Raw genomic sequence first — 72,089 nt, forward strand, 5'->3', positions numbered from 1 at the left:
TAGTTAAAATGCATCACATTCTCTATTCTTTCTCTATTTTTATTTAAATATACTTAGTTATTTATTATTAGTTTTTTACACAAAAATTTCTCTATCTTTTTCTCTATTTCGGTTATACTCTCAACACCATTTGGAGAGGAACAACCTCCTCAGATGTCTTCTTTTTATTCTAAAAAAACCAGGTTGTTTAGGATCTTCTCCATCCAAAGGTGTATTAGTAAGCACGTGAGTTCTTGCATCTTAGAAGAATTGGTTTGACATTTGGAAATAAAGCCAAGGTCATTTTGGTTATGATCTTGGTCTTTGGGGTTTCTAAGATTTTGTTAAGGAGTTTGAGAGATTGAAGTGATGTTCAAAAGGGGTTGTTAGGGTTTTAGATGGGAATGATTGGGTGAATGAGAGTTGAGGAACTATACGTGTGTAATAAGTTGATTAAATCAAGATTAAAAAGGGGTTGTTTGGGGGGTGGGTGTTGAGGGAGGTTTCGAGGGAGAAAATAATTGAATGAATGAGAGGGAAGAAGACCCTCTCCCTTTCATGATTAAAATTTACTTTAACCAATAAAAAATTAGATTAATTTACTATTACTTACAAAAACTTTTAGGGAGCTCAAGCTCAGCTTGGTATGGGATTAGTGATGGTAAAAATACCCTGTTTCATCCCAAAGAGTTGAGGGGAAGGGGAATTGTTTTGGTCACTCTATTCCACCACGAATGTATATATACATATTTTATTTAATACATACTTAAATTATGGACGCAAATAATTTGAATCTTTGATATGTATATCTTAATTGTAATTTATGTTTTATACATATACTATTACCAACTCTAAAAGACTTGTCTCTTTTTTCTTTTAGGACTCTCTAGCCGCACTTATCTTTTTTGTTTTAGTGTTTTAAATCAATTTAAAATTATTTATTTAATATTTTTATTATTATAATTTCAAGAATTTTATGCAAAATTTATGTTTAAAAAGAAACCAAAAAAAAAAAAAAAAACCTCAATCCCTTGAGTTTAACAAGACTGTCTCTTTTTTTATTTTATTTTATTTATTTATTTTTTGAGAAACAAACACACACACAAAAGGAAGAGAGAAATGAGTTTTAACATAAAGACATACCACAACTCTACTCAAAAGCCATGGTATTGTCTCATTTGTTTAGAAAATAAAACAACAAAAAACTGTCTCATGTGTGCAATTTCCTAAAAGACAATGGAGAAAAGTGCAATTAACGGAAGTGATATCTTTTAAATTTTTTTAATGATGAAACTATAAGAAAGGAAATTAAGGTTACCTTCTTTACTATCCTTACACTTACACAGTCGTTACACTGTGAAGATAAATAACTTTATTTATTTAACACAATAAAGCTTCAAAGCTACTATTATTATCACAATCTCTACAGCACTAATTGAGAAACAACCAACAATCCTTCATACTCAAGTCTATTATAAGACTTTCTCAAAAAAGTCTATTATAAGTCCTTCATTTACTTTTCTCATTATCCTTATAATTATTTAGCCAAAAAATAAAAATCCACAAATACAAACTCTTGATTTACTCAAGTCATTAATTTACTCTTAATACCACTGCAAAAGTGTTTTATGCAACCCATATATGCGGCACTTTTCTTTTATTTATGTATGTAAGACCTACACACATAAACGCCATTCCTCCATGACACCCTTGTCCTTTTCCTTACTATTAAGTTAATAGTAATTTGTGAGATTAGGGGTATTTGGAAGATTAGGGGTATTTGCATCATTTTAGGTATTTATGGGTATTTTGGAGGTCAAGAGGGTATAAAAGTAGTTTTAGAGGTATTTGGGTTATATTGGGTTAAATGGGTGGGTTACTAATTAAATGGGTTGGGTTGGTAATGGATAATTAATTTATATATAAACGGGTCATAAATGGATAAATGGGTAATTATACACCCAACCCATTTATGATCCAACCCTTTTATGACCCAACCTGCCCATTTGCCACCCCTACTATTAACCAAACAATGGAATCATTTTTTCACCCATGGCTTTCTTTCTTCATCATTCCATTCCCCCTATTTTCTTCATTCAAAACATGGTGTAAATAAAAGAGTCATTTTCCAATCCTGTGATTCATCTATACTATTACAAATACAGAATAACCTAGTAGTCTCAAGTTTCAATTTGCTAAGATGTAAAACAAAACGACAAAATTTAAGAATATAATATGATAATGTTAAAATTGTCAAAGTAAAATAGAAAAGAACACTTAAATTTAGGGAAATAAAGAAATTTTAAAATGATGGGTAGATGATTTTTATTTTAAAATTTAATTATGTTAAAATACTAATTTATTCTTTCAACTGTTGATTTTGCCAATTTAGTTATTTGCTTTCAAAATCAAGTCAATTTGATCATTAGAGTTGATCCCCCCTTTAAATTTTAATGAAAAGAAATGAGCTAATGTGACAAATGGAGCACGCATTAGATAGTTAATACATCAAGGAAAAAAAACCTCATGATATCTCAATTCTCACAATTTATGGGATTCTAAATGTAATACCCGATTTTATTTTATGATCATCACCATCATCGTCATTATTATTATAGAGTTGAGGAACTATACGTGTGTGCACAATAAGATGGGAGTAGACAATTTTGTGGTGCTACAAAATAGGTGAGAAAATTAAAGTTTTAGTGCATACAATTTAGTGCGATAGTTAAAATAATTAAAAAAGAAAAGAAAAAAAAGAGGAAGATATAATGTGGAGTGTTACTTTGTGGGTTATTCATATAAAACTTTTGGTCTCCTTATCAATTAAGAAAAAAGATTAGAGAATTAAATCCTATTTGGATTAGAAGTTTAAGAGTTATTGAGAATCTCTAGAATTCCAGCTTATCTAAACAAATAAACCTTAATTTGAGGTTAATTGGGAATTAAAACCTTGGAAGCAAGGTTGTCAAAATCAGGATCCTATGTAGGATCACGGGAGGTAGGTAGGATCGTAGATCGTAGGATTGGATCGTGTATCATAGGATCGGATCGTGGATCGTAAGATCCTACCTATTTTCATATTTTAAGCAAAAAACACATTGATAGTGACTTTATATGTTGAGTAATCACATAAAATATGAATTCATCCATTAAAAAACAAAGATTTGCATCATATAATGTAATTTGCATGCCCTACATTGTTACGTCCATACTAACGAAACAAATATATTTAAAAATTTTGACACAATGTATCTAAAAAGTTTAGTACATGTTTAATTAGCAACTAAGTACTAAGATATTATCGACACATATTGAAAATATTTTCTAGTTTCTAAGTTCCGAATCCAAAATAAGTTAGGTTAGTTAGCAAATGAAAATTAGCGTATTACAATATGAAATCCAAAATAGAATTCCCATTCTAAGGTAAACTAGCTAATTATAAATATGAAATCCAAAAGGCAACGTCATTGAGAGTGCTGAGAGGTGATGGGTTTTGGCGTTCTTGAGAGGAGGCACAACTTTGGGATTGCTGTTTCTAAATATTTGGGTTTCTTTTTTTGTTTGAACTTTAAACTTAAGTACTGTGGTTTTTTTTTTTTTTTTTTGAAAAAGATGTAAATTTGGGACTTTAGTTTGTTATTGGGCTGTTGATAACCAGTTTGGCTTGTGAGTTTAGTTGGATTATCTTAGCCCAAACCAATCCCATCAAAGAAAAAAAAAAAAAAATCTCAAACCAAAACACATGTTTTGGTAGGATTGGTAGGATCCCATATGATCTTACATGATCCTACCATTTTTACAATCCTACTACGATTCTAAACATTTTGGTGAGGTGAGATCGTAAAATCATGCTATCCTACGATTCAGATCGCGATTTTGACAACCATGCTTAGAAGTATATTTAAGTTTTATGGACTTCTTAGAGACTAAAGAGATAAGTTCTAGTGGATCTTAAACTCCAATCCAAGTAGGAAACATATTTAACATGTAAAGCTGAAGAGTAATCATAGGGTTTCTTGCCTGAAAGGTAGAGAAAGAGACTGAAAATACAAGAAACAAAATTTTGCATCCTTGTGGTCTTATGGTCAGGTATATCTCTCTCTCAAAGATCTATGGGAATGACCTACGATGCTAATGTATTTTAATGGAGAAAATGGACAAATGCCCTTTTTGCGCAAATTATGTAGCGTTTTGCCCTCTTTCCCAAATTAATTAGGGAAATGCCCCTCTTTTGAAATTCAATTTGAGATCGAGTTAGGCCCTATAGTAGTGTTTTTAAGGAGCCTATAGTGATGTTTTAAGGACCTATAGTGGCGTTTTGTAACTTGACCTCCATGAACTCGAGTTATAGGTAAAAAAAAAAAAAAAAAATTCCTATAACTCGAGTTCATGGAGGTTGAGTTACAAAATGCCACTATAGGTCTTTAAAACGTCACTGTAGACTCCTTAAAACGCCATTATAGGGCTCCAAATTTTTTTTTTTAACATGATTTATCTCAAATCGAGTTACAAAAGAGGTGCATTTCCCTAATTAGTTTGGGAAATGGGACAAAACGCTACAATTTTTGCACAAAAAGGGCATTTGCCAATTTTTTCCGTATTTTAATAGGTTTGCATGATTATTCCATATGAACACATGAATAGGTGATAAGCCTTTAGAAGTTTTTCTATATATATATATATATATGTATGTATGTATGTATGTATGTAGGTAGGTATTTGGATCTTATAGAGTATTTCATGGTGGCCGGGAATATATGTCAATTGTTGTTATAGAAGTTTGTTTGAACTCTAGTGGTATAGATAAGGAATATTAAAGCATACCTGATTCAATTTGGGGAAATATTGTTGCGGTGGGACTTTGATAAGGAATATTAAATTGCTTAATTCAATGGTACATATGAAAGTAGTTTTCATACATGATTTTTGTAGGACTGTAGGACAGAAAAGGTTTCTAATGATTAGATTTCATGCTTACTGACTAAAGCATTCTTTTGTTTAGAGCTTACGGAAGATTAAAGTATTCAGTTGTGTTCAGATATATTAGCAAGAAAGGTAAGTAATTATGCATAATATGCACAAGTTTTGTTCACTAGGTTCTTAGAAGTTAAAGGTTTTCAAAAGTTATGCTTTTACGCTTACGTTTTCTAAAGTTTATCAAAAGCATTTTTGACACCATTGAAAGAGAAACTTTGACTTTTAAATGATGTTTTGAAAAGAAACTTTGAATTTTAAATAACTGAAAGTTCAATAAGTGTATAAAACACTATGAACGTTTAGACCCCTAATTTACAAATTACTAATTCAAGCTTAATAACAAACAATTAATGTGCGGAATATGAACATAAGCTTAATACAGAATTGATAAACAATCTAAACCAAATACACATCCATAGTAGAAATTAAATGGAAAAGATTAAGGGAAGAGAGATACAAACACAAGGACAACACTCGATGTGTTATCGAAGAGGAAACCAAAGCCCTTGGCGTAAAATCTCTCCGCCGCCCTCCAAGCGGTAAATAATCCACTAAAGAATGTAGTTGGGATACATGAACAGCAGAAGACCCTCCAAGCCTAATTTACCCAATGTACCTAAGCCCTCCAAGCTCCTACTCCAACGAGGTTACGCCGAACCTATTTCTTCTTTAGCTTACCGGATTCTACTACTTGACCATAGCATCAACCAATATGAAATTGGTCCCTTCTTAACTGCTTCCCAAATACCAAATGACCTTCTCACAGATATGGGTATGGTGAGAAAAGGTTTTGGTAATATATCTCTCAAGGATTTAACAATGGAGAGGAAGAGAATAAAGGAATTTGAAGAGTCTCTATGTGAAGATTATGGATGAATCAATCTTGTTTTTCTCTAGGGTTTTTCTCTCAAAATTCTCTCTAGAAGCTCTCTGAATATCGTGGGTATAAGGGTATATATATAGTAGGGTGAGAAGGAATGTGAAAAGTTAGTTTTTTTTTTCCCCAAATAGGGTGGTCTAGTGACTTGACCTCGCGACTGGGCTGAGTCGCGAGTTTAAGCCACGAGCTAACGGCTTGGCTATCCTAGGACTTTTGTCCAGTAGTGCAACATTTGGCATGACTCTTCAACTCCCCTACATGCTCCACACATGTGCCAACTTTGGCGGCTTACTAGTCGCGAGTCACCCGCGAGTCCAGCTGCGAGTCTCTGCATCCTTGCACAATCTTGAGCATTTCTTCACACTCTCTCACTCACTACCCTTACATGATTCCCACCTAAATACAGGGTTACTAATTGCTAAAATATAAGCAAATTTGGCAAGGAATAAAGCTAACATTATGGTTGATAAAATTCAACCTTACAATCTCCCCCTTTGCCTATTCCATGACAAAACCCTAAAACAAACTCTAGACTTAACATGTGAGTTGGGAACAATTGAACAAAACTCACTCACACCTAACTCTAGAATTTGATAAGCTCTTGAAACATATGAACAAGAATCTCCTGAAACATAACAGCACGGTATCATCATTGTATGCAGAAAAACTTGTAATTGCATATGAGACAAGAACAATGTGATCAAGCAAAATGGAATGAGAAATAAACCATGGCTTGACCAAATATGCAATCACTATAAAATAGTGACCACAATGGTCATTCACACTTGGAATGAACATCCAGACATACAAGCCAATAAGCTCAATGCAAATCACTTGCATGCCCAACACTTAACCAATGCACAATACATAAAGTATATGTATCTAGGAACAAAATCCTACAAGGGCACAAGAGTGAGAATACTTAAAGAAAATGCATAACATTTAGTTAGAAGTATTAGACAACAAAACATAAAGGCTGCATAGCATTGTACAAACCATAAAAGCCTACAAACATGGAAACAAACCCTAAAAGCTTACAAAAGCAACATGGGCACAAACTCAAGACATTTTAAATAGCTAAGCATAAACATGAACTATAAGCAATGCAAAAACATAGTTAATATAACACAAAGCTCTTTCTCTTTTTCTCCCCCTATCATATCACTCCCCCTATCATGAATCACAAGAGCTGTGATGAACTTGGAACATTTATACCTATAACCTGAAACACTTGCACAAAACACATTAGACCCTCAAGGTATAGCAAGTAATAATAGGACAAGTATAATGAATTTCTTCCCCTACAAATATGCACAAGAAATAGTATACTCTCCCCCTTTTTGACACGAATAGACAAAGGGGTCAATGAGAAAAGAGGGCAAGAGATGAAGGTATGAACAGTGATAATGATGCATGAGGGAAAAATGAAAAGTTTTTGAAAACGAGCTTGAAAATAACCCTCAATATGCAAAACCCACGATTTTCGCGATTGAACCAAGTCGCGTGCAAGTTGCCAAAACAAGCCGCAAGAAACCTAGAAACCAAAAATTTGAAAATTTTTCTAAGTATTTTTCGCAATTGGAAAGTCTACCCGCAAGAGAGTTGCGAGGTGAGCCGCGAAAATCTCTGTGTATCCCTCGCGGTTGGACCTTCCACCCGCGAACAAGTCACCATACTGAGCCGCGAGAAACACAAAAACCCAAATTTTGAAAAATATTCTAAGTATTTTTCGCGATTAGGACATTGATCTGCTAGTGAGTCGCGAAAAATCTCTGTGTGGGCTTGCGATTGGGGCATGTGACTGGACCAACCCGTGCCTGAGTCGCCAAAATAGGGTAACACTATTTTTGAAGATTTTGACAATTTTTGCAAAAGAAAAAATACTTTCCAAAAAAAACTAAAACACACAAAAATCTTTTTGTGTTTGATTAACAAGAATTAAGCATGTGAAAACACATTTAATCAAGTACAATCACACAAATGAATATTAAATTCATTAAACATAGACTTGTGTGATATGTGTGGATATCATCAATGAGATAGTCCTTAGTCTAATGTGAAGTTTCAATGATCAATTCAACCAAGACATACACAATTAGCACTAGATAATGTGACCCATCTCAATTATAGAAATATGCATATATGACCTCCCATATAACTTGATTACATAACTTTGAAGCTTTTCATTTGGCTTCATATACATCATATCATTTGATCTTTTTGAATCAATACATCTCATTGTGAGATCGATGTCTGAAATTTTTAATATTTTAATTTGATGAGTTAGCCTTTGGCTCTTTGGGCATCATATAATTTTCATAAATGTTGCTTTCCCTTTTTCCTAGTCAAATACTAGTATGTGCGACAGGCTTTTGCAGCTCAATATCTCTTTTCATTTGGAGATTTACAGTTTGTGAGCTCTTTTAAGCAAAGACAATAAAAAAAAATGAGTGGGAAGATATATAGACACAAGTCTATGCATGTCTCAAGATCAACAAAACCATTCACTAATTAGTCATGACAAGTTTGAAGATCTATTTACAACAATCACATAGATGTGAAGATTTCTTCCACAATGATATAAGTGCACAGGGAACAAGTTATGCTTGTAAATGCATAAGGCCATAAGTACAAAGGTACAAGACAAAACATGTTTTGAGACAAAACTCAATAGTGTCGATCAAACTTTTTGATTTTATACTTTTTATGCGTTTTTGGATTTTGACACAAAAATAAGAAAAGATTGATTAAAAACGATGTAAAAACATTCAAAGTAAAAAGCAAATAGACACAATTATCAACACATGCTGGAATGATAACAAAAGGTACACAACCAATCAAAGTCACAAAGCATAGGAAATATTAATGCATGGATATGTTATAATGCTTATGCATGTGTACCCTTCTTCACCCACACGACACGTGCATTTGGGGTGATATCCTTATAGGATTAGGTGCAAGAGTTAGGACTTTCAAACCTTCTAGTGAAGCTTTCCAAGCAGTTGGTGAATGCACCAATCATCTTCATCACATCCATCATTCCGGGATCACCATTTCGATCTCTTAATGACTCAACAGCCCAAGTCCTCTTGTCATTTCTTGTCCTTTGATCACTTGAATTCTTCAATGCTTGAAGCTTATGACAATTTGGTCTGATGTGTCCTAGAATTCCACAATGATGGCAGAAGTGTTGAGTTCTAGAACCTCTTCATGACTTTGGGAGAGATTTCCCTTTACCCTTAGGTTTGACCACTGATTGGTTAGGAGGCTTAGTTAAAAACCATTGGTCAGTCACATTCGGCTTCTTTTTCGGCTTCACTTTCTCAACAACTGAAGTTTCTACCACTGGTTCCTTAGCTTTCACAAACTTCATTTCCTTGGATATATTAACCGCCGAACTGCTCTCTCCGGTGTATCCCAATCCACTTCTGTTAGAGAATGGTATTTGATAAGCAAGCACTTCATCAAGCTTCTTGGAGGAGACTCGCTCTACTTTAGCATTGGCTTGAACCACCTTAAGCTCAAGGAATTTTATTTTTGAGTAGGCTTCGGTCAACTCTCCATTTAGTGTCCCCATTTCACATTTGGTCTTCTTGTATCGCACTAGAAGGCTTCTATAGTCTTCCTCTGCCCTCTTCATCTTTTTAATGGCTGCCTTAGCCACTTTTGCATATTCACCGGTCTTCTCAAGGAGGGAATTGTAGGTCTCTTGCAGTCCCACTGTACCTTCATCTTCCTTATCATCGGAGTCTTCTACTATCCCCATTGATTCCAATTCAATGTGCTTACCAAGCTCTTCCACCAACACACTCAAATCATCCGAAGAGTGCATAGGTGCAATGGTCATGTATGCAGAGTAGTTTCTCTTTCTAAGGTGAAGACCTTCATCTAAAGATCCAATGATGTTGCTACCTGGATGGTTTTTGATCACTCTTGATGATGGCTTCTTTGAGGTGGACACTTCATCATTCCGGGAGATAGGAGGATGAACTTTCGGAGGAGTGAGAGGACTTGATGTTTTAGAAATTGATCTTGCTTCCAATCTTGAGTTCACAGGAGTTGATTCCTTTTTCGGTGTAGGTCCTGCAACTTCAATATCTTGGGCTTCACCCTCAGTTGTAAGTTCTTTGGAGCTTGGCCCTTCTCCATCATCAACCATCTCTACCTTTGTCATAGCATCATCAACTTCCACATTGATGGACTCTATCACTGTCTTTGTTCTCTTGTTGAATACTCTATATGCCCGGCTATTATTAGAATACCCAAGGAAGATGCCATCATCACTTTTCGCATCAAGCTTCCCAAGGTTCTCACGATCATTGAGAATGTAACACTTGCTTTGGAATACTCGGAAGTACTTCACTTTTGGCTTCTTTTCATTCCAAATTTCATATGCGGTCTTCTTTGTTCCCGGTCGAAAGAATATTCTATTACCAATGTGACATGAGGTGTTCACGGCTTCTCCCCAAAACTTTTGAGGAATTTGCTTGTTAAGTAGCATAACTCTTGCCATTTCTTGAATCACCCGATTTTTCCTCTCAACCACCCCATTTTGTTGAGGAGTTTTGGAAGATGGAAATTCCTTTTTAATTCCATTCTTCTCACAAAATGACTCAAATCTTGCATTCTCAAACTCCTTGCCATGATCACTCCTTATCTTGACAATAGGAATCCTTTTCTCATTTTGTAGTCTCTTGCAAAGAATTTTCAATTTCTCACACGCTTCCGATTTTTCTCTAAGAAGTTCAACCCAAGTGTATCTTGAGAAATCATCAATATTGACCATAATGTACCTTTTTCCTCCTCGACTTTCAGTTCTTGTGGGCCCCATTAGATCAACATGAAGAAGCTCTAAGCATCATGAGGAGGCGGTCACATTCACCTTGTGGTGTCTTGCCTTTGTTTGCTTCCCCATTTGGCGTGCACCACAAAAGGTCTTCTTTATCTTTCCAAACTTTGGAAGTCCCTCAACAGATTCAAGTTTAGATACTTTAGCTACTTGTTTGAAACTTGCATGCCCAAATCTGTGATGCCAAAGTTCCAACATGTCAACACGAGCACTTCTACAAGAAATTGGTGCCTTTGTCGGTAGTCCTATTTCCCTTCAAGACTTGAATCCCTTCTTCATCAATGATTATGCACCCTTTCTTTGAGAATTGAACAAGGAATTCTTCATCACATATTTGAGTAATGCTTAAGAGATTCGCCTTCAGCCCTTTGATGTATAAGACATCCTTCAATAGAGGTAATCCCGGTATCTCAACAGTTCCTTTGCCAAGAACTTGAGCATGACTTCCATCACCAAATGTCACATAGTCACCAACCTTCTCTTTGAGAGACTTAAACAGTGATTTATCCCCTGTCATGTGATGAGAACAGCCGCTATCAAGATACCATAAACATGAATTGAAAACTTTCAAAGAAGTGTGCACAAATAAGCAAGCATGGGACAAGCACTTTTGACCTTCAAATAGAAACTTATCTTCATTTTCCATGCTCTTGTTAGATTGAATTCTCTTTTCCAGATTATCAACCTTATCACACAATATTCTATTTCTTCTTTTATACTTTTTAATCAAAGAATTAGACTCATATAGACTATTGTGTAATATGTGATTCTCATTTTCAAAATATTTTAGCATGTGAACAAACATTCTAGTATGTTTCTTTGTTTTTAATAACTCTAGGAGTTCATTGTTAGGATAACCTTTAAACATACTCATAGAGTCATTATCACAAACATTTAAACCACAATTCAACCTAGCCTTTTCCATAGCTAAGGGGTCAAGGATCGCACTTAGGTAATTAAACCATAGCAAGTGCATCCGCTCTAATACCAATTGAAAGTTCAATAAGTATATAAAACACTATGAACGTTTAGACCCCCAATTTACAAATTACCAATTCAAACCTAATATCAAACAATTAATGTGCGGAATATGAACATAAGCTTAATACAGAATTGATAAACAATCTAAACCAAATAAAATCACATCCACAGTAGAAATTAAATGGAAAAAAATTAAGGGAAGAGAGATGCAAACACAAGGACAACACTCAATGTGTTATCGAAGAGGAAACTGTAGCCCTCGGCGTAAAACCTCTCCGCCGCCTTCCAAGCGGTAAATAATCCACTAAAGAATATAGTTGTGATACATGAACAACAGAAAACCCTCCAAGCCTAATCTATCCAATGTACCTAAGTTCTCCAAGCTCCTATTCCAACGAGGTTACGTTGAACCTATTTCTTCTTTAGCTTATCGAATTCCGCTACTTGACCATAGCATCAACCAATATGAAATTGGTCCCTTCTTAATTGCTTCCCAAACACCAAATGGCCTTCTCACAGATATAGGTATGGTGAGAAAAGGTTTTGGTAATGTACCTCTTAAGGATTTAACAATAGAGAGGAAGAAAGTAAAGGAATTTGAAGAGTCTCTATGTGAAGATTGTAGATGAATCAATCTTGTTTTTCTCTAGGGTTTCTCTCTCAAAATTCTCTCTGGAAGCTCTTTGAATATCGTGGGTATAAGGGTATATATATAGTAGGGTGAGAAGGAATATGAAAAGTCAGTTTTTTTTTTTTTTTCCCCAAACAGGGTGGTCTGGCGACTTGACCTTGCAACTGGGCTGAGTCACAAGTTCAAGCCGCGAGCTAATAGCCTGGCCAACCTGAGACTTTTGTCCTGTAGTGCAACAGCTGGCATGACTCTTCAGCTCTCCTGCATGCTTCACACGTGTGCCAACTTTGGCAGCTTGCCAGTCGCGAGTCACCCGCGAGTCCAGCTGCGAGTCTCTGCATCCTTGCACAATCTTGAGCATTTCTTCACACTCTCTCACTCACTATCCTTACATGATTCTCACCCAAATACAGGGTTACTAATTGCTAAAATACAAGCAAATTTGGCACGGAATAAAGCCAACAAGATGGTTGATAAAATTCAACCTTACAATAACGTTTTGAACATCTGAATCTCATTTAAAAGAAGATTTCTAAACTAAACTTTTTTTTTTTTTTTAAAAAGAATTGAGTTTCAAGATAAGTTTTCTAAAAAAGTTCTTGATTTTTAAATTTGTTTAAAACCAAGTGATTTCAAATTCATATTCCTATTTTCCAAATGGTATTTAAAATGTTTCTTTTAACAAATTGAGTTTTCAGCCTTATTTAAGTATTGTAAAATATTTATGTAAACTCTTCAGTTCTTATGCATTCCTTAAGAGAGTCAAGCATCCTTTGATTTATGTTCAATTCGATATCGTGATCTTCAATAAGCCTCTATATTTGGAAGATTGTTACTATTAAGAAAATTATTCTATTTTGTATAAACTTTGCTTTAGTGATTTGTGACTCAAAATAAGTGTTTTGTTTTGTCTTTTTTTTTTTTTTTTTTTTTTAATTAATCAGATATATATGTAAGCCCCGCTCACAGGGTTGTATGTGAGAATAAGTGTTGATCGCTTACTAACAGGGGTTAGGTGTTGGTATCTACTCACAGAATTGTATGTGAGAATATGTGATATGTGTATATATGACACTGTACTTTGATCAATTCTGTATAAGACAAATACAAAAAAGTGTAACTACAGTAGCATCTTCATAGAATATAAATCAACTAGTTAAAACATATAAAATATGGACTGATTCTTTTGACTTCCAACAACAATTAGCTGCTGTTGGACATGGCAAAGAAATCCTATTTGCTTTCTTATAATCTTGCAACAAGTTTGATCAATTATCTGTATAAGACAAATACAAAAAAGTGTAACTACAGTAGCATCTTCATAGTGTTGAAGATTCTAGAAGTAATTCCAAGTTGTTATACTTTCGTATATAGATTGATTTTAAATATATATGTTTCCTAGATTAAAGATATGCTCTATTGGCTAAGAGATTTGTAGTCCTAAACTTTAGCATTCCAATTATGTATAGTGGCTATTTATGCCCACAATATTGTAAAAAGAAAAGTATGAATGAAAACCAAGTTTTGACTTAGTATCAGAGCCTCCCGAAGACCTCCATCGAAACATAAGCCTCCCATACTACTTTGAACAACCATCGCAGCAAACAACTACCACCATATGGCTTCTGAATCCTCTACTCTCGAACCATCAACCCCAGTAATCCATATCCAATCTAAAAATTCTAGCTTCCATGCTAGAGTTGTCCTCACCGAAGTTAACTATGATGTATGGTCCTAAATATTAGAGATGCAAATCGCAGGACGTGAGAAGCTTGAACATATTATGGGTAAAACTAATCCACCGAAGGAAGTTGATGCTACCTATGCAAAGTGATATGTAGAGAATCATAAGGTCAAGGGTTGGTTGCTGACCTCCATGTCACCAGAGATAATGAAGCGTTATCTCCGACTGCGTACCGCAAGGGAAATCTGGAGTGCTCTTGCCAAAGCATCCTATGATGGATCAGATGAGACACAACTCTTTACACTGAATCAGTATGCCTTCACCACCAAACAAGCTGGTCGACCTCTATTAACTTATTACGGTGAGCTTGTCGAAATTTTCCAAGAATTAGATTATCGTGATAAAGTTATCATGAAGGATCCTGATGATAGTATCACCTATAAGAAATCTGTTGCACGGTTGAGAGTGCACATCTTTCTTAGTGGCCTGGATACAAAATTCGAACAGATTAGAGGTGAGGTTCTTCGGAAGGACCCCTCGATGGACCTCAACGACACCTATTTCTATGTCCATCGAGATGCTGTACGCTGAACTACCTTAAGTGCAGAACCTGATAATCTTGAGTCTTCCGCTTTAATGGCTCGACGCTCTAAGCCCCAGCCTCGACAATCCGCTTAAAAGACTGATTCTGACCAAGCACGATCTCAAAAGGGCAATTATGAAATAGGTGCTGCCAAACCCGAACGTTTGTGCACTCATTGTGGTGAGACAGGCCATACAAAGGCACGGTATTATGACTTAATTGGCTATCCAGATTGGTGGGATCCAGCAAAGGCACCGTGCAAGCGCAATTCGAAGCCAAACCACCAAGCCTCTGTTGCTGTGACCAAACCTTCCAATGATGTTGCAGAAGCTTCCTCTTTGATTACTACTTCAGGTAACATTGGTAAGGTTTTCCATACTCCTGCATCAGATAGTAGTAGTAGTACATGGATAATTGATTCTGGTGCTATGGATCACATGACCTTTGACAGTCAGCATGTTCTGTCTATGAAATAGTCCACCACACATATAGTCTCTACCGCCAATGGCAATCCCTCACCTGTGATTGGGGAATGTTCAATTCCTTTCTCACATAATTTGAATCTTGATTCTGTTTTAGTTGTACCTTCCCTCAACCATAATTTATTGTCTGTCGCTCAAATAACCAGTGCATTGTATTGTGTTGTGATTTTTTGGCCTAACCGTTGTGTTTTTAAGGACATTCGAACTCGGAAGACGATTGGTTGTGGTACTAGAAGGGGGAAGCTGTACTATTTGGATCTGAAGCCTACTAGCTCACATCAGTTGGCTTAAGCTCTTTCAATGGATCAGATCGACAAGTCCTCCGAAATTTGGTTGTGGCACAGGCGCTTGGGTCATGTGTCTTTTGGATATTTGAAAATATTGTTCCCAAAGTTGTTTTCTCAATTAAATACTTCAGATTTCAAATGTAGTATTTGTGAACTTGCAAAAAGTCACCGTGTATCATTCCCATTAAGTATGAATAAAAGTCCAGTACCTTTTATGTTGATTCACTCTGATGTATAGAGCAAAAACCCTTCTTTGAATGGTTCTTGTTGGTTTGTCTCATTTATTGATGATCACACTCGTATGACTTGGGTTTGCTTGATGAAATCAAAGAATGAAGTTAGCTCCTTGTTTCAAAAATTTCATAAGATGATTGCCACTCAATACCAATCTCACATACAAGTTCTTCGCATTGATAATGGTGGAGAATTTGTTAATCAGGACCTGAAGAAGTACTTGCAGGAACATGGCATATCTCACCAGACGACTTGCCCTTATTCCCCTCAGCAAAATAAGGATGTGGAGCGCAAGAATCGCCACCTACTTGAAGTTGTATGAGCCTCTTTGTTTGGAGCTCACATGCCTACCAGTTATTGGGGTGAAGTGCTCAGTGTTGTGGCTTACCTCATTAACCGTGTACCCTCCAGCTCGCTAAATTTTCAGATTCCCTTTGAAGTTCCTCATTCAACTGTAACTGCTCCTACTGCTCCCAATTTATCACCTAGAATTTTTGGGTGCGTGGCATTTGTGCATCTTCCTAAGTCGTTATGTGATAAGCTGGAACCACGAGCCCTACGATGTGTCTTTGTTGGCTATGCCTCACTTCAAAAAGGCTACCATTGCTATCATCCCCCATCATAGAAAATGTATGTCACCCTTGACGTTGTCTTTCATGAAAATGACATGTGCTACACTGTTCCCAAGTCCTTAATTCAGGGGGAGAGACGAAATGAATTGCAGACTCTAAATCTAAATCCTTCTTTGGACCATTCGGATACAAGTGGTGAATTTTTGGATAAAAGTGGTGAGTGTCCAGAGGAGGAAACTGTGCTGCGTGAGCAACTTGTTCTCGACCAACCGGACGTTAGTTTGAATGGGGAAAATAATCAGAATAAGATGGAAGCAACTCCACTTCAAGTACCATCTAACCAATTGTTTTATGAGGTCAATTCCTTTCCCGAACCCTAGGTACATTCTGAATCTCAATTCCTTCCAAAAGTGCTACCTAATCGAGCCACTAGAGGTATACCTAGAGTTAACTATGAACCTGTTCTTAGTTCCAATCCTAAGTATCCCATGAGCAACTATGTATCCTACCATAGACTGTCAAAAGAAAGTGAGTCATTTGCGAATCAATTATCTGCTGTATCTATTCCTACTAACATGCAGGAAGCTTTGGGAGATCCTAGGTGGAAAGAAGCTGTGAATGAAGAAATGAAGTCACTTCAAAAGAACTCAACTTGGAAAGTTGTTGAGCTGCTTGAAGGAAAGAAACCTGTTGGATGTAGATGGGTTTTCACAGTCAAATACAAGGCAGATGGAACCATTGAACGATTCAAAACTAGACTAGTTGCCAAGGGGTACACTCAAATTTATGGAATTGACTACATGGAGACATTCGCACTAGTAGCACAAATCAATACTGTCCGTATTCTTATATCCTTGGTGGTGAATCTTGACTGGCCATTGCACCAGTTTGATGTGAAGAATGCCTTTTTGCATGGAGACCTTCAAGAAGAAGTATACATGGAGTTGCCCCCTGGATGTAATATGCAGTCAAAAGGTGGAAAACATGTTTGCATATTAAAAAAGGCCCTATACGGTTTGAAGCAATCTTTGAAAGCATGGTCTGGAAGGTTTATGAAGTCAATGAAAGCTTTTGGATACAAGCAAAGTAACTCAGATCATACTCTTTTTGTGAAGCATAATAAAGGAATGATTACTTGTTTCATTGTGTATGTTGATGATATGATAGTAACAGGAAATGATTCAGAAGAAAGGAGTGCATTGTAGAACCATCTAGCTTGAGAATTTGAGATGAAGGACCTTGGTCCATTGAAATACTTCCTTGGTATTGAAGTGTCAAGGTCAAAGGAAGGTGTCTTTCTATCTCAATGAAAATATGCCTTAGATTTACTAAATGAGACTAGTATGAGGGCATGTAGTCCAGTTAGCACTCCTATGGAAGAAAATTTGAAGCTAGGCATATATTCGGATCAAGTTCCGACAAACAAGGAGAGGTATCAAAGATTAGTTGGGAGACTGATGTATCTTGCACATACTCGGCTTGACTTGGCATATGCACTAAGTGCCATGAGCCAATTCATGCATTCTCCAAGTGAAGAACATATGAATGCAGTTACCTGCATTTTGCGCTACTTGAAATCATCTCCAAGAAAAGGGATTATGTTTAAAAGGGGAATAATCTGGATGTCAAAGGATTCACTGATGTAGATTGGGTTGGATCAATCAAAGATAGGCAGTCTACAGCAGGATATTTCACTTTTGTAGGAGGAAATTTGGTCACTTGGCGAAGCAAGAAGCAAGCTGTAGTTGCTCTATCTAGTGCTGAATCTGAGTTCAGAGGAATGGCTAAGGCAGTATGTGAATTATTATGGATCCGTAATTTATTAGAAGATATGAATATTAAGCATGATAGCCCAATGAAGCTATATTGTGATAACAAGGCAGCTTGTGATATTGCCCACAACCTAATTCAGCATGATCGAACCAAACATGTGGAAGTTGATAGGCATTTCATCAAGGAGAAACTAGAAGCAAGGATCATTGAAACACCTCATGTCTCGTCTCAAGAACAACTTGCTGACCTACTCACCAAGGCCGTATCAAGTCGAGCATTTCATGATGGTCTCAACAAATTGGGAATGAGCGACATCTATGCACCAACTTGAGGGGGAGTGTTGAAGATTCTAGAAGTAATTCCAAGTTGTTATACTTCCGTATATAGATTGATTGTAAATATATATGTTTCCTAGATTAAAGATATGCTCTACTGGCTAAGAGATTTGTAGTCCTAAACTTTAGCATTCCAATTATGTATAGTGGCTATTTATGCCCAAAATATTGTAAAAAGAAAAGTATGAATGAAAACCAAGTTTTGACTCATAGAATATAAATCAACTAGTTAAAACGTATAAAATATGGACTGATTCTTTTGACTTCCAACGACAATTAGTTGCTGCTGGACATGGGCAAAGAAATCCTGTTTGCTTTCTTATAATCTTGCAATAGGATTTGAGCCATATCTAATATTTGCTGGAGTTGGGTACTTTCAAAGTAGTGTTTATTCATAGAGTTCCAAATGGCCCATACCAACATAGCTCACATTTCAGTATCTTCAATTCTGCACTCCATGCAAGCCTTATTAAACGGACCAAAAAGGTTCATGTTTGTATCAGTAGGCCATTTTTGTATTTTTCCTCTCACCAAAGCCCTAACATTTCTAGCTAAAGGGCATGACCATAGTGTATGAAGCGTTTTTTCATTTTTCGGGTGACATATCTGACGTTTTGATTTTGCTACTATCTTCCTAGATCGCAAAATTTGAAAAGTAGCTAACGAATTAGAGCATCCATGCCACACAATGTTTTACTTTTGATGGAACATGTAGCATCCAAAGTTTCCTCCATATTCTTTTATCCTTCCATGCCAAAGATCTTTCACCTTGCATAGAGGAATTAGTTATCCTGATAGCCAACTTGTAAGCCGATTTTACATCTTTTTCCCTCTCTCAATAGCTAAGCCCAAGCTGGTCTGGGATGATTTAATTGATTGGTGGCCTTCAAAATTTGAAAGGAAATGACTTTAAAGCTATCTTTTGCAAGTTAGTATGGACACAATTGGAGTAAGAGGAATGTTGTCGGTCTGTGGAAAGCTGCTTGTTTTAAGCCTTGTTGCTTTGCCTTTGTTAGGTGTGCTTGTGTGCTTTAATGTTGTTAATGTGTATAGTGTTGTGGGCTTTAGGCCCACCTAGACATCTTACTTGTATAGCACGCATGCTTATACTACACTCTTACTTGTACTGCACACATATGCCTCCTATATAAAGGCTCTTATGTACATTCTTTAACTATGAAATACAATACTATTGAATCAGTATTTCTAACATGGTATCAGAGCTATCGCTTTGACTTTTTCATTGTAGTTTTGTCTCTTATTGATGTTATTCTAGAATCACAATTGCTTCCATCGTTACAACTACTGCTGCAGCCATTCACTGTTAAACCTTTGACACATCTCAGTCATCGTCTCTAGTTCTAGACCTGCAGCCCCCATCGTTCAGAGTCTCGAGACCACTGCCATATTGTCGCTGTCATTGTCCTTGCCCCAATTGTGTTTTTGCAGGTACCACTAAGATCGTCCTCCGCTGATCTACTATTTAGTGGAAGCCTGACCATCATCAGAGGCCCCATGCTCCCTCACGCATCGCCCAAAGTTTCGGTGAGGTTGATCCACGCGCCTCACGTGCCGCTTGATCACTTGCTAACGTCATCGCTGCCACGTCAACATCCACGTAAGCCTAGCTGACGTCATCACTCCACGTCATTGCTTATGTCATCAGCCCACGTCATCACCAGTTAATTGCTTACGTCATCTTACTGACGACATCACAGTTAGTTGACCGCGTCGTTAACCGTTGACTTGGGACCAGTCCTAGAGTTGGGCGTATGTTTCCCATGGACAACATTTGTCTTCCACTTATTGCTCCTGTTTCTGTTGCTACAACTGCTACAGTTTCTTCTATTCCTTCCCTTGCAATTTGGCATGCTCAGCTTGGTCACGCATCTTCCTCTTGGGTACAACAATTGGCTTCTAGAGGTTTGTTAGGTTTAGTGTCTACAGAAAATTTTGATTGTGTCTCATGTCAATTAGGAAAACAGCCAGCTTTGCCTTTCAATTCTAGTGAATCATATATCCACTGATATCTTTGACCTTATTCATTCTGATGTTTGGGGGCCTTCCTCTGTCTCTAGTATTGGTGGATCTCGATATTTTATTATCTTTATTGATGATTACTCTCGCTATAGCTAGATTTTTCATATGAAACATCGTTCTAAATTATTGCAAGTATATTCTAATTTTGCAAAAATGGTTGAAACTCAATTTTTCAAATGTATCAAAATTTTTCGATCTGATAATGCTCTTGAGTATACTCAATATGCTTTCCAAGCTGTTTTACATTCCAATGGCACTGTTCATCAACTAACTTGTCCAGGTATCTCTTAGCAAAATGGTAGAGCTGAATGAAAACTTCGTCATATTCTTGACACTATCGTGCTCTCTTTCTCTCTACCAAAATTCCTGCTCCTTTTTGGGACGAAGCTGCTCTTCAAGTTGTTCATGCTATTAATCGCATTCCAAGTCCTGTTATCCAAAATCAAACTCCATATGAGTGCCTTTTTGGGTCACCTCCAGCCTATCACCACCTTTGCTCTTTCGGTTATGCTTGTTTCGTTCTTCTTTAGCCACATCAGCATAACAAACTTGAGCCTCGGTCAAGGCTTTGTTGTTTTCTTGGCTATGGTGAAACTTAAAAGGGGTATCGGTGTTATGATCCTGTCTCTCATCGTCTTCGCGTCTCCCGCAATGTTGTCTTTTGGGAACATTGCTCCTTTGTTGAGCTCTCTCACTTCCGTGCCTCCCTATCTTCCTCCTCGATTTTAGATCTTTTTCCAGATAAGGTACATATTCCTTTTGTAGTTGCTCCTGATCCTCCTGTAGTTGCTCCTGATTCTCCTGTAGACTTGTCTATCCAACCACCAGATATCCTTGATCCTTTTCCTAGTTCACCCTTTAATGAACAGGTGGAAGATGAATAGGTCGAAGACGAGCTACCCAACCCTAAGCTTGGGTCCTCTGCTCCTGCTCCGCCTGAAGATCTTGCACAAATCATTCCACCTCGTCACTTAACTTGGGTAAGATCCACTCTTGTACATTTACTTGACTATCATTGTTATACTGCCTTTGCTACACTGCATGAGCCTCACACTTATCGTGAGGCTTTCACTGACTCTTCATGGCAGATTGCAATGAAAGAGGAACTTAATGCATTATCTAAAAACCATACTTGGGATTTGGTGACTCTCCCCTTTGGGAAATCTATGGTTGGTTGTAAGTGGATCTACAAGATTAAGACTTTCTCTGATGGGTCCATTGAGCACTACAAAGCTCGTCTTGTTGCAAAAGGTTTTACACAGGAGTATGGGATTGATTTTGAAGAGACCTTTGCTCCGGTTGCTCGTATCTCATCTGTTCGTGCCCTCTTAACTGTTGCTACTGCCAGTAAATAGGACCTTTTTTCAGATGGATGTCAAAAATGCATTCCTTAATGGGGATTTAAGTGAAGAAGTTTATATGCAACCTCCTCTTGGTCTCTCTGTTGAATCAAACAAGGTTTATCACCTTCGACGTGCACTTTATGACCTTAAACAAGCTCCACGAGCTTGGTTTTCCAAATTCAGCTCTACCATCTCTCACTTGGGTTACATGGTCAGTCATTATGAATCTACCTTATTTCTTTGTCGCACTGACAAAGGCACTATTTTACTTCTATTGTATATGGATGATATGATCATAACTGGTGATGACCTCAGTGGCATTCAAGAACTCAAGGATTTTCTCAGTCAACAGTTTGAGATGAAAGATCTTGGACATCTTAGCTACTTATTGGGTCTTGAAATCACTCATTCTATAGATGGACTTTATATTACTCAAGCCAAGTATGCCTCTGAACTTTTGTCTCGAGCTGGACTCACTGATAGCAAGACTGTTGACACTCCAGTTGAGCTTAATGTGCATCTTACTCCCTCAGGAGGGAAACCATTGTCTAATCCCTCTCTTTACAGTTGCTTGGTTGGCAGCCTAGTTTATCTCACTGTTACTCATCCATACATTTCCTATGCTGTTCACTAGGTGAGCTAGTATCTGTCTGTTCCATGATCTATTGGGAAATTTAGACCCCGGTTGATAGAATTAACAACTTTTAAACCTAAGTTGTTAATTAGATTTATTATAAATAAAACTTGTTAAAACAAACAAATATCAATATCATGTCAAAATCATGTAGCAGAAAAAATAAATAAGACAAGATATGATGACTTAGGAAAACCAATGAAATAAACTAGTTTCACAGTAAAAAACTTGGGGAGGAAACCTTCCCAAAAAATGATTCACTATAGTAAAGAGAAGTTTCAGATCTAGTACAAAACTTTTGTCTCTAGATTCTACAATCTCCGTAGATGAACTTACAGTAGAAACCTTCTATCGCTTTAGAACCTTTGAACTCTACAATACATGAATGCCACCCTTTTTAATGCACGAATCCTAATACGTGACTAACCAATAGATGCGCGGATCCCAATACGCAACTTAATCACCAACTTGAAGAAGATTGTTGGCTGCAAAGTTCTTCACTTCATCAACAATGAAGATCAAGAAGCACTTGGTTACAAACCCTAAGGCACAAAGACGCAACAGCTTCTTTCAGAGAAAATAAGGCATTGGTCATCTTTTGCATGTGTTCTCCTTGTATACTCTTATGTGATGGCCTCTAAAATAAGCCTTGTATATGCTTTGGGTTGTGAGAAAAGAAACCCTACACAAATACATAAACATGGACCAAAAATCAGATCTAAAAATCTGAATTCCCGTAACCTCAATAGATACCTTGATAGATAGTATTTGTCGAGCCTCATTAAACCTCGATAGATAGCTATCTGTTGAGCAGCTGTCAAGCTTTAATGAATCATCACTTCTTTACTTGTTTCTTGGACAGATTTGCATGGCTTCAATACTAGACTTGAACTTTTGTTTCTTGAAGTACTAAACCCATCCTAGATCTACCCAAATACAAGTAAAGTGTGTTTTTTCAAAGGATTAGCCAATTACATAAAATATTGACATATGTTTCTAATAAGTGAATCACATGTGTCCTAACAATCTCCCCCTTTGGCAATCCGTGACAAAACTACAACAAACAAATGAGATATGAAAGAAGTCATAAATCACTCAACTCATATTCACTTGTTGAATACAATAAAATCTATCCTAACACAAACTCTTGAAAAATTTTGCAAGAAGAGAGTTTATGGCAAGTAGACTTTGATAACCTGTATTTCTGAAACACTTTAAACAAAACTCATCAAGGTATCTTTGTGTAAAACAGAAATAATAGATTGCATATACGTAAAGAAACATGTGTATAAAGAAAGAAAAGAAACAACACATGTAGAGGTAGGTGAAGAAAACATACATCATCATATATATATCAAAGATAAGCACAATGTATGTAAACATGGTCACAAGACCGGTGTACAAGAACAAGGAGGTAAGCACTCCCCCTAATAAGATGAAACACATCTCCCCCTTATAAGGACATGTATTTCTCCCCCTAACATGTAGAATCTTAAAAAGAAACCACATTTTCTCCACAAGTTCTCCCCTTTTTTGTCATGATTGACAAAGGATACAAGAAGCAAGAAAGCTTCACTTGAGAAACACAAAGATGATCAAGGATGATCAAGGGGGTACAAAGAATCCATAAAAATGCATGAATGTAATGAAACAATATGCTATAGATGACAAGATAACAAAAAGATGCAAAACATGAAAACTGAAATGTATGCAAGGATATCTCGATCGATCGAGGAAGTGTTAAAAGGCTATCGAGCAGACCTCGATGGATCGAACAGCTATCGAGAAGCTATCGAGGGGACAAGAGATGTCTCGATCGATCCATCTAGCTATCGAGAGGTGTCGAGATTGCGATAGAAAAACAACTGAAGAGCTTGACAGATAAGCCAGGTGTCGAGAAGGTGTCGAGAAGGTGTCAAGATTGCTTAAAAATTGTTTTTCAAGAAGGGAAAAACATAGATATGAATGCAATCAAACAAGCAACGCAACCAAGGATCTAAACAACATTTTGAACTCTCAAAATCATCACTCATCAAGAAAAATGACAAGCATTTAGATCCCGAAATACACACACACATATTAAACAAGTTTAACCAATTTTATATTTCAAAAACAAGTCAAGACAGTTTAGTGAGCATACATTAACACATATAAAACCTTGTGGTGGCCAAATCACATTGTACCTGCAGATGTATCAACAGTAGCAAAGAATATTGCATGTTGTGTGTGAAAAGCATCGCAAGATTACATAAGTGTATACATGTTATGACGATTTGAGATATGAGAAAATCACTTTAACTCACACACAATCATAACTGTTTGATGGGGACTATCACCTTCGAGGTACATCCTATAACTCCCACATCTCCTAGAATACACACTTGCAATCATATATAAAACATTTTTTATCTTTTAGCTTTTTATTTTTCTTTGCAATATTTTTCTTTTAAGCAAATCATGCATGGGCATATAAGAGATAGAAAAGAAATACCCAATGATGTTAAGCATTTGACATTCCAATTTTGCTATGCCGAAGCACACAAATGTCATTGACATTGCACTTTTGCTATGCCAAAGCATACAAATGTCATTTTATGATTGGCGGGCAACAGTGGTGAGATGGTTATTTATGCCTTTCTCTTAGAATTTTCTAGTCCTTTTCGTCAAAAAGAGTGATACGAGTGTTAAGTACAAGAGATCACTTAATCTTACTCATCACAAACACGAGCTACAAAGCTCACTTGCTTAGTTGTGTAGAGATGCTCATCTAAGCTACAAAAGATACAAAGTTTAGAAAATTTTGTTTCAACGGCCATCCAAGGTACACAAGTACCAATGTACACAAAACACACACTGTTTTTGTATTTTTCTGATTTTTCAATTTTTCAATTTTTTATTTTGAAAACAAAACAAAACAAAACAAAAACTGAAAACAAACAAACAAAAACATGTTAAACAAAACAAAGCATAAGACTAGATGCAAATGCATGAAAGCATAATTTCAAAAGCAGATAAGAAATCAAGCAAAGAGAGTCCTACTTTAGATAGAAAGAATTAAAGCAAAGGACAAATAGAAAAGATAATTAAGTCTTAAGCTCCTTTCTTACCCACATAGCATGAGTCTTTGGCTGTGAAGATGAAAAGACACGTGTCCTAGTATGTCTACTAAAGGACATAGAAGAATTAGAATTCTCCTGAAATTGAGTTAAAGGTTCAAAGTTTTTAATAACTCTTCAAACAAAGGTGTAGGTCCTCAAAGGAAACCAATGATCGTCTGGACAATTGCTTATGAGGATACAACTTAAAGCAATTAGGAAGAATGTGTCCAGAAACATCAAAATGGTGATAAACATTAGCAGTTTTAGGACTACTCGGCTTCCTAGAGTGAGGTCTAACAAAGGATTTAGAATTAGACAAATTAGTTATGGATTTCATACCTTTATTACCTTTCTTAGATTGGGGCATAAAGACAGTCCTTGATCCAGAAGACGTGGAAGAGGAGGGGCCGGAGGAAACAACATATCCTAAGCCAATCTTATCAAAACTAGGCTTTTGAGCACTCAATACCTCATCAAGCTTTGCACTAGACATCCTCTCTATTTGAGTTCTAGCTTGACTAAGCTCTACCTCAAGATTCTTGACCTTCTCTTCTAATGAGGCGTTCTCCATAACAAGAGTTTCAACCAACCTTGTAGTCTCATCTAGTTTGACTAACAAATCAACTTTTTCAGTTTTTACCTTATTAAGCTTTTTTCTACAAAGATGAGAAGTCTTTTCAGATTTTATAAATTCATTGCATAGCTTATCATAGGCTTCCTGAAGGGTCATCTTCTTGGATACTTCATCATCAGAAGAATCCTCACTGTCACTAGCACTCTCTACAATCACCTTATTGGTTGTGGCAACAAAGGCCATAACGTGACTACATTTATCCACATACTCATCAGAAGAGTCATTCTCAGTGTCACTCCAAGTAGCAACCAACCCTTTTATCTTTTGACTCCTTGGTCTTTTCCTTCATAAGGTAGTTTGGGCACTCTATTCTCATATGACCAAAACCTTTGCACTCATGGCATTGGATGATGAGTTCTCATTCTTGCCCTTCCTTGAGGATTTAGATTTCCTAGGAGGTTTGCCCTTATCCTTTTTCCTAAATTGAAGAAGCTTGATAATCTCATCAGCTATAAAGGTTAGATCCTCATCCTCATCCTCATCATCTTCATCTTCATCTTCACTTTCATCTTCAGAGTCCTCAATCTCTTCCTCTATACCCTTAAGAGACAAGTTTTTACTCTTTCCAGATTTTCCCATTAAACTTAATCCTATCTCATAGGTTTGAAGGTTCCCTACAAGCTCAGTCAAAGGAACTTGATCAATGTCATTTACTTCTTCAATGGCAGTGATCTTGGCATGGAATCTTTCAGGTAAGGACCTAAGGATTTTCCTAACAATTTTGGATTCCGCAATAAATTCTCCAAGATTGAAGGCAGAATTCACAATATCCTTTAGTTTAGTATAGAACTCACCAATGGTCTCATCCTCCTCCATCATTCTTTCTTCAAAGCTACTAGTGAGTCTTTGAAGCTTCACAATCTTTACTACCTTGGTACCTTCATAGGTGGTCTCAAGAATGGTCCATGCTTCCTTGGCAACTTTCGTGGATGATATTTTCTTGAATTCCTCATTGGTCTCACCCTACAAAACAAAGCATTCAAGTTCCTATTATTGAAATTTGCCGCTATGATTGTTGCATCATCCCAATCCACCGGCGCTTCCTTTGGCTTAATCCAGCCAACTTCAACAGCTTGCCATACCTGTTCACCTAGAGCCTGTAAAAAGACTTTCATATGAATTTTCCAGTACGTATAATTAGTGCCATCAACTAAAGGAGGAATCAAAAGAGATTTTCCACGATCCATGACAACAGGGGTCAAGGATCACACTTAGGAAATTAATCCAATCAGAGTGTACCCACTTTGATACCACTTATTGGGAAATTTAGATCCCGGTTGATAGAATTAACAAGTTTTAAACCCAAGTTGTTAATTAGATTTATTAAGAATAAAATTTCTTAAAACAAACAAACATCAATATCATGTCAAAATCATGTAGCGGAAAAAATAAATAAGACAAGATATGATGACTCAGGAAAACCAATGAAACAAACTAGTTTCACAGTAAAAAACCTGGAGGGGGAAACTTTTATGAAAAGCAATTTACTATAGTAAAGAGAAGTTTCAGATCTAGTACAAAACCTTTGTCCCTAGGCTCTACAATCCCCATAAATGAACTTACAGCAGAAACCTTCTACTGCTTCAGAACCTCTAAATTTTTCAATACATGAACGCCACCCTTTTTGATGCACGAATCCCAATACGTGACTAACCAATAGATGCTCAGACCCCAGTATACGACTTAATCACCAACTTGAAGAAGATTGTTGGCTGTAAAGTTCTTCACTTCATCAATAATGAAGATCAAGAAGCACTTGGCTACAAAACCCTAAGGCGCAAAGACGCAGTAGCTTCATTAGAAGAGAATAAGGTATCGGTCACCTTTTGCATGTGTTCTACTTGTATACTCTTGTGTGACGGCCTCTAAAATAAACCTTATATATGCCTAGGGTTGTGAAAAAAGAAACCCTACACAAATACATAAGCATGGGCCAAAAATAAGATCTGAAAATCTGAATTCCCATAACCTTGATAGATACCTCGATAGATAGTATCTATTGAGCCTCATTAAATCTCGATAGATAGCTATCTGTCGAGCAGCTGTCGAGCTTTAATGAATTAGCATTTCTTCACTTGTTTCTTGGACAGATTTGCATGGCTTCAATATTAGACTTGAACTCTTATTCCTTGAAGTACTAAACCTATCCTAGATCTACCCAAATACAAATAAAGTACATTTTGTCAAAGGATTAGCCAATTACATAAAATATTGACATATGTTTCTAACAAGTGAATCACATATGTCCTAACACGATCAACTCACTATGTTGCTATTTTGTGCATTCTTCGATACCTAAAGGGCACTCTCTTCTATCGTCTTTTCTACTTTGCTCAGTCTCCTCTTATTCTCCGTGCATTTTCTGATGCTAATTGGGCAGGAGATCCCACTGATCGTAGGTTCATCACTGGTTATTGCTTTCTTCTTGATTCTTCTTTGATTTCTTGGTGAAGTAAGAAATAAATTCATGTGGCCCCTTCCAGTACTGAAGTAGAATATCATGCCCTTGTTGATACCATATCTGAGGTCCTTTGGCTATGATGGCTTCTCAAAAACTTAGGTGTGTCCACATCCTCTGCTACTTCTCTTTATTGTGACAACTAGAGTGCCATTCATATTGCTCACAATTATGTCTTCCATGAACGGACTAAACACATCGAGATCGATTGTCATTTTATCCATTATCATCTTATCCATGGTGCTCTCAAGCTCTTCTCAGTCTCCTCCAAAGATCAACTTGCAGATATCTTCACCAAGTCACATCCTAAGGGACGCCTTCGCGATTTGGTTGACAACCTCAAGTTGGTCTCACACCCACCTTAAGTTTGAGGAGGGCTATTAACATGTATAGTGTTGTGGGCTTTAGGCCCACCTAGATTACTTGTATAGCACACATGCTTGTACTATACTCTTACTTGTACTGCACACATATGCCTCCTATATAAAGGCTCTCATGTACATTCTTTAACTATGAAATACAATACTATTGAATTCAGTATTTCTAACATATATATTTTTTTGATGCTGTCCATTGGTTTATCAAAAAAATGACATCAAAATATGTCTTAACCCTTTTCATTGAATAAGTTCAGAGACACAATTATAGAGAAATTTTAAATCCACAAAAAAATTAGGTGGTAAATAACTTGCAGGCAAGAAAATTATTTTCAGTGGTAGGTTCAAATTAAATCAATACCAATCTACCACGTAAACTCTTTGTAAAAATGTTGTAAATGTAATATTTCTCTTAATAAATAAATAAATTAGAAAGTATAAGTCTTTGAGGTGTAAAAGTAGTTAAACTAAAGGAAATTGTACATTCTTTATGATGGGGCCACATTTTATTTTGATCAAATGTTTGATTTTCTATCAAACCTTATGAGGATGGCCTAAATGAGCCTAGTTAATTAACTTCTCCTTTTTTATTTTGGTAATTTGAAAACTATTTATAATATATGTGTGCTTGTTTATATATACATATATATAAACCAAAAACGTGTGACTTTTCGTTTACTATATAAAACTTTTGGAATAATTGCAATTAACCCACTTGTGGTTTGGCCAGTTTTAACTAAGTCTACCATGCTTTAAAAAGTGCCACTTAACCCACCTGAGGTGTTTTTCGTTAGACATCCGTAATCCACCTTACTATTTTCCGTTAGAAAAACAAGGATAAAAATGTCTTTTCAATAATATTTTATGTCTCTCTCCTCCATCTACTCTTTTGAATCCAGAACTCCAAAAAAAAAAAAAAAAAAAAAAGCCATTTATACTAAAAATCTCAAGATCAAAATTTCACAAACTCATCCATTGATATGAATAATCCCCTAGCACAAGTTAGTTTTGACATTTTGTGCTTCTAGGTTTCCATTTTTGAATTCAAATGTATGAACAAAGGGCAAAGATAAAGAAACTTTTGCAGATGATGCTGCTGAAATTGTGAAAAACTTCTACAAATGTATGAACAAAGGGCAACAAACAAATGTTTTGGGTGGGTACTGGGTAGTCATGGCATTGGTGTGGATTTGGGTGTCCTCAGCTGTGATTGTTCAAGGAGAAAAAAAAAAGGGAATAAAATACACCAAAGAAATGTTTTGAAGCTTCCAATCTAACATAACATAACCCAAAACTAAAACAACCCCACCTTACATTTTTGTATGCGTTGTTTATCTACCAAGAGGCTTTCTTAATACTAGCAAGAGCTCTTTTGCAAAGCACTACGACCCACAAAACCAATCTCTACCACTAACCCCCATCCACATCACCAGCCAAGCACTACAACCCCCAAACCCAAATAAACAACCACATCTCATTAAATACACCCCAAAAATCCAAATCCAAATACAAAGAAACAACCACCCTTGTAGAACGGCAATGAATAGGGACCTAGCAAACTTGAACTCAACCATGGCAAATCGGTGGAGAAAGAACTTCGATTGTGGATTTCTCGTAATGAAAAAAATAGAAAGATGAGATCAGTTCAAATGGCACAACCAACAAAGACTATCGGTAGTGATAAAAGGTGGAACAACCAAGCCAGTGCTTAGTCATGGCAGCTTGAGATGAGGGAGTGAAGAGAGAAGAGAGACAAATTTGGTTCAATTGAGAGAAAATAGAAAGGGAGAGAGGGAGAGATAGAAGGAGATTTCTAACAAATAGTTGGTTGTGAGGAAAAGACAAATAGGGAAAAAAAAAAAAAAAAATCCACTCACTCACTCTCACATGAAAGGATTAAATTGAGGCTAGAATTTGTTTCATTCTTGATTCTTGTGACTATTGTTAGGAAGAGCTTTGAGGTTGGAATGAGAATATTAATTTTTATAAAACCCTAACTTTAGATCTTGATTTCTTTGTTTTTGTTTTTTGTTTTTTTTTTTATTTTTTTGTTTTTTTTTATTTTTTTTTGTGTTTTTGTGTTTTTGTGTTTTTTGTTGTTGTTTACAGTGAAAATGGTGAGGTGGGTTACGGATATCTAACGGAGGACACCTCAGGTGGGTTAAGTGACACTTTTAAAACCCTGGGTAGGCTTAGTTAAAATCAGCCAAAGCCAAATCATAGGTGGGTTAATTGCAATTATCCCAAAATTTTTCCATATAAAGTTTTTAGACATCACAATTTTACACATAATTATTTTTATATATGATTAAAATTAAAAATTATTCTAGAAAATGAGAAAAAATCATATAATGTGTAACTTTTGTGTGCATTGCTCTGGTTGCAAACTAGTTATTTATTTATTTATTGAGACTAGTTAAGAATAAAGGTAATGTTATGCATACTACAATTTTTATCACCTAGAGGCTAGAAGGCTAGAATTCACCAACTAATTTGTTACCAATCATCAAAACACATTTATTTTTTTGAGAAACAAATACACACACATACAAGGGAGAAGGAAAGGGGTTCTAACACATTTAAAACATTCATTTATTAAGTTATTAAAGTCCACCAACATATCAATTTGTAACTATGCATTATTATATAATAAAATTTGTAATATTTTTAGCATTTTTGTAAGAATAAATCATAGTTTTCACATGAGCTTGCATTAAAATTATTTATTGTGGCAAAATGGGACGTGGAAATCCATTTAAGGCTTGGGCATAACGACTAACAAAAACATAATCTAACAATAAGAATCATTTTTTTTTTCTTGCTTTTTTGTTGCTTTAGTTATGTTTCCTTTATTATATATACTTGACTCGGATTCGTTGATATAATATATTCTTAGCGTGTACTCACCTGTTACTCAAATTGTTGTCTATAAAGTTTAACGGTTTGTCTTGGTAAATTTACAGATAATCAAAAGGAAAGTTGGAACACCAACTGGGCAAGCTAGTGCGACTAAATCACATCTATTTAGGTAGGAGCTCTTTCAACAACTCCCCTTTTTTTTCTTCCTTAGTATTTTCAAATGAAGATCAACTGCCTAATGTAGTTAGAAAGCTGTAGCAGAACTGTTAGACAAACTCTGATGTTAAAAGATTTGCTTTGGAGAGACATACTAGTATAGTGGAGACTGATGCTAGCTTAGTCCTACATCCAATCATGTGTAATGCTACCACCTCAAACTGGTGCACTGCACAAAACTTGTTTTGATACTCTTAGTCTGAAGCATGAGTTTAGGTCCTGTACTTAATTTTTCTAGAGCTAATAGGTTGGTTAATTAATTATGTTGCCTATGAGCTAATAGGCAATTCTTACATAGTCTCGAAGCAGTACTATAAGCTCTCACATAGGGGGTGAGTCACACATGTGAAACCCACCAAGAGGCCCACTCCTTATGTGAGAGCCTGAAACACTATCTTGGAACTATATAAGTTTTTTCCAAGCTAGCTAGCTTTAAGATTAGAGTTTGCTTTTTCTTTTTTCTTTTTCATATTTTATACTCAAGTAATTAACTTTTTTATTTTATTTTACATCCAATTTTTTTTTTTTGGTGTTAAAATGTAGTCATCTTCATATCAATTGTGAATATATATACACACACACACACATATATATATATATATATATATATATAATATGTGTGAAAGGATATCTTTCATTTTTTAAGTATCACTTTTTTCAACACAATAACCAAGACAACCTGAAGAAAATAAGGTTTTTCTGTTTTTAAAGAAAAAATAGAATTGATTTTTTTTGGTTTCTTCACAATACTAGGCAGAGTGACTGATATTCGACAATGGGAGAAGGAAGGGAAAACAGAATGGATTCTGAATTGTTTCAAGCTGCTTCAAAGGGTCATTTACAATTCTTTGACAATTTGACAGGTCCTAGTAGTACCTTTCTAAAAGTGACAACCCAGAAGAACACTGTTCTTCATGTTGCTCTGCAATTCAAAAAATTTGAGTTTGCGGAAAAGATAGTTTATTTATGTCCAAGCCTTGTTTATAAAACAAACTCCAAAGACAATACTCCGCTACATGTTGCTGCGAAGGTAGGAATTTCTTCAATGGTAAAGCTCCTAATAGACCATGCCAAAAAGCTGGATGTTGAAACAAGTGGTCGACAGCTTCTGAGCATGGTGAATCAGAGGAAGGATACAGCCTTGCACGTTGCTGTGCAATATGGTAAGTTTGAAATTGTGAAAATGCTAATCAAGGAGGATCCAAAGCTGGCTATGTATGTAAACAAGGCTGGGGAATCTGCACTTTTCCTAGCTGTGGATAAACAACGCTACGACATGGCTTCTTATATCCTAAGTTCCTCTCCAGACTGCTCCTATGCTGGAAGGCACGGCATGAATGTCTTGCATGCAATTATCATTCACACAAGTACTTGTAAGTGCTCATTCTGCTCTTTATATATTTTAGAAATATTTGGACACAATTTTGTTTGTACCTGATACATGGGTGATTGAAAAAGAGCGGTGAATTTATATAAAAATGATAAACAACCACTCATGTTTATGAACACATCCAAGTTATGGCAAATATTTTTGCACTTTTCTTTTAGGTTGTGGTCTTTTCAAGGCATTCAATATCATGGTTATATCTAATTAATGCGGCTTAGCAAATAATAAGTATAATGAAACTAAATTTTTTCGCAATTTCTTTCTCAAAAAAGAAAAAAGAAAAAAGAAATTAGCAATTTTCTTTTAAAGACTAATGATAGATGTTGTGGGGACCGGCTCAGAATAATAGGTTGACTGGGCCCTGGGCCCGTTCGAGGACCAGTTTGTCCGAGGAGACATCATGGCCCAGAATCCTTATTTAGGCCCACCGGGGTAAAGAGAATATGTCCGAGGAGGAATTCCTCCTCGGACACTGCAAAATCCAGATCGAAGGTGCGTCCCAGCCACTGTAGTCCATTCCCCGAATACGCAAAAAGGAAGAAGACCCAAAATATCTCAGCAAAGGCTGTCACCACCACATTAAATGTATCACAACTACTCTCCTGGCCGCATTAATGAAGAGAAGACCCCTGAACAGTGCTACCTTGGCCACTGCAACTCACAAAGAATTGATAAGGGTGTCTGATGGGACATGTGCTCAAGTGGGGGTTTGGATGATCAACAAGTGTAAAGCCTAGATGATAGGAGAGGGCCTATATAATATGTAAAAGTCCCCCAAGAGAAGGAGGAGAGACGGAGAAAAAGAGAGGAGAGAACACTGTAGAGAAATTTTATTTGCATGAATCTGTACCCATTAATCAAGTTTGAGACCTGATCATTTGAGAAGGATCTCTCTTCACTGCTACCTTCTTTTGTTCTTGTTTCTGTATCCCCTGAGCCCATGCAACAAACCATTTAAGCTAACTGAAACCAAGTTCTTTAGCCCATACTCTACAAAAAATTCATTGTGTGGGACCTTTTGAGCCAAGACCTGACCAATAAGGATTGGGTCAACTAAAACCATGTCCCTACAATTGGCGCCGTCTATGGGAAGAACTAAAATATCAGTAAGCACAACGGTCGAGCATGGCAGAACTAGGTCCACACTAGGAGAATCCTCACCAGGCTAACCCTTAACAGACAGAACCCATTGAGTCCCAGCGGCAAAATAATCCTGCCAACCCAGGTAGCAGAAGGAATCGTGAGGGAAGCATACATACTACCCAGATGAGCCAAAGTCATACCCAGATAGGTAGTCACGTATCCCAAAGGCGAAACAGTCATCAAGCCATGCAGCGAGAGATAGATGACCTGAAAAGGAAGTTGCGACGTGCGCAGCGAAAGTGATCTCCCTCCAGCTCAGATGCGCCCTCTAACGAGGAGGGTGTGAGTTATCGACGGAGATCGAGAACACCCCCAAGTGAAACCTTTTCTTGCGAGAAGGAGTCTCGCCCTGTACGAAAGTATGAGAGCCCATCCAGCAAGGGTTTAGAAAACGATGCTATGAATAGGGCACTAGAACAGATTTCAAGATCACCCTTCATGTATAGAATTGAAGGGGCTAAGTTGCCTCGACGCTTTAATCAACCAGCGTTCGCCATTTACAACAGCCGAGTAGACCCGATGGAGCACGTGAGTCAGTTTAACCAAAAAATGGCTATTTACTCGCAAAATGAAGCCCTAATGTGCAAAGTCTTCCCATCCAACTTGGGACCAATGGCGATGAGATGGTTCAACAGCCTGAAGACAAATTCCATAGGCTCATATAAGCAGCTTACTTAGGCTTTCTGCTCTCGCTTTATTACAAATAGCAGAGTCCTTCGACCCCTAAGTTCGTTGTTGTCCTTATCCATGCACAAGGGAGAGACCCTGAAGGCGTATTCGGATAGATATTGAGAGATGTATAACGAGTTGGATGAGAACCATGACGATGTCGCTATCAGCACATTCAAAAGTGGTTTCCCCACCGAGCATGGCTTAAGGAAATCTCTCACTGGTAAACCAGTTGCCAACGTTCATCAGTTGATGGATAGGATTGACAAGTACAAAAGGGTGGAAGAAGATCAGCTACAAGGAAAGGGAAAGGAGAAGATCATTCCCCCCAAAGCGAATGATTTCAGGTCGGAACGATATAACCATAACCAGCCGAGGAGAGATTTTTTGAGACAGGTTGGACAAAGTAAACGGTGAATGCCGTGTTCAAAGAGCCAGTACAACAAGTGCTGGAGAAAGTGAGGAACAAACCCTTCTTCAGATGGCCGAGAAAGATGGCTAAAGACCCTTCAAAACGTAACCAGAACCTGTATTGCCACTATCATCAAGACCATGGACATACCACTGAGGATTGCAGGAATCTATGGAATCACCTAGATCAGTTGGTCCGAGAAGGAAAGTTACGTCACCTTTTACACCCCTCGAGCGGTCATCCAGGCCAGGCAATGCAAGAGCCTCGAAAAGATGTATCCTTAAGACCCCCCACAGGAACGATCCATGTCATCCTCGCCACTCCAGGAAGAACCGGGTCATTTCCTTCCAGGGTGCTGTCTGTGGCTCGGCTCTCTGCCGAGGACGGGGGAAGAGAATTTAAAAGGTCTAAAAAGGGGAGCTCGTTAATATTAGGATTCTCGGACGAGGATAAGAGGAGAACTATCCTTCGATGTGAGAAAGGTGCTGGTAGACCCGGGTAGCGCAGTAGAGGTAATGTACCATGATCTATACAAGGGGCTGAACCTGAGACCGGAGGATTTGACGACTTATGACTCTCCCCTTATCAGCTTCGAAGGGAAGACTATTACGCCAAAAGGACAGATCAGATTACCTATACAGACTGGGTCAAAGGTGGTGGAGGTGAACTTTATCGTGGTCGATGCCTACTCGCCCTACACAGCGATAGTAGCCAGGCCATGGATCCATGCCCTAGAAGCTGTATCCTCCACACTTCACCAAAAGGTAAAATACCCATCCAGAGGCCAAGTAGAAGAGATTCGTGGAGATCAGGCCATGGCCAGGTAGTGTATGGTGGCCGCCATCTCACGTCGGTCCCATGCCGAGTTCTCGGCCTCTGAGAACTTATAGCAACCAACCACCTCAGCAAGGCAAGTCAATGAGCCAGCCAAGGAGATAAGGTGTGAAAGTTTAGAAAATTTTATCGTTGACAATGACTCGGAGAGATTTTTCCAGGTCGGCTCCAAGTTGCCTCCTCAAGAAAAAGAGGAACTAGTTGGATTTTTGAGAAGAAATGTCGATGTGTTTGCATGGGACGCTTACGACGCCTCGGGGGTTGACCTTAGCCTTATTTGTCACCACTTGAATGTTAACCCATCTTCCATTCCAAAGAAGCAACCACCCCGACGTCCCTCAAAGGAACATGCCAGTGTTGTTAGAGACGAAGTGACAAAACTGAAAAAGGCAGGGGCTATTAAAGAGGTCTTTTACCCCGAATGGCTGGCAAATATGGTGGTGGTAAGAAAGAAAACGGGGAAGTGGCGAGTCTGCGTAGACTTCACAGACTTGAACAAGGCATGCCCGAAAGACCCGTTCCCGTTACCTTGAATAGACCGACTGGTAGATGTGACTGTAGGCCACCCTCGAATGAGCTTCTTGGATGCCTTCCAGGGCTATCATCAGATACCTCTGGCATTAGAGGATCAGGAGAAAACGGCGTTCATGACACCCATTGGAAACTACCACTATAAGGTGATGCCTTTCGGACTAAAGAACGCAGGGTCAACGTACCAAAAGATGATGACCAGAATGTTTGAACCGCAACTAGGCAAAGTTATTGAAGTCTACATAGATGATATGGTGGTAAAAAGCAAGATGGTGTCCGAGCACGTAAAAGACCTAGAGATTATTTTTGGCATCTTAAGGGAGCACAAGTTGCGGCTCATTGCTTTCAAGTGCTCATTCGGGGTCGGGTCTGGGAAATTCCTAGGCTATATGGTAACCCACAGAGGGATAGAGGTAAGCCTAGATCAAATCAAAGCGATTAATAGCCTACAGGCTCCTTGGAATCCGAAAGAAGTGCAGAAACTCACTGGCATGATCGCAACATTAAACCGGTTCATATCACGATCTGCAGACCGATGTCGACCTTTCTACCTCTTGATAAATAAGTGGAAAGGGTTTGAGTGGTCAGAGGATTGTGTCCGGGCCTTCCAGCAACTTAAGGAATACTTGTTGCGACCACCCATCATGTCTAGCCCTGAGGCAGACGAGGTACTGTTTGCATATATAGCCATAGCCCCTCGTGCTGTAAGCCTGGTACTGATACGGGATGACAATGGGGTACAACGACCAGTGTACTACGTAAGTAAATCATTACATAAGGCCGAAGTGCGATACTTATCATTGGAGAAAGCAATTCTGGCGGTAGTGCACGCCACATAGAAGCTCCCTCATTACTTTCAGGCATATACGGTCATCGTTCTAACCCAACTTTCCCTTCGAGTGGTGATTCGAAGCGCCAACTACACAGGAAGGATCGCCATGTGGAGTGCACTTTTGGGAGTCTTTGATATTAAATATATGCCTAGGTCCTCTGTTAAGGGTCAAGTCCTCGCGGACTTAGTCGCAGAATTCGCTGAACCCTCTGTAGAAACAATAACCAAGAAGAAAGACATGGATGGAAAATCGGTTGGCATAATCTTAGCACGGAAGACCTTGCGTTGGAGGGTCTACGTGGATGGCGCGGCCAACCAAAGAGGATCTGGAATTGGGCTAGTTTTAATATCGCCCGAAGGTATTGCCATTGAGAAATCACTGAGACTCGCGTTCTCGGCTATGAACAACGAGGCCGAGTACGAAGCCTTACTTCAAGGGATGACGATGGTTCAAAAATTGGGCGGAAGGGTAATGGAAGCGTTCTTGGACTCTAAATTGGTCGTTGGCCAAGTGATGGGTGAGTTAGAAGCTAGAGATGCTAGAATGCAAGAGTATCTCGGACGAGTCAAACGCCTGCAGTCGGGTTTTGAATCCTTCAATCTGACACACGTTTCTAGAAGTGGGAACACTCATGCAGATTCGCTGGCCACTCTTGCCACGTCCTCGGCGCATGATCTGCTGCGAATAATCCTTGTCGAGGATCTAGTCCAAGCGAGTTCAATTAGAAGAGACCCAGCTCAGGTCCATCAGGTTAGAAAGAGTCTCAGCTGGATGGATCCTATAATGAACTTCCTCAAAGACGATACACTACCAGAGGGAAAACTAGAAGCCGAGAAGATACGAAGGAATGCTCCTCGATTTTGGTTGTCGGAAGACCACAAGCTATACCGACGTTCCTATTCTGGGCCGTACCTATTGTGTATACACCCAGAGGGGTCCGAGTCCCTGCTTGAGGAGCTACATGAGGGAATTTGTGGGAGTCACACAGGAGGAAGATCGCTGGCACACAGGGCACTCACCCAGGGATACTGGTGGCTGAATATGCAGAGAGATGCCCAAGAATATACGAAGAAGTGTGATCAATGCCAGAGATTCGCCCCAAATATCCACCAACTTGGAGGAATCCTTAACCCCCTCTCTAGCCCTTGGCCGTTTGCTCAATGGGGTCTTGATATTGTCGGTCCTTTCCCTAAAGCAGCAGGGAATAAGCGATACATAATAGTCGGCACTGACTATTTCACCAAGTGGGTAGAGGCTGAACCTTTGGCCAACATCAAGGATATGGATGCCAAGAAATTCATTTGGAAAAACATTATTACGTGCTTCGGAACTCCTCACACCCTCATCTCTGACAACGGTCTTCAATTTGACAGTAAGAACTTCAGGAAATACTGCAACGAGTTTAGCATCACCAACAGATATTCCACTCCTGCCTACCCCCAAGGAAATGGGCAAGCCGAGGCTGTGAACAAAGTCATAATAAGCGGTCTGAAAAAGAGATTGGATGATGCAAAGGGGAGATGGGTGGAAGAGCTCCCGCATGTTTTATGACCTATCAAACGACGCCGTGACGGTCAACGGGCGAAACTCCCTTTTCAATGACTTATGGGGCCGAAGCTGTGCTCCCAATCGAGAACAGCTTCCCCACATTGAGGTCTAGCACCTTTACCCTAGAAAACAATGACGAGTTACTGGGGAGAAGTCTAGACTTAGCTGAGGAAAAAAGGGAAAAAGCAATGATCCATATGGCCTATTATCATCAGAAGCTAAAGCGGGGATATGACGCTAATGTAAAGCTGCGACCTCTAAGTCCAGGCGACCTCGTAATGAGGAAAATTCTCGGCAGCGCTAAGAACCCTTCTTGAGGCAAGCTAGGACCCAACTGGGAGGGACCGTATCGCATCACATCTGTGGCTGGAATAGGTGCCTATTACCTAGAAGACTTAGATGAAAAAACTGTACCTCGCCCGTGGAATGTAAATAATCTAAGAAGATATTATTATTAATGAAAACAACTCAGCCTATGTTTTGTTCCATGATCATCGCATTAGTCCATTTCCGTCTATACAAGTTTTAAACAGAACCTAAGTCCTGCATGGCTCCTCGGACCACAGACTTAGGGGAAATTAATAACTTATGGCATCTATCCAAGTTTTAAACAGAACCCAAGTCCTGCATGGCTCCTTGGACCACAGACTTAGGGGAAATTAATAACTTATGACATCTATCCAAGTTTTAAACAGAACCTAAGTCCTGCATGGCTCTTCGGACCACAGACTTAGGGGAAATTAATAACTTATGGCATCTATCCAAGTTTTAAACAGAATCTAAGTCCTGCATGGCTCCTCGGACCACAGGTTTAGGGGAAATTAATAACTTATGGCATCTATCCAAGTTTTAAAGAGAACCTAAGTCCTGCATGACTCCTCGTATCACAGACTTAGGGGAAATTAATAACTTATGGCATCTATCCAAGTTTTAAACAGAACCTAAGTCCTGCATGGCTCCTCGGACCACAGACTTAGGGGAAATTAATAACTTATGGCATCTATCCAAGTTTTAAACAGAACCTAAGTCCTGCATGGCTTCTCGGACCACAGGCCTAGGGGAAATTAATAACTTATGGCATCTATCCAAGTTTTAAACAGAACCTAAGTCCTGCATGGCTTCTCGGACCACAGACTTAGGGGAAATTAATAATTTATGGCATCTATCCAAGTTTTAAACAGAACCTAAATCCTGCATGACTCCTCGGACCACAGACTTAGAGGAAATTAAGAACTTATGGTATCTATCCAAGTTTTAAACAGAACCTAAGTCCTGCATGGCTCCTTGAACCACAGGCTTAGGGAAAATTAATAACTTATAGCATCTATCCAAGTTTTAAACAGAACCTAAGTCCTACATGGCTCCTCGAACCACAAGCTTAGGGGAAATTAATAACTTATGGCATCTATCCAAGTTTTAAACAGAACCTAAGTCCTGCATGGTTTCTCGGACCATAGACTTAGGGGAAATTAGTAATTTATGGCATCTATCCAAGTTTTAAACAGAACCTAAATCCTGCATGACTCCTCAGACCACAGACTTAGGGGAAATTAAGAACTTATGGCATCTATCCAAGTTTTAAACAGAACCTAAGTCCTGCATGGATCCTCGGACCACAGACTTAGGGGAAATTATTAACTTGAGGCACCTTTACAAGTTTTAGACGGAAACTAATGACTTACAACTCTCGTGCGATTCCAAGAGGAACAGTATTAGTAAACATCAGAAGAGAAAGGAAAAAAGAACATTTTATATTAATAAGCCGGGGTCAATACAAAGAGAGGTCTTTACAAAAGAACAAAAATAAGACAACTCTCATTCAAAAAAAAAAAAAATACAATAATTAAAAACCTAAAATCTAAGCCTCAGCAAGAGGATTCTCTTTCTGCTCTAGCTGGGGAGGAGGAACCTCGGAGATGGACTCCTTGGCAGGATCCTTGGCTTTATCAAGCAGAGGGATGGCATCAGGAATAGCCATGGCCTGCTCAGAAGCTTCAGGATCGCCATTAGGATACTTTCGGATCTCCGGCGGAAAGAAAACCTTCCCGGGCAACCTCAGCGCCGAGTCTGTAGGAATTCCTGCAGCATAAAGGGCATGAGCCCATGAGATGCTGCAATAATCCTTGCATACCTCTGGAATCTCCTCAAAAAGCCTGGCTTCAGTCTCCTCAGCTCCAAGCTAATAAGAGGCCTTCTTTTCAGCCTCGGCTGCTTCCCGAGCTAGCTGAACCTCTTCTTTAGCTAGCCGGACCTGCTCTTCGGTTTTTGTAGCGCGGCCTTGAGATCCAGCACTGTTTGTTTTTTAGTGGCCAGGCTGGTCTCGGTCACGTACAATTGTTGGCACTGGTCCTCCGCTTGGGTTTCAGCGTTCTTTAAGCCGGCCTCAGCACTCCGGTGCTTTTTCTTTACCTCTTTGAACTTCTCCGCAAGTTCAAAGTTCTCTTGCTTGAGGGACCCCACGGTTTTCTCCACCTCTGTCCGAGATTGGGCCTCAGTTTCAACTAAGCTGCGGTTGCTGCGACAGAACTCCTCAGCCACAAACACCTGCTAAGTGATCTGCCAACAAAACAAAAATTGTCTTAGAATGCAACAATGTCTAATGATTTAATGAAAGGGTAGAAGAGTGACTTACCGTTGCAAGGTCCCTCTTAAGGGATAGAAAGAGCTCGGGCTGAGAGAACTGCCTGTAGGCCTCCATATCCCGAGGGAGGAGTACTGGCTGCTCCAAAACCTCAGTTATGTACCCTGCTCGGCCCCTGTTGTATTCTCAGACCGATGCAGTGTAAGGGATAGCAACCCCATCTAGCTCCAACTTTGGGCTCCAAATGCATGGTTGAACACGCATTTCAGCCTGGTTCTTCTCCTCTCGGCTCTCTACGGAGGAAGCCTTTTTATTCTTTTGCCCCCGGGTGGTTTTTTGCTGCTTGCCCTGGCAGGGCACCACCTCTCCTTCCTCAGGGATTTCAGCCGGCCTTTTTTTTTTTAGGTCTGGGTTAACCTTGAGGCTGAGGTAAGAAGGAACCTGAGGAGCGACTAGAGGAAGGTCCTGGGTCTGCGACTGAGCAGGCACCTTCGAAGATTGACCTTTTCCTCGAGAGGACATCAATTCTCGTAAGGTTTTTCCTTTGCTAGCCATATTGTCTACCTCCTCGTCTGAAGAGTCGTCCGAGCAGGCTATAATAATCGGAGCGCCGACCACAGAGTTTCGATCCTGCTCTCCTTCAGGGTTTGAAAGCTCAATCAAAGGGGCTTTATGAACCTCCTCTTCAAAATAGAACTCATCTATCTCCTCCTCAAGAGAAAGACGAGATGATTCGGTCTCTCCTTCAACTGGTGTAGCAACGTCAAAGTTGTCTGGTGGAGGCAGTTGCTCGGCTGGTGGAAGATTCCGAACACCAGGTAACACGACTGGCTTGAGATATTGTCGGGCCAAAAACTTGGGCTTGGATACGTCAATCCTAGCCAACCTCGGACTACCAGCTCTTATGGCGTGGCCAATGGCTTGGAAGGAACGAGTTAGTGGTCGGTAGCCCAAAACCAAATGACACGTGCGTAGCTGTCCGTCCTCGGTAACGTAGATTTCTGACCTTAGAAGATAGTTCAAGGCCTGAACGTTCACGTGGCTTAGCTTGGGAGCAACCAAAGCTCTATCTGCAATACAGCCGAGAAGGAGATTAGAGTTAAACTATAAAATTTATGACTCTTAAGAAAAAAAGAGAGTGAATCCGAAGAGCTAAACCCCCTCCCTAAAGGATTGGCCCTAAAGGCGTCGCACCTGGAATTCCTGCCCGAGTTGGACAATGAAAACCATCGCTCCACTCTCCTGAGGCAATGAAGAAGTCATCCTTCATAGTTTTATTTGATATGGGGAGGCAGGAGATTAGCCTAACCACCTCGGACCGAGATTTAAGGTAATACCCTCCCTTCTCGACGTAGTGGCACTCGTACAGGTGAACCACATCATGCTAGGTCAGGCCTAGACTCATCCGCTCGTTCAAGACATCTATGCAGCCTAATACCCTGAACATGTTCGGAGCGCACTGATGCGGTGTCAACCTATGGTGGAACAAGTAGTCCCAGGTAATCCTACGCATGGGGAGTGTCATTCCTCCTTCAATGAAGGCAATCATAGGAATGACAACTTCACCCACGTCTCTATCTGTCAATACTTCTTCTGGGGGACAGTACCGCAGAACCACCCCCTGCGGGATGTGGTATTTTGCCCTAAAGGCCTCCATGGCGGCCGGAGTGTCTACTAGGTCCTTGAATCTACCCATCTAAGTTGAATTGAAGGGGCGGAAATAAAAACCGAGGAGAAAGGTGAAATCCGAGGAGAAATTTGAAGCAACAAAACGAACGGAATTTACGAGTATCTTCACAAACGACCAGTAAGATGCTTGAAAATCTCTTCTAGGAAGGACGCTTCGCAGAAACGATTATGGAAATCTGAAGAACGGAAGTGTTCGTAGATCTCTAAGCACTGGAGTTCTCTGGAGTTCTCTGGACTTCTGATATGCAGATAAAAAAGAAAAAATGAGCCTCTCTAGTGCTTTATATAGCGAGAGGGAGAGAGAAAATCACTCCCGCTCAAAAATTCAAGGAAAAATGATGGCCGTCAGATCTACGCCTCGCTGTTGGATAAAGGGGACATAAAGCTACCTGGAGTAAATGGCCGTGCCTCGTAAATTGTAGCACGTTAAAAGTAACTGCCCGCACGCGCAAACCAAGATCTCATTAATTCCATCCTTTGTAAATGTCAAAACCCCGCTTTTCTCCTCGGAAGGAGATCAAAAACTGGAGTTTTGAGGGGCTATTGTGGGGGCCGACCCAAAATAATAGGTTGACTGGGCCCTGGGCCCGTCCAAGGACCAGTCCGTCCGAGGAGACATTGTGGCCTAGAATCCTTATTTAGGCCCACTGGGGTAAAGAGAATATGTCCGAGGAGGAATTCCTCCTCGGACACTGCAAAATCCAGATCGAAGGTGCGTCCCAACCACTGTAGTCCATTCCCCGAATACGCAAAAAGAAAGGAGACCCAAAATATCTCAACAAAGGCTGCCACCACCACATTAAATGTATCACAACTACTCTCCTGGCCGCATTAATGAAGAGAAGACCCCTGAACAGTGCTACCTTGGCCACTGCAACTCACAAAGAATTGATAAGGGTGTCTGATGGGACATGTGCTCAAGTGGGGGTTTGGATGATCAACAAGTGTAAAGCCCAGATGATAGGAGAGGGCCTATATAATATGTAAAAGTCCCCCAAGAGAAGGAGGAGAGACGGAGAAAAAGAGAGGAGAGAACACTGTAGAGAAATTTTATTTGCATGAATCTGCACCCATTAATCAAGTTTGAGACCTGATCATTTGAGAAGGATCTCTCTTCACTGCTACCTTCTTTTGTTCTTGTTTCTGTATCCCCTAAGCCCATGCAACAAACCGTTTAAGCTAACTGAAACCAAGTTCTTTAGCCCATACTCTACAAAAAATTCATTGTGTGGGACCTTTTGGGCTAAGACCTGACCAACAAGGATCGGGTCAATTAAAACCGTGTCCCTACAGATGTTTCAACAGCAATTTTTCATTTTAACAAATTGTGTTCCTAACATTACTTTCAAAAGGTAACCGTTTTTTTCTCTTAATTGAAACATTTTTTTTCTTTATTTTCTATTCTTTATATGAGTGTGTAAACTTCTTAACTTAAAAATATTGATCATTAGGAAATATTTTATTTTTAGTTTTTCAATGAAGTACATATAAAAAATTATATTAACAAAAACTAGACAATATATATTAAAAAATTAACTATTAAAAAGGGGATATACGGGTAGTATTTTTGGCGGGGCTGGGGGCAACTGGCCCCTCTTACCGCCCTTGGCTCCACCATTGGTTTGAAGACTCTGGACCTATATAATGCTCTCCTGATATTTGATTGAAAGAAAATGTAAAGAGAAGAGAGTGAACCTCATTAAGAGAGAATTATATTTTCCGTTTCAATATCATTTTAAGGAGTAATAGTGCTCATTTAAAATTTCAAAGAATAAAAATGCTCAACAAATGAACTTTAGGAACCTAGAGTGTGTTTTGGCCAAAACATTTTTATAACATTACTATTAGAAAATTTTTATAAGATCACTTTCACATAAATCTATATATAGTTCATTTTTTGTTGAGTGAATATACTTACAATTAGGCAATTAGCCTCATTTTAATTAACACCAATCATATTTCTCTATATTACTTCAACAATTTTTAAAAAGATAATGAAAATTTTATATCTATAGCATTACTCCAACTAAACAATTTTGTCTAATATTAGTTAAAAATTATTCATGAGACGGTCTTACACTTCTCTTACACCACATTTGAGTCCCACGTGATATGATATATCTCATGAGATATTCTCTCGTTATTCACGCATGCCTAATTAGGTATGCCCTTGCTTGGAGGCCTGACCAACGTAACGTGGGCCAGTGTTAGCCAAGAATGAATCCAAAATTCCAAAAGACTAATATCTATTCCCTTGGCATCTTTGAAACTCTGAAGAGGGAATATTTAAAGTTTAATTTTTTTAGATACAATTTATTTTTTAGATGAAGAATACAATTTATTTTAAAGGGTATTATTTCGCTGGAGTGTTTAAAACTTAATTCTCTGGTCTGATTATTTCTATTGCTTTTGATATGCAGACATTAACAAGGGAAATTTTATCCTAATAAGAGACATGGAGAATTACGGACAAGTACCTGGATATTTTCGTTTCGGATTAACTCTCGTTTGGGTCATCAATATGCTGTTTCTCACCCCTCTTCGAGAATTGAAATTGGAGAATATTTACGAAATGAAAGATCTTATATCTAGGCATGCATTTGGAACCATCCCAGAAGGTAATACTCGGACAAGATTTCTCTCCAAATTCGTTTGGAGAGAAATACTTCAAACTCTTCCTATATCTTTATATTTGATGTGAATTTTGAAAATCTAACTGTTAGATTGCATGTTCTTATTATATTTTCTATGCTTGCAAAATTTCAAGAATATCAAAGATCAATACTATGTTATCAATCAAATGTTTAAATTTCAAGTTTTTTGGATTTAAAATTATGTATAAAAAATAAATTTATTGATTGAATAGTAAATAACATCTAATTTGAATAAAATTAGACATGTGTGTTAAGAACACAAAAAACTGTAATCCAACGATTAGATTTTGAAAATTTACATCTAATAAAAAGATATAAGAGAAGTTTGAGGGATTTCTCTTTAAATTAGTTTGAAGAGAAACCTTATTCGTAATAATCTACCTCAACTCATACACTATTGTTTTATTACATTACATATATAGAGAAAACCTTTTTGCATACTAGTCCAAATAATTCAATAATAGTTACTTAATTCTTCCCAACATTTTTGGAGCACGGTTAATCAGGACGTCACCTCATCCATTTTGTCTTGGTTAAATTCAGGTACCATACCAACCAATCTAAATCATACTTTCATTACTCTAGTTCCAAAAATAAAATCTCCTGAATTTCCTCACCAATTTCGTCCAATTAGCCTTTGTAATGTCCTTTATAAAATCTATTCCAAAGTGCTTGCAAATCGCCTTAAAAAAATACTTCCATCCATTATCACCGAACACCAATCTGCCTTCACAAAGGGTAGATTAATTTCGGATAATATTTTGGTGGCTTTTGAGACCTTGCATAGTTTACAAAGTTTTAGGGGAGGTAATTATGGTTATCTGGCACTTAAATTGGATATGAGTAAGGCGTATGATCGGGTGAAGTGGTCTTATTTGGAGGGGATAATGAGGAAGATGGGTTTTAGGGAGAGGTGGATAAATCTTGTAATGGGTTGTGTTAAAACTGTTTCCTATTCTGTTTTGGTTAATGGTGATCCATGTGGGATGATTTTTCCTACAAGGGGTATTAGGCAAGGAGACCCACTCTCTCCTTTCCTATTTCTTCTTTGTACGAAAGGTTTGAATGGCTTAATTAAGAAGGCTGAATTACATGGTGATATCCATGGATACTCCCTTTGCAGGAGGGGTTCAAAACTAACACATCTGCTCTTTGCAGATGATAGTTTGATTTTTTGCAGGGCAACAATGGAGGAGTGTGGAAAGGTCTTGAATATACTAAAGGAGTATAAGGAAGCCTCGGGACAAAAAATGAATAGAAGTAAAACCTCTTTGTTCTTTAGCAAGTCGGTACCGGAGGAGGAAAAGCATGGAATCAAGGTAGCCATTGGAGTCCCCGAAATCTTGCACTATGAAAAATACCTCGGGCTGCCCTCTTTAGTTGGCAAAGGTAAAAAAGAGAGTTTTAACTACATAAAGGAGAAGGTATGGCGAAAACTTCAAGGGTGGGAAGCTAAATTGCTTTCGCAAGCGGGAAGAGAAGTGCTCCTAAAGTCAATCATACAAGCCATCCCTACGTACACTATGGGGTGTTTCAAATTGCCATTGGGTTTATGCAATGAGATTGAGACTCTAATCAAGAAGTTTTGGTGGGGTCAAAGGGGTGATCGAAGGAAAATCCATTGGGTAAAATGGGAGGAAATGACAAAATCGAAGGCTATTGGAGGTATGGGCTTTCGAGATCTTGCTATGTTCAATGACTCTCTCTTGGCAAAGCAAGCTTGGCGACTCTTGCATGATAAAACCTCACTTGATCCACAGCAACCATAAGTACTCCTAGCAACCATAAGTACTCCCACTTGTATTTTCTTTAAGCTCTTGAAATAACAACCGAAGAGATCACCAAGTTCTTGACATCAATCTTGATCTTGATAACCCTAAGTGTGTATGAAGGTAAACATCTCTAGATCTCACAAGAGATTCACACACACAGCATATCAACAACCTCTAAAACGTGGCTAGGGTTTTTCCTTTTATACTTAAAGCAATACATAAAACCCTACATGTCATATAGGCTTGGGCTGAGTTGGAAATTCTGCAGAAAAAACAATCTGCACGAGCTTCGATTGATCGAGTCTAATTTTCAATCGATCGAGCTTTGCAGAAATTGAATAGTAATTTCTTGCAATTACTCGATTCCAACTTTACACATAACCACACTTTGAGCAACCTAAATTTAGATTAAATGTTTTGATCATGGTTTGCCAACATTACACATTGAAGTTCTAATACGTTTAGATCCTAAAGTCTTAGAACCTAACAAACTCCCCCTTTGGCAATCCGTAACAAAACACATACCAAAACAAAAATGCTCAAAGTTACAAAACAGCTCATTAAACGTCAATCATGCCAAAAAACAATTCAACCTAACTACTATCTATCAGTTGCTAGTGTAGACAACAGCATGATTGAATAAACCTGTATATTCTTAAAACACTCAACAAACACATAAACGCATGTGTGGAAAATACAAGTAAAATAAAATAAATTCTTGATTTCACAAAACAGAAAAATAAAAGACATATATCGTGAATAACTTCATAATATAAATCAATAGCCAATGTAGCACATGTGAAACAAGAAACAATAACAGAAATAAAAACATAGTGTCTTCCCCTAACATATACATCCCATAAAAAATAAATACATCAAGATAAATACATCATAAGCCAAAAAAAAAAAATACAACATGAAGCACCTAGATACAATTTAAAGCTCCAAAGCTCTAAAAACTCAAAAACTACCCCTATCTCCATCAATATGTACTCCCCCTTTTTGTGACGAATTGCCAAAGGAAAATCAATGCTCATCATCAAAAGGAGGTGGTGGAGAAGACCGCCGAATACTCGCCAAATCCGCATGCAATGCCTGAAGCTTTGTGCACCCAAAGCTATTCATGTGCTGCCTGAATGGTCATGACAGTATCCAATATACTCCGAATGTTGGAATCATCCGAAGTAGAAGGTGGAGGATCAATTGCGGTAGTGGGATCGACAAACTCCTCAATTGTGGGGTCACCTGAAGAAGGAGGATGAGATGCAACACTTGTGGAAGACTTTACACGAGGGCGTTTAGAGCTAGCTTTTATCTGAGCTGCTCTTTGCCTAAGGAAGGTGGCACCTATAGGAGCTATAATATGTACAGGCTCAGATGCAGGAAAATCATCTAAACCTAGATGTAACAAAATCCTATGTATAAAAATAGGGAAGAAAAGACCATGTGTTGTAGAGCTACTCCTATGAACCTCAACCAAGGAACGAATGAAAAGAGTAGGATAACTCATAGGAGCATCAGTCACAAGGACATACAAAAATGCACATCTCTCAATAGGAATGGCGTACAAATGAGAGATGGGTTAGATAGAATGACAAGAAATCCAGAAAAACAAATAATGGATCTCAGTAAGCTCATGGGAGGTAATACGAGGATTAGTACCCCACTAAATGGAAGTATCGGTGAGATATGACATAATGTCATCAAGAGGAGGGGTCTCAAAATAAGGGTAGACTAGCTGTCGTACCAAAGGTACCCCAAGAGCAGAGGCCACTACTGAAGGAGTAATGGTATACTCTTCACCCCTTATCCAACTCACACATAGTGAGTGTTGGAATCATCAGAGTGGACAGAGCGATTCGAATAGAACTCTTTGATCAAGGCAGCCAGAGAAGGATGAGAAATATCCAACAAAGGCAACCAACCCCTACGCTCAAAGTTCCTCCTAATCTCTGGATCTAACTCATCTAAAATGACATTTCTCTCAGCCCAGACAGACCCAAATATGTTCAACTTCTCATAGGTTTCTTGGTTTTTCTCAAACTAAAACCTCTCATCTAAAAAACAAGATTTTCAATCAATTTGTCCTCAAAAACTCAAACATTAAAACATATTTTGCATCAAAATTAAGGAACTTTTAATCTTGGATGGCCACAACAAGATCACACACAATTTCATGTACTAAGTTTAGCAAAGAATAACTTGTATAATGTGTGCAACTAAAAATAGCTTGAGATACATGTGAGGTGATATGTAAATAATAATCAATCACAATTTCTACAAAATTCATCACATAAGTTTGAAAGTGACTATCATCTAAAGAGTTACATCATATAACTCTTATATCTCCTAGAAAACAAGCTTGCAATCATGTAAGTTTCTTGATTAGCCTTATAATGTACACACCAATTTTTTATTTCAATTTGAATTTATTATAGCCCAATAATGTACATACCAATTTTATTATTTAAATCGAGGCTACACCTTATTTGCTTTTTATGCATGTGCTACACTTTCTCGAGCACAAAATCATATGATATGCACTAAGGTGTTCATGATTGACTAGAAAATAGTGGTGAGATGGTTATTTATCCCTTTTTCTTAGGATTTTTTAGTCCTTACAATAAAAAGCATGTGACTTCAAGATCAAGATTATGTGATCAAAACTATAAACAACTCCCACACAACATGCACTACAAAGCTAAAACTAGTAATGTGCAGTAAAATAAGCTCATCCAAGCTAAAAAAAGGTACATAAACATGTTATGTAAAGATAATATGGCCAGCCTTGATAATAAGTCCAAGAAAAATAATGCAAAACACATTTTTCCTTTTGTTTTGTTTTTTTTTTTTTTTTTTTTGAAAAAAAAACAACAACAACCTATCATAAAATGCATGAATGTTATGCAATGCAAATCCTAAAAACAAAGAAAACAAAACAACAAAGAAGAATGGTCACAAAGAGTAAAGAGATGAAGCATAAGGACCATGTCAGAAAGACTCAATTAGATGGAGCATTTTGCATCCAAAACTTTTTAGATGCAACTCTTGCATTGGAGTTAGAATAATGAGCAACTCTAGGATTGGAATAAAGGTTTAATGCCTTTACCAACTCACCAATAAGTACCATAGGATCTTATGCTTGAGGCGTAGGTACTTTTGGCTTATTTGCTCGCTTAGCAGTTTGCAACTTGAAACAGTTTGGATGAATGTGTTCAGCCTTTCCACAAAAATGACAAACCCACAAAGGTCTATCATGCCCCCTATCCTTAGAAATGGTAGGATTTTTAGGTTTAGACTCTTTAAGATCAACCCTAATCTTCCTAGGAGGTGTAACTTCCAATGGTTTGACAATCTCACTCATGAGGGGCTCAGAAGAAGAAACAAAGTTTGTGGAATGAATCTTAGGCACAGAGATGCTATCTTCAAACCTAAACCAGTTTTATCTAAGGGAGACTTCTGAATACTCAACATGTGTTCAAGTTTAGAATTAGCAGACCTATTTGTTTGTTCTCTAGCAACAGATAATTCAAATTTCAAATTCTTAACTTTATCAAGCAACAACATATTCTCAATCTTCACCTTATCAAGCAATTCATTAGCATCAAACAATTTCATTAGCAAATTTTTCTTATCAAGTTCAAGAGAAGCAATTTTCATTAAACCTAAATCAACATTCGTAGCATCCTTTGCAGCAACCTTGCAAAACTTATTATAGGCTTCTTGCAAATCAACATTCTCAGAGAGTTCCCCATCAGAAAGGTTCTCATCAACCACAACACTTTCATCAACTATAGCAATAGTGTGAAAGTAATGAAGTTTCCATCCTCATTACTACTAGATTCATGATCAGAAACTTCATCATCACTAAGGGTTACAGCTATAGTTTTACCCCTTGATCTCAAAAATGTGGGACATTCTGATTTCACATGACCATACCCTTGACAACCTAAACATTGTTGACCCATGGAATCATTAGAGGTTTGACCTACTTTCTCTCTAGGTTTATCAGTATTTTTCACTTTAGTGGGTTCATTCCTCTTAAAATTCCTAGGTTCAACATTGTTTTTACCTCTTACCCTTCTGTTGTTGTTCCTAAGAAAGTTTCTAAAATTCTTGGCAAGATAGACAATCTCTGTAGAAAAGAGTTCATCATCAAATCCATTCCCATCAACATCATCAACTGACTTAAGAGCTAATGATTTGGATTTGTTTGTCTTAGGTAGGTCTAACTCATAGGACTGGAAAGATCCTACAAGTTCATCAACAGGGATGGAGTCCAAGGATTCTAGCCTTTTACCCCTTTTTTTAAAAATATTTGGCAATATGCCCCTATTTTCAAACTATTTAGGTCCAGGCCCTTGTTTTGAAACTCAGTTTCCTCAAAATCGAGTTTCAATGAATAACTCGATTTGTTTAAAATCGAGTTATGCCCGATCAAACTTAAAAAATAAAAAAATTTGCATGGAACTCGAGTTCCAAAACGCCGCTATAGGTGTTCCTGAACGCTGTTATAGCTTTGGGTTGATTAAACTAAAAAAAAAAAAAAATTGCATGGAACTCAAGTTCATGGAACTCGAGTTCCATTTAAAATGCCGCTATAGGTATGGAACTCAAGCTCCATGAACTCGAGTTCCACACAATTTTTTTTTTTAAAAGTTTGATCACTCCATACTCGATTTTATACTAATCGAGTTTTTTGATTGAAACTCGATATTGATAAAATCGAGTTTCAAAACAGGGGCACGGACCTAAATAGTTTGGAAACAGGGGCATATTGCCAAATATTTTGAAAAATAGGGGTAAAAGGCTAGAATCCCTGATGGAGTCCACATTCTTACTTTCAATAATGGCAGTCACTTTGGGTCTAAAGTCCTCATTTAGAGATCTAAGAATCTTTCTAACAATTTTAGGTTGATCATAAATCTCACCCAAATTATAAGCAGAATAAACAATATTATTAAGCTTAGCATAAAATTTATCAAAACTTTCATCATCAGACATCAACATTAGAGATTCTCTTGAATTCCTCCATAGAAACAGCATTAAAAATAGCATTCATGGCTTTGCTATTAAAAGCGGTTGCTTCTTTCTGAGAAGTTTGCCACTCGCTTACAGGAGTAGTTGGCTTCTCCTATCTGTATTCAATGGAATTCCAAACTCTCTCATCAATAGATTTCAGGAATGCTTTCATCCTTACTTTCCAGTAGGCATAATTGTTCCCATCAAAGTGAGGTGGGATCACAAGAGAGTGATCGTATTCCATGACAATAGGGGTCAAGGATCAACTCTTAGATCAAAGGATCTAAATACTAGAGCTAACCCATTTTGTTACCATTTGTACGTTTTTAGATCCCTTAAAACACATTTGTTTAACATAGTTGTTTAGCTAAGTGATTACTTAGATAAATTATTCAGATCTAGGTTAATACAAGTAAATCATATCATGTGAATAGTGCGGAAAAGTAAAGAACACAACGATATGATAACCCAAGAAAACCAAACCGATAAAAAACTTGGGAAGGATTTAACCTAACTATCTTCAAGGTAAAACAGATTCACTATGAAAGAATTGAAGTTTTACAATAAGACTTAGACTACTAACATTCTATTGCTACCTCGAGTAGAAAACTTACTATCACAACCACGTGACAGCTCCAAGTCCACGAACTACTTCTTTCCTTGATCCACAGCAACTACAAGTACTCCCACTTGTGTTTTCTTTAAGCTCTTGAAACAGCAACTGAAGAGATCACCAAGTTCTTGATATCAATCTTGATCTTGATAACTCTAAGTGTGTATGAAAGTAAACACCTCAAGATCTCATAAGAGATTCACACACACAGCATATCAATAACCTCTAAAACGTGGCTAAGATTTTTTCCTTTTATATTTGAAGCAATACATAAAACCCTACACGTTATATGGGCTTGGGTTGAGTTGGAAATTCTGCAGAAAAAACAATCTGCACGAGCTTCGATCGATCGAGTCTAATTTTCAATCGATTGAGCCTTGCAGAAATTGAATAGTAATTTCCTGCAATTACTCGATTTCAACTTTACACATAACCACACTTTGAGTAGCCTAAATTTAGACTAAATGTTTTGATCATGATTTGACAACATTACACATTGAAGTTCTAAGACATTTAGATCCTAAAGTCTTAGAACCTAACATATATATATATATATATATATATATAGAAATGGATGGGTTAACATTATAAAAAAAAAAAAATGGGAAATCGCAATTAACCAAATTATGGTTTGACTATTTTAACTAAGCCTACCTGTGATTTATTAAGTGTTACTTAACTTACCTGGGGTGCCTGTCGTTAGACATCTGATAACCTACCTCACCATTTTCACCAGTAAAAAAAAAATAAAAACATAACAAAAACAAAGAAATCAAAATCTAAAGTTAGGGTTTTATAAAAATTAATACTCTCAGTCCAACCTCAAAGCTCTCAATTGAACCAAAGTTGCCTTTCTCTTCTCTCCACACTCCCTCATCTCGAATTGCCATGACCAACCACAGGCTTGCTTGCCCCACCGTTTATCATTGTCGGTAATCTTTGTTGGTGGTGTTGCTAGAATTGATCTCATCTTTCTATCTTTTTCATTACAAGAAATGAAGAAACCCACAATTGAAGTTCTCTCTCCACCAATTTGGCATGGCCATTCTCCAAGTGGTTGTGCGTTCTTTTATTTCGTCTCATACTTAATTCCAACCATAGTGATTAAACCCGAACTAGATGTTGACCTGATTTATGAGCTAGGTTGTTGGGTCACTAGTTCAACTAATGGTTTATTGGTCGAATCGCAGGGTCAAATAACAATATTTTAAAAATTATATATATATATATATATATATATAAAATTAAGTTTGAGAAATCATATGTAAATTAAAAAAAAAAAAAAAGCATATGTCTAAATTAAATTTGTCATTATAATTCAAAATCAATGTTTCATAAGCAATAGCATTAGAAATTCTATAAAATTCACAAGGAAAATAAACAAATGTCATAAGATTGCAACAAAGTCTTTGCTAAAGAAAATCTTGTTACATTTCTAAAAATTATGTATATTAAATAAATAAAAAGGAAAATCTCAAACTCTAATGCCTATTTCTCTTAGTCTCTCACACACTCACACCGTACATGACAAAAAAAAAAAAAAAGAAAAAACAAAAAAAAAAAAAAAAACAAAACAAAACAAAAAAAACAAAAACTAAACAAAAGAAGATAGTTGGTGGCATAGAGTTATATGGCCATACTTACATGCTAATTGTTGGCCAAGTACATTCGTTCAGACTTCAAAGCATAAAAAAAAAAATTATGCATAATAGCAACCCGTAGCAGTAGGTTTTGAGAATTGTGAAAACTGAAAAGTGAAACAATTCTTTCTTTGCATTTTTTAATGTTTTCTCTTTTTTAAATTACCATATTATCACCCATTTAAATTATAAAAGAGACAATAAAGTGGATCTATTAATATAATTTTACACAATTTGCAAACTCAACCAGGTTAATAAAACCCAATCAAGTCACATAGGCTACTTAAAACCCACCAGGTTGCAACAGTTTTGACCGGATCATATACTTTTCCTATCTAATTGTTCACTTAGCTCGATCAATGCACCAGGTCACTGGTTTAACCGGCTGAACTAGGCCGGATTTAATAAGACTGATTCCACCCCATCTCAATGTTGTACTCCAAGCTGATTTGGCTTCTTTTTAATGAAATGACAATCCTTTTCTATAAAAAAAAAATTGGACGAAACTTTTGTGTGTGTATATAGTATTACTTTATGAAAATTGTAATATTAATATGATAGCCTCCAGTCAAGTCTTGTAAATTGATATGACCATTTGTTTCTTTCCTTTTTCATGGTTTTCTACCCCGATTAAAATGTACGGTCCGACCGGAATAACCGAAAACCATTCATCGAAATGGTTCTTTTAACTCCTGAAACTGGCATATGTAGAAAAAACAATAGATCGTATGAACCGTCGTTCAACCTCCCGATTTTAAAAACCATGGACGGTTCTCAAAGGTTTAAGTTAGAATTTTTTTTGGATACTTACGGCCATTGTTGAAGCTCCTCAACCACAGTGAGATGCTGTCAGACCTTGAGCTTGCATCTCCATTTCTTCTTTTTCTTTACTTTTTTTTTCTTCTGCGGTTTTGCCGTTTCTGTATTTTTGCTCTCTTTGAAATTTGCTATTCATTGCAGAAGATAAAGATGAACTTTTTAGTTTTTTCTATCACGGTCTCCCACTAGCCAGTGAATGCTTTCTCAAAAAAAAAAAGGGAAGAAGACATGTCTTGGGAGCCTTGTATTAGTATTTAACCAATTTTTTAATGGGCATGTCTACCACTCTTTCTTACAATTATTTTTTTTTTTTGGTTGAAATTTCATAAATAGTTGACCATTTAAATGGAGTTGGGCAATGAAAAATGGACTTGGGCATAACTTAAGATTAGTTTAAATATAGGTTTGCACAAAAAAATTTAAAAAGAAAATTTAAAATTTCATCTCTTCAGTAAATTAAAAAAATTTCCATTATGTTATTAGCTCACTTGATTAAGAAACTTGATATCTAAATTATGTTTGCTTATAATTTAATATATCTTATTTGCCTTATAAAAGTTATGATATAAAAAAATACATTTGAGAGATAAATCTCAATATTTATTTTGGTTATTTTAGTCCATTTTTCTACTTTTATTAATTTAGTATATTCATTTATCTCTTAAAAAAATATAAATTAATTATGACGTCATCATGTTTCGACTTATGTTCAACTTCAGCTCGACCTTCAAAAATTTTGAAACTCTCCCTCTCACAGTTCAGGTCTGAAAACAATGCTTTTTGGTTCAATTTATTATTATTATTATTATTATTATTATTATTATTATTATTTTTCTTAACTTTAATGTTCTAAAAGTTGTAACTTTAGGAGGCAATGCTCAAGCTTAATTTTCTTTTTCTTTTTTGTTTGGCATATGAGAGAATTTGATTTTGTAAGTCTCACTAAAATGATGTCACACTATTTTAATTATATCATGCCATTTCTAATTATTTAATCTTTATAGACTACAAAAATTATGTGACATCATTTTATTATATAAACTAAATATGTGTGGCAATTTATGAGACACTTAACGGAAATTTGGATAGGGGGGTTGCCGATGCAAATAGAATAGAACTTCAAGAGATAAAATCCTAATTCTGAAACTTTAGGTGTAAAATCCAAATACCCCTAAAATTTTGGAGGTAAAATCTAAATTCTTAAATTTCAGTGTGTAAAATCCAAACACCTTTAAACTTTAGGAACTAAAATCCAAATTCTGAAATTTCAGGGTGTAAAATCCAAATACTTCAAAATTTTAGAAGTATAGTTTGCAATTTAGGCACCAAAAAAAAAAGAAAAAGAAAAATGAGCATATTATAATTTTTTAAAAGAAAAATACATAGAAAATTTTTTTAGGAAAATCTTCATATATTTATCTTCTCAATTTTCTTTCTAATAATTAAGTTTCTTATATTTGGATTTCTACTTTAAGAATTTTTTTGGTTAGTAAAATAATATTTTAAGTTATTTTGTTATAAATAAATGTTGTATTTTAGCTATAGTTTGTACCATATCACTTATATTAATTAACATTTCAAAATCAATTTTGTTGTGACCTTTGTGTTTTAATCTTGTCCCTGAACCATAATCTATTTGGAATTCTAGCGTTTTACAATTGAGTTGCATGGAGAGAAGTCACATAGGTTCAAACGCTCTTCGCCCCATGTTGTGTCATGAAAAAAAAATGCTCTTATTATGTATTAACCTATGCAATTTTTCCTCTATTGTGTTAGCTTTTGTGAAAGAAGTGATGAAAAAATGGCCATCTATAATTGAACAAGGCGATGACTCAGGATGGACTCCTTTACACATTGCTGCGCATATGGGTAATAAGGAATTTGTCAAGCTCCTTTTAGAAAAGCTCGTTTTAGAAAAGGACATGTCCCCAGCATATGTAAGAAACGAAGAAGGTTTATCTGTTCTTCACATTGCGGCCAAGAAAGGCAATGTTGATGTAATGGAACAACTCATGGAAGCATGTCCAGATATGTCCGAGTTGTTGGACAAGAAGGGTCGGAATGTTCTTCATGCTGCTGCAGAGAGTGGAATGTCAGAAGTATTTCGCTTTTTTAAGGGGGCAGAGTTTGGGAGTCTCATTAACGAGCAGGACGAAGAAGGAAACACGCCTATGCATTTGGTGGCCATCAATGGGCATCACTGGAATGTACTTCATACTAGTGTTCAATTAAACATTACAAACGATGAGGGCTTCACCAACATGGACTATTTTTTGTTAGAAGACAAGTTACAAGACATGGTACGTACCAGTATGCCCCTTCCTTCCTCCCAGTTTTGCCTTTATTTATCGGGTTGTGTTAATGGTTACCGCAAGCTCATTAACAACTTTTTTAACTTTTTTTTTTTAATTTTTAAATTTTATAACTTTTGCCTTTTTTTACAGCTTTATGTTATTTTTTTCAACTTTATAAGTATTTTTATGTTTTTTGCTTTCATTTATCTCATTTTTATTATGTAGAACCCACATTAGGGAACCTTAACAAGCATCGGACGGTACTCATTAACATTTTTCTTATTTATTTATTTGGGTCTAGAATGTAGATGTACAAAAAGACAGTTGATTTGGTGGGGGAAAATCTTTAATTTGAAAAAGGACTCTATTATTAACTTCTTATTAATACATAACTATAGAAAAGGGCAACTTTTCCTCTCAAGTCTAGTACATGAGTTGAATCTCAGACCTCTAAGAATAATTTTTCTAAAAATCTAAATTATTCTTCCTAGAAATTTTAATAGCATCACTCACACAAGAGTGTCTACCTATTTTAAGAAAAAAAAAGCCAGGTTAAATTACAAATTACATTACCAAATTTTGTTTGAAATTCAATTCAACCATTTATATTTTTGACTTGTATCTTGACTTTGTACAATTCAACATTTTAGTTAGTCTCCGTCATAATTGCACTATTTGTGATCCCTAAAATAACGTAGTTGTGTAATTTAGCCAATTACAAAGGCGACCAAGTTTTATTAATATAATTTGATTGAAAGTATAGAGTTAATCAACTTAATTTTCCTCAAAAGCTAGTGTGCATCATATACACGTCTTTCATAAATGTATATGTATAATGTTTGTGTGCACGTGTTTGTCTTTATGGGTAGGTTAGGTAGCTTTAGTATTTTACAAAAATCATTCATTTATAAATTTTTCATGATGAAATCCAGAGCCCACTGTGGTGGAAGGGCTGTCGACCAAGCCTTAGGGGAGCACTCTTAAAGATGGGCATTCGGAGTTTGGACCCTAGAAGTAAACGAAAACTGGCTGTTGATGTCGTTGGAGACGACAAAAGCAAAGGCAAGGAAGGCTCTGTATCAGATTTTTGGAAGCGAATGAGCGAGGCCAATTTGTTGGTAGTCACTCTCATTGCTACTGTGACCTTCGCGGCAGCTTTCACAATGCCTGGTGGATATAACCAAAACGAAAGTGAGAATGGGGATGCCGGCTTGGCAGTACTAAGGAAAAGAACTGCTTTTGGTGTATTTCTAATAGCTAATACTTTAGCTTTTGGTCTTTCCACTACCTCAGTATTCCTCCACTTTTTTGCTTCAGCAACGATTAAGGACGACACTTTTCACAAAAAAGTGGCACGACGTATTTCTTTTTACACAAACTGGTCTATTGGAGCCTTGCTGTTAGCTTTTATTGCAGGCACCTATACAGTGGTGCCACACTCCTTGGGGATTACTGTGGCCGTTCTCCTTTGTGGTTGCTTCCTAAGTAACATGTTATTTCCTCTCTCAATAAAGAAGGAGGAAAAATTACTGTTTGAAAACTAAGCCCAAGCTAGTCTGGGATGATTTAATTAATTGATCATTTCAGCATTGCATGGGAGGCTGCTTGGATTTAGCCTTGTTTGCTTTGCCTTTGTTTGGTGTGCCTTTTTTTTTTGGGTGCTGTCGTTGGTTTGAATAGTTTAAACTTTAAATTTTAAGTTCTTGTTCATTAAAAGAAATAAAGCATGTTATTTTTCTTGTGGTTGGTGTATACCAAAGTTGCATTCTCGCAGTGATTATTAATTAATTGATGAGGGAGAACAAAGTTAATTAATTATTTAGAATGGGTCATATTGATTTTGATTTGGATTTTCATTATTTTTGTTTATTTTTTAATCCTTGACACCTTTTGACACTTGGGTGAGAGAGAGATTTGTTCACAGAAGATAAAGTCCTTTGCCATTGTTGTTACCAGATAAATATATTTCCACCTCATTTAGTTGAAACCATGCTTCTTTTCTGGTTTTGTTTTTGGTTTTTCTCTCATTTTGTCTTTCTATTCAAATAGTCAGTAATTGTGTAATATACAAGAAATTTTAATAAAATATTTTTTCTCTCGTTTAAATATAAAATAATTATCAAGATTGTTATTAATAATCTTTTATCATTATTGTGTCCATTGGCCTTTAGCTTATTCAGACAAGTTTTTAATTTTTAGTTTTTATATATAACTTTTTAATTTTTTTTTTTTTTTTCACTTTATCATCAACGACTTTTCCCAAACTAAAACTTCTCATTGGTGATTAAAGGCATCAAGATTTAAAACATGTCTTACCTCTTTTAATTAATAAGTTTAAGAACACAATTTATTCCACAACTTACTAAGATGATGAGTGATGAATAATTATAAATAAAAATTGTGTTAATTATGATTTTATGTAAAAATAATTGTTAATCTGTCACAATTTGTAATCTAAGTAAATTGTGATTTGAGATTTGAACTTTGTTTATAGTAAAAATTAATTGGTATCTTAGTTTAATAATAAATATTAACAATTATGGAGCGGATGCCGGTATTTTTTATAGAAATGTAAATTATAAAATAAGTGATGCTTAAAGTTGTGATTGATTTTTGGGCCTTTTTGCTGTGTTGAAAGAACTTCAAACTTGTGGGCCGAGTGGCCATCTTGCTGTAGCCTGGGCCGATGCCTTTTTTTTTTTCGATGGCCCTCTCCCCATCTCCCCCACTTCCTTTTATATTAGAGGTGGATTCGTCCTTGTGGGCCCCTCATCTTTTTAATCTATTTTATTTCTGCATTTAACCCAAAAAAAGAAAAGTGACTCTATGGTTATTATCACCAAAGATCTTAATGCACACATAATATATAATTTATTCATGTAAGAACTTGAAGTACTAACTAAATAAATCCTATCAAAAGAACAAACATAGCAGCGCAAGACCAGGGATAAAATACAAAGAAAAACCCCAAAAAGTTTCATCCTAAAAAAAATCATGGTTTGAAACCCAAACAAAATTAGCTAGAACAAGAAAACAAGATTCTCATAATAGACAAATCAGATTTGTTTAAGGTTGAACTTAACCACTCTGGAATCCAATCAAAACGCACAAAGGTACCAAAATACAGCAAAACCCATACTAAAGCAAGTGATTAACGTCCAAAAAACCAAACCTATCAAAATTTCGAAACCTAAATACTGGGGAGATAACTAATCAAACAATAAAGGGATAATTGGAACAAACCGCAGTATTTGGGTGCGTGGGCGACGGCTCCAGCGACGAGGAGGAGCTCCGTTGGTCAGAGGAGAGGAGGCGTTGGCAGCTCTATTTGGGCAGAGGAGAGGAGGCGTTGGCAGCTCCGTTGGTCAGAGGAGAGGGCTTCTGAACACGTTCTATTTTGTTTGTGATTTTGGTTTTATTTGAGCTACAATCCTGTGAGATAGAGTGTACTAAGGCCTCATTGAATATCTAACGTGGCGGCTCCTGATTGGTGGCGTAAATAGCCTCTCTTCTGCCAGCTCCGGACAAAACGTTTTCTCCATAGCCCATAACGTTCTGTCCGGAGCTGGCAGAAAAGAGGCTATTTACGCCACCAATTAGGAGCTGCCAAATCAGATATTCAATGAAGCCTCAGTACACTCTATCACACAAGATTGTAGCTCAAATAAAACCAAAAATCACCAAACAGAACAGAACGTGTTCAGAAGCCCTCTCCTCTGACCAACGGAGCTGCCAACGCCTCCTCTCCTCTGCCCAAACAGAGCTGTCAACGCCTCCTCTCCTCTAACCAACAGAGCTCCTCCTTGCCACTGGAGCCGCCGCAGCGTCGTTCTGAGCCATCGCCCACGCACCCAAATACTGCGTTTTGTTCCGATTAACCCTTTATTGTTTGATTAGTTATCTCCCCAATATTTAGGTTTCAAAATTTTGATGGGTTTGGTTTTTTGGATGTTAATCACTTGCTTTGGTATGGGTTTTGATGTATTTTGGTACCTTTGTGCGTTTTGATTGGATTTCAAAGTGGTTAAGTTCAACCCTAAACAAATTTGATTTGTCTATTATGAGAATCTTGTTTTCTTGTTCCAGCTAATTTTGTTTGGGTTTCAAACCATGATTTTTTTTAGGATGAAACTTTTTGGGGTTTTTCTTTGTGTTTTTTTGGATATCAATCTGTTCATACTGGTATAGGTTTTGGATTTTGCTTTTTTTTTTTTTTTTTTTTTTCCCTTTATATGCATAGTGAATGGATTTTTTAGTTTTATTATTTTCTTTTTCGTTTTATTTTTTGGGTAATGGAGTGGAGTTGTGGTTATTATTATTAAGGGAAGTGACACCAAAGTCTGCTATACAATGGAGATTTCATCTTTACATAACCTATGAAATGTTGACAAGATGCAATCCATGCCAAATTGCTAGATTAAGCAATACCACCGATATTGTTCTCAATATATGTGATTTTAGTAGCCAATAATGATTTCAGTTCCCTGTTGAATGAATGTATGTAAACTTTGTAAGCTAACTTCTTGTACTAAAAACAATACTTCAAATACCAACATGAAATGTTCAATAGTTGTAACCAATGAGCTCTAGATGCAGAAAGAGGGTTTGGACTTTGAATTCCTTGTGTAATCAATTTTAAAACTTATGAAAAGTATTGCTTTGCACCAAATAAGCACAAAAACTAGAAATGTACATTATATTCATAATGTAATTGGTAACTGGGTGCTATAGAATTGTACCTTTATTTTGCTCCATAACCATGACTGCCCATTACCAAAATTGATGCATGGTGTTTATCTATAGCCTCACACAAAACATTCCGGGGATCTCCTTGACTCACTTCAGTTGACACATCATCAATCTGCATAGAAAATTTAATTCATTTATTCTATAAGCTATAACAATAATTCTTACCATAATGCAAAACTTCATTCTAGAAGGTCTGGCTGGCCTATAGGTTCCAATTCTCCAATAATACTATGTCAATTATTTAGTATCTAGAAAGATCATTTTGAGTGTAATTATGCAGGCCTTGCATACAATTAGTGCCATTTACAAAGGTTAGCAGCAACATGACACTCACTCAACCATGTAAGTCACAGCCGGCTCAATAACATTGATCTTTTATTTTTATTTCTTTTTGTTAAGCAGGTACTATAATTCTAATTACATAAATCTTACACATAATGTATTATTAATCACAAAAAAAATTAATTCAAATAATTTATTATTTATATTATTAAAGTGATACTAATCATATTAATTGTCAGTAACTAGTTTTTTTTTTTAATAATATTTTTAGTAGCTTTAGCATTTCCTTATTTATTTATTATGCACACGTAATTGTCCCCAAATTGAGAAAAGGGAAAGATTTGAATCAATGAGTTCTACTTTATAAGATGTGATCCTAATCGATTGTACTATATATGTGATTGTTACCGATTTACTGTTGCAGATGTCCTTAGCCTTCTGAATGGTATTAGCGGCTGACTTCCTCAAATCTGAGTCCAAAACCTTTACTTTGGTCCTTCATTTTTACTGTGGTTGTTGAATTCTCCACTGTGAACCTAGGCCTTTGGGACACAACTGGTATCATTTATTTGATAGATATTATCATATTCTTAGTTTCAAATATAATTTTATTTTACTTGTAATTTCAATTTTTTCCTACTTGTAATGTCAATTTGCTCTCTATATGTACCAGAGTGCAATTAAAGATGTAGTTGGAGCTGTTTTATGAAGTGTTTATTGAGTTGTTGAGCAGGATGTTCAAATGTACCCTGCCTTTGTTGTGCTTATGTGGAATTAATTTGAATTTCTAAAAATTCAAATTGCAACCAATTTTGTATTAAGTTGTTGGATTTACTCTTTACTTGTATCCTAAAACAAGTTTGTAATTAAACAAGTTTGCCAAATTGGGCAAGTTTGGTATTATAATAGCACAATATTTGAATTTATTCTCAATCGTTTCTTATGAATTTTTCTTCTCTTTTGTTTTTAATAGGTTATTTTGAAATTTAAAATTATTTGAATTGAAAATATGAGTGCAAGCAACGAAGAACCTGAAACAATCTCACTTTATGATATGGTGGATGATGAGTCAGAAATAAATGAAGATCAAAATGATGTAGACTTGTCATTGAATGATTCAAATCAACCTTTTGCATGCAATAGGCATTTGGAACCATGTCTCAATATGGTATTTGATAAGCTTGAGGATGCTAAAGCATGTTTTAATGCATATGCAAGGCGAAAGGGGTTTGGCATACGAGTAAATCATACTCGAAAGACTAAAAATGATAGATTATTGGTTGGTATTGAATATGTTTGTTCAAAGGAAGGGTTTCATCATAGACGTGATGAAGACATAGAAAGAATAGGTCCAGAGCGTGCAGAAACAAGAGTGGGACGCAAAGCAATGATAGGTTTAAAGAAAATTGAAGATACATGGGTTGTGTGTAAGTTTGTGGAGGATCATAAACATAAGCTTCTTACTCCTAAGAGTACAAGCATGCTTCGTGAGCATAGAGTAATAACAAATGCCCAAAGGAATCTTATAGATACACTCAATGAGACAGGTATACCTCCAAGCAAAATAATGTCTGTGTTAAGTAAAGAATCTGATGGTGATTATAATGTTGGATGTATTCCGGTTGATATTCAAAATTATTTGGGTAATAAAAGAAGAAAGTTGCTTCAAGATGGAGATGCCCAGGGAATGTATAAATATTTTATTGAGTAACAATGTAAAAATCCAGGTTTTGTTTATGCATGGGTAATTGCTTTTGGGCAAATGCTAGGTCAAGAATTGCAAACCAATATTTTGGAGATGTTGTTACTTTTGATGCTACATACCAAACAAATACTTATAAGATGCATTTTGTTCCTTTCACAAGAGTTAACCACCATCATCAATTTGTGATGTTTGGATGTGCTTTGCTTGTGAATGAAACAACTGAATCTTATACATGGTTGTTAAAGACTTGGCTTAATGCAATGCTTGGAAATCCTCCTTCTACAATTATCACAGATGATGACAAGGCTATGGCTAAGGCAATTGCAAATGTATTACCTAATGCAACTCATAGATTGTGTATGTGGCATATTTTACAGAAAGTTCCAGATTAGTTGTCTCATATATATAATAAATATCCATATTTTCAGGGAGAATTTCACCATTGCATCCATGATACACTCACCATTGAAAAGTTTGAGTTAGGATGGAGTAAGATTATGGAGAACTATGGATTTGGGGATAACGATTGGTTGGGAAATCTCTATATGCGGCGTGAAAAATGGGTTCCCGCTTACTTACGAAGGAAATTTTGTGCTAGGATGTCTACAACTTAAAGAAGTGAAAGCATGAATAAATTTTTTAAAGATTATGTTTGTTCAAGTACAACGATAAGTGACTTTGTGTATCAATATGAGTAAGCTTTGAATGCACGTTATCTTAAAGAGAAAGAACAGGATGTAAAGACAAAAAATTCAGTGCCAATTTTGAAAACATGTTACAAGATGGAAGTAGAGGCGGCAAACGTTTATACAAGAAAGATGTTTATGAAATTTCAAGAAGAGTTATTTTGTAGTCAAAAATACAAGGCATCCAAATATTGTGAAGAAGGAGTGAAGAAGATATATAAGGTGGTAGCTCATGGGAAAGAAAGTCCATTTTATGAAGTGTCACTGGATACTGTTGAGACAAAAGCTAATTGTACATGTCATATGTTTGAGTTTGTTGGAATTATTTGTAGGCATATTCTTGTTGTTTTTGTGAAGAAATCTCTTGTGCACTTTTTTCCATCACATTATATTTTAGAAAGATGGACAATAAATGCCAAGAAGCGCATTGTACATGAAATATCTGGAGATGTCGTACAGGTTGAGCCACAAATTTCTTCTACCTTGATGAGAAATAGTTTGATGCTTCAATTTTTGGAAGTTACAGAGGCAACATCACAGTCAGAGAAGAAGTACAAGCATCTTGGACAAACTTTACAAAAGGTTCATGAGGAGCTTCTAGGCATGCAAGATGTTTGTGATGTTGATGATTCAAGAAGTCTTGATAATACTACATTAAACAATCAAGTATTATCAAATCTTCCAATTGCTTTGCGAGACCCTTCACATGTTACTTCAAAGGGAAGGCCTAAAGCTTTGAGACAAAAGCATCCAAGAGAAAAACAATTGACGAAGAAGAGAAAGTGTAGCATTTGCAAAGAAACGGGTCATGTGAGAAGCAATTGTCCGTCACATAAGCATTTCAGGTAATTATATAAAATTATTGATTTTTGTATTAATTTATTATTTAAATTTTTGGTTTATAAAATTTCTTCTTGTAGGGAAGTTGCAAATACAAGCTTGACACCACACTGGGAGTTCATGCATCAACAAAGTCAAACTGAGGTTATTTAATTATAATATATTCAATTTCACAATAATACATATCTTTAATGATATTTTCCAAAATGAAATTTTAATTTTTTGAATTAGGAATCTTTGATAGCAAGGTTGAACCCATTAGTAATAGCAAATACATTGCACTCCACAAGTTTTGTACAGGTATATGATGTATTTGATTTTTTTTACTTAGTATAAATTGTTCTGTAATGGATGATTTTATTATTTATTCTAAATTGTATTTGTTATTCATCTTTAGGATTCTTTGCCAGCTGCAATGTATCCTTCTACATCATCATCATCTACTATGCATATACATCCTAACCAGTCATCATTTATGGTATGACCACTTATTGTTTAATTAGAATATATTGAATTTTTTTTTTTTTTTTTTTAACTGTGCTCATTCTAATTTTTTATTTTTTGGTATTTGGTTGTACTTTTTTTTATGTAGGATCTATTACAACAATTCCAAGAAAGCTGATGTTCAAACAAGTTTTGTGATCAAGAGAACGCATTGGGAAGCAAATATTTTTTGCTATACAATATTTTAATTGTGGTGGATAGAACCATCTTCTTGTAGTTTGAATTGAGACAAGTTTTATTTTAAGATGTATCTTCAGTCATATGATTCTCTTTTTGTATTTTGAATCATGACATGCTTTATTTCAAATGAATTTGTAATCTTATGATTATCTTTTTGTATTCTAAATCATGATAGGTTTTATTTTAGGTGAATGTATTGTCAATTAGAAACTTATTTTGCAAATTGTGACAGGTTTTATTTCAGATGTATTTGTAATCTTATGATTCTCTTTTTGTATACCTCCAAGCAAGATAGGTTTTATTTCAGATGAATGTATTGTCAATTAGAAACTTAAAAAAGAAAAAATTGTGACAAGTTTTATTTCAGATATATTTGTAATCTTATGATTCTCTTTTTGTATTTTGAATCATGACAAGTTTTATTTTAGATGAATGTATTGTCAATTAGAAACTTGAAAACCAATTTGAAAATTTTAAAACTATTCATTTGAATACTAAGTGATACTAATGCAAAAAAAAAATTATGTTTTGCTAATTAACACTATGAACAAGAAAATTTTGATCTTTATATTCTACAATTTTTTGCTATATTTTTTCCCTCACCTCTCTAAATGTGTGTAATAGAATTTAAACTTTGTAAAGGGTCTATCGTATGATATTCAGATTATGTGAATGTTCAGAAGTGTCTCCACTCAAATAAGTTTTCTAATGGGTTTGTAAGCAAACCATCTCCTAAATACAGCTAATCAAGATTCTACAAATAAAAAATTGGGGAATTTTGTGAATTTCATTATATGGAGAGAAAAATTTCACCCCCCCCCCCTAAATATGGTTTTTTATTTATAAAGAATGAAGAGTTATAATAATAATAATAATAATAAACACATTTGAAAGGTTACTTATACCTTCATTGCCAAAGAAAATACACATTTGAAATGTCACTTATGCTGAAATAAACACTCTAAAATGTTGCCAATGCTCTCTTGTCATTCTACAAAATTTTCTAGTAAACATTTTTTTTTTTTTTTTTTTGCAATTTTTTCTTGAGTGAACGACCCTTCTTACTTGAGTAAATTCTTCAATAATAGGAAAAAAAAAAAGTTCAACAAGGTCTTTACAGAAAGTTTGCTTGTCCTTTGCCGGAGCGAAACTTAAATTGCTTGAACAAAACTAAAATTTGCTAGAGAAAATTTAAACTTTGATCAAGTGAGATTTGGAAATTTTCAATTTAATTTTACATTAAAATATTCTCTATTCTTCTAATTACAACTATGTATAATTTCAATGTGGTAAAGGGTAGCAAATATCTATCCAGGATAGATTATATTATTATACAACTCTTTCATGTGATTACATAATTAGCATGCATTTGACAATAAACAAAAGAAAAATACAAACTACATCACAGTAAATTTATCATGGTCCATCCCAACAGATTTGATTACAAGGGAAGAAGTATATTGTTCATAATCAATGACAATGCTTATTATGCGTCCTATCATCAGTCCTTTCCAGCAACACCAATAACTGCTCCAACTTTCCTACTGCAAATCAGCATAAAGAAATAACACAAGTTAATAAACAAAAGTGGGTCTAGAAATGGACTTACATCTAATTACGAACAGAAGATTTTATTAGAATTTTGCCCCCTGACCCTAACATAAATCTGCCAATGTAGATGCCATTGTTTTAGTGACAAAGCACAGGGGTTGTCATTGTAATTTACCCTTTAAACCTGCGCAAATGCTGATTAATTGATTCATTCAAAAAAATTAACTAGTATGATGGGTGTGACGTATTGGAGTTCTGATGGTAATTCTTGCCAACTTCAAATGGTTGGGGTAACACCACAGCAACATCAATTGTGATTGTAAGTTCGAAAATAACAGCACTATTATGTCTTCATATGATGGACAAAAGTCTAAATTTTTTCATCTAAGCTCTACTCTCTACTCATCTGTATATTGTTATTGTTAATATTTTTATCATTGTATATGTAGCCCAGTAAACATTATTTTCAAAAGCGCGCAATCTGTTTACATCTCTTATCATTGAGTTACATTTAATGATAGTTGTTGCCTAGACTCAACATTTTATTTCCCATGTGTTATAGTCTTCGTGGCATGCTTCCACCTCAACTGGTCAAATTTCCTCACCTTCAAGAAATGTTAGTTCGTTTTAAAATGCTTCAATTGCAACTTTGATGGTAATATTTTACAGCACTAATTTCCTGCACAATTCACAAGTTTTGTATAAAGACATTTTTTTTTTCAGTACTTTTCAATTTGAACTTGCCTTCTTCTTAGGTGCACTAGGCTTTAGACTAGGAATAGGTGGAGGTTAGATAAATCTTATCCATCCTTGTGCAGTTTACCACCCTGGATTTTAAAAAGTACTTTTTGCAATTTAAATAAGGTAAAATAAGTTAATCTCTTGAAAGCAAGTATTGTTATTTGCTTCATTCAATATACCTTACATCCAGTGCAAAAAATAACTACCTCATAAGTTAACTACCCTTGTCAATTCACAAAGTACAAAGAGGTGCACATTACTGCTCAAAATAGTACATCTCTCTCAAGCTCAATTCATCAGTATGGCATTTGGATAGCCCCTAGAACGAGTTCAAATGCTCTTCTCTATTGAAGATAGCAAAGTCCATCCCCACCCCTCCCCCCCAATAGTACATTCATTTTGTTTCTCATAGCATTTGGAAGGACCATTAACTATAAATTTCAAAGTTAATGAGAATTTGGTAGAAGAAATGGAAATGATAGCAAACATTAATTATTTAGTGATGACTGCTACTCCTATTTTGATAATGGACTGGTGCCTCCAAATGCTACGGAATATGATATGGATTCATTTGATTCCAGGAAAGCCCAAAACCCTTTATGAGCACTTATCAAGCAAAGTTTATATATCTAGACAAAGTAGTTGTAAATGGAATATGTGAACACATACCTGCAATTAAGGCCAAACTAAATGCAGTAGGCACACTGGTCTCTGCCTCAACAGCAGCTTTGGCTGCCGCAATTCCAATTGCCACACTCGGCATAAGATTTAAACCTGCGCAAATGGAAGCAAGCATCCCACCAACCAAGCAATCACCAGCCCCTGTGAGCCTAACAACTGATGCAGGAAGTGCTGGAAAATGCACAGCAGCGCAAGACCGGGGATAAAATACAAAGAATAACCCCAAAAAGAAGAATAACAATGACATTTTCTTCTGAAGCTATAGAAGCTTGACAATCCAAAAGCTTTAAGGGACATGTAGAAAATAAGTATGTCACTCTGATGGTTATTATCACCAAAGATCTTAATGTACACATAATATATAATTTATTCATGTAAGAACTTGAAATACTAACTAAATAAATCCTATCAAAAGAACAAACACAACAACGCAAGACCGGAGATAAAATACAAAGAGAAACCCCAAAAAGTTTCATCCTAAAAAAAATCATGGTTTGAAACCCAAACAAAATTAGCTGGAACAAGAAAACAAGATTCTCATAATAGACAAATCAGATTTGTTTAGGGTTGAACTTAACCACTTTGGAATCCAATCAAAACGCACAAAGGTACCAAAATACAACAAAACCCATACCAAAGCAAGTGATTAACGTCCAAAAAACCAAACCCATCAAAATTTCGAAACCTAAATATTGGGGAGATAACTATCAAACAATAAAGGGTTAATTGGAACAAACCGCAGTATTTGGGTGCATGGGCGACGGCTCCAACAGCGAGGAGGAGCTCCGTTGGTCAAAGGAGACGAGGCGTTGGCAGCTCTGTTTGGGCAGAGGAGAGGAGGCGTTGGCAGCTCCGTTGGTCAGAGGAGAGGGCTTCTGAACACGTTCTGTTCTGTTTGGTGATTTTTGGTTTTATTTGAGCTACAATCCTGTGCGATAGAGTGTATTGAGGCTTCATTGAATATCTGAGGTGATTTTTGGTTTTATTTAAGTTACAATCCTATGTGATAGAGTGTACTGAGGCTTCATTGAATATCTGACGTGGCAGCTCCTGATTGGTGGCGTAAATAACCTCTTTTCTGTCAGCTCCGGACAAAACGTTTTCTCTTTTAAAATATTAATTTGATAAAAAAAAAAGTTATTAAATGGTATAATATTGCTCAAAATTATCATAAATATAGCTTTTGTATTTTATAGATATAGTAAAAATTAAACCTATGATATCTACTTCATGATCAATGATCTTTTATCGCTAAGAAGATTCATTGGGTGAAATGGAGCTCTCTTTGTTCCCCAAAATCAATTGGCGGGATGGGGTTTTGGGATTTCCAGAAGTTTAATAATGCTTTGTTAGCAAAACAGGTTTGGCGTCTTATCCATAATCGAGACTCCCTTCTTTTTAAAGTTTTTAGTGCTAAGTATTTCCCTCATGGCAATATTATGGAGGCGAAGGTTCATCCTAAATGTTCTTATGCCTAGTGGAGTATTCTTCAAGCACATGGAGTTATTGAACAAGGGGCTATTTGGAGGGTTGGTGACGGAAATTTAATTGATGTGTGGCGACATAGGTGGTTGCCTGATCCTAATCACAGTAAGATTATTTCTCCCAGAACTGACTCTTCAGTTCATCGAGTTTGTGATTTGTTCCTCCCTGATACAAGAGTTTGGGACCCAGGTCGTCTTGAGAGTTGTTTAATTCCATGGGAGGCAGAATTGGTGAGGAGGATTCAAGTCTGTGAAGATGGGGCAGAGGACACTCTGATTTGGCCTCTAACCAGTGATGGGGATTATAGCGTTAGGAGTGCTTACCGAATGTTAGTA

The 72,089-nt window shown here is 36.7% G+C and overlaps 4 protein-coding genes across 4 annotated transcripts; all 4 read left to right on the top strand.

Moving 5' to 3' along the window:
- Positions 1-37,823: 37,823 nt before the first annotated feature.
- Positions 37,824-39,269, top strand: LOC115980440. Its single transcript, XM_031102689.1, has 3 exons — positions 37,824-38,235; positions 38,356-38,898; positions 38,971-39,269. Exons 1-3 carry the CDS (start codon positions 37,824-37,826, stop codon positions 39,267-39,269), a joined length of 1,254 nt encoding a protein of 417 aa, XP_030958549.1.
- An 18,652-nt stretch (positions 39,270-57,921) lies between these two features.
- Positions 57,922-59,894, top strand: LOC115980441 (protein ACCELERATED CELL DEATH 6-like). The gene is made up of 2 exons (XM_031102691.1): positions 57,922-58,356; positions 59,283-59,894. The coding sequence occupies exons 1-2, from the start codon at positions 57,922-57,924 to the stop codon at positions 59,892-59,894; spliced, it is 1,047 nt and encodes a 348-aa protein (XP_030958551.1).
- A 4,496-nt stretch (positions 59,895-64,390) lies between these two features.
- LOC115980442 (protein FAR1-RELATED SEQUENCE 5-like) lies at positions 64,391-65,700 on the top strand. Its single transcript, XM_031102692.1, has 3 exons — positions 64,391-65,070; positions 65,151-65,415; positions 65,515-65,700. Exons 1-3 carry the CDS (start codon positions 64,391-64,393, stop codon positions 65,698-65,700), a joined length of 1,131 nt encoding a protein of 376 aa, XP_030958552.1.
- A 168-nt stretch (positions 65,701-65,868) lies between these two features.
- Positions 65,869-67,234, top strand: LOC115980443 (protein FAR1-RELATED SEQUENCE 1-like). The gene is made up of 5 exons (XM_031102693.1): positions 65,869-66,617; positions 66,693-66,756; positions 66,844-66,912; positions 67,010-67,090; positions 67,205-67,234. The coding sequence occupies exons 1-5, from the start codon at positions 65,869-65,871 to the stop codon at positions 67,232-67,234; spliced, it is 993 nt and encodes a 330-aa protein (XP_030958553.1).
- The last annotated feature ends 4,855 nt before the right edge of the window (positions 67,235-72,089 follow it).

Source organism: Quercus lobata, chromosome 3 (assembly GCF_001633185.2).
Source record: "Quercus lobata isolate SW786 chromosome 3, ValleyOak3.0 Primary Assembly, whole genome shotgun sequence".
Classification (NCBI taxonomy): Eukaryota; Viridiplantae; Streptophyta; class Magnoliopsida; order Fagales; family Fagaceae; genus Quercus; species Quercus lobata.

What these genes read in the sequence shown, in the direction of transcription:
- LOC115980440 (XM_031102689.1), top strand. Translation starts at nt 37,824, where the DNA reads ATGTGGAGTGCACTTTTGGGAGTCTTTGATATTAAATATATGCCTAGG. An exon ending in GGTCGTTGGCCAAGTGATGG is followed by an intron (nt 38,236 to 38,355) that starts GTGAGTTAGAAG and finishes ACACTCATGCAG; the next exon opens with ATTCGCTGGCCACTCTTGCC. An exon ending in ATGGGGTCTTGATATTGTCG is followed by an intron (nt 38,899 to 38,970) that starts GTCCTTTCCCTA and finishes CCAAGTGGGTAG; the next exon opens with AGGCTGAACCTTTGGCCAAC.
- LOC115980441 (XM_031102691.1), top strand. Translation starts at nt 57,922, where the DNA reads ATGGGTAATAAGGAATTTGTCAAGCTCCTTTTAGAAAAGCTCGTTTTA. An exon ending in AAGACAAGTTACAAGACATG is followed by an intron (nt 58,357 to 59,282) that starts GTACGTACCAGT and finishes GATGAAATCCAG; the next exon opens with AGCCCACTGTGGTGGAAGGG.
- LOC115980442 (XM_031102692.1), top strand. Translation starts at nt 64,391, where the DNA reads ATGAGTGCAAGCAACGAAGAACCTGAAACAATCTCACTTTATGATATG. An exon ending in GATGGAGATGCCCAGGGAAT is followed by an intron (nt 65,071 to 65,150) that starts GTATAAATATTT and finishes GGCAAATGCTAG; the next exon opens with GTCAAGAATTGCAAACCAAT. An exon ending in TGGCTAAGGCAATTGCAAAT is followed by an intron (nt 65,416 to 65,514) that starts GTATTACCTAAT and finishes CCATATTTTCAG; the next exon opens with GGAGAATTTCACCATTGCAT.
- LOC115980443 (XM_031102693.1), top strand. Translation starts at nt 65,869, where the DNA reads ATGGAAGTAGAGGCGGCAAACGTTTATACAAGAAAGATGTTTATGAAA. An exon ending in ATCAACAAAGTCAAACTGAG is followed by an intron (nt 66,757 to 66,843) that starts GTTATTTAATTA and finishes TTTTTGAATTAG; the next exon opens with GAATCTTTGATAGCAAGGTT. An exon ending in ACTCCACAAGTTTTGTACAG is followed by an intron (nt 66,913 to 67,009) that starts GTATATGATGTA and finishes ATTCATCTTTAG; the next exon opens with GATTCTTTGCCAGCTGCAAT.